This window comes from Mauremys reevesii, linkage group 1 (assembly GCF_016161935.1).
Source record: "Mauremys reevesii isolate NIE-2019 linkage group 1, ASM1616193v1, whole genome shotgun sequence".
Taxonomy (NCBI): Eukaryota; Metazoa; Chordata; order Testudines; family Geoemydidae; genus Mauremys; species Mauremys reevesii.
The window spans coordinates 4,014,070-4,086,158 of NC_052623.1; the positions used below are offsets into that span (position 1 = coordinate 4,014,070).

At 45.0% G+C, this 72,089-nt stretch overlaps 3 protein-coding genes across 3 annotated transcripts; 1 reads left to right on the top strand and 2 right to left on the bottom strand.

Annotated features, from left to right (window-relative positions):
• Positions 1-17,303: 17,303 nt before the first annotated feature.
• LOC120402277 (olfactory receptor 52R1-like) lies at positions 17,304-18,206 on the bottom strand (the record flags this gene model as incomplete). The annotated part of the gene is made up of 1 exon (XM_039532763.1): positions 17,304-18,206. A coding segment is annotated over one exon (903 nt), but the record flags the coding sequence as incomplete, so codon positions are not given.
• A 16,967-nt stretch (positions 18,207-35,173) lies between these two features.
• Positions 35,174-36,154, top strand: LOC120383618 (olfactory receptor 52R1-like). Its single transcript, XM_039501775.1, has one exon. It carries the CDS (start codon positions 35,174-35,176, stop codon positions 36,152-36,154), a length of 981 nt encoding a protein of 326 aa, XP_039357709.1.
• An 18,130-nt stretch (positions 36,155-54,284) lies between these two features.
• On the bottom strand, positions 54,285-56,036 carry LOC120383725 (olfactory receptor 52N4-like). Its single transcript, XM_039501929.1, has 3 exons — positions 55,909-56,036; positions 55,332-55,818; positions 54,285-54,296 (listed from the first exon to the last, which is right to left on the bottom strand). The coding sequence occupies exons 1-3, from the start codon at positions 56,034-56,036 to the stop codon at positions 54,285-54,287; spliced, it is 627 nt and encodes a 208-aa protein (XP_039357863.1).
• Between the last annotated feature and the right edge of the window lie 16,053 nt (positions 56,037-72,089).

Consider the following 72,089-nt stretch of genomic DNA (forward strand, 5'->3'; position numbering starts at 1 on the left):
ATGCTGCAGATAGATGCGATGCTGCAGCACTCAACACCAACATCCTTGCTCCCCCCGCCATGGGTGGCTGATGGTGCAATATGACTGGTACCCGTCCTCATCATCAGCCTATTGGCACATGGGGCAGTGCAAAAGGACTGGTAACCATGCCGACTAGCATCAGTTAGGTCAATCAAGGGCGCCTGGCCCTAATTTTTCCTGGCAGATGGTGCAGTATGGCTGATAGCCATCGTCATCATAGCAACAGGGGGCTGAGCTCTGTCAGCCCCCACCCTTCATGTGTAAAGAAAAGATTCAATTGCCCCTGGACTAGTAGCGCAATGCTGGGCTCCTCTCCTCCACAGTTCTTAATGTCCTGTCTGGACTATCATAGCAGCTGGAGGCTGCCTTCCACTCATTTCTCACTAACAAGTCACTGTGTCTTATTCCTGCATTCTATATTACTTCATCACACAAGTGGGGGGACAATGCTACAGTAGCCCAGGAAGGCTGGGGGAAGAATGGAATCAACAGGTGGGGTTGTTGCAGGAGCACCCCCTGTGAATAGAATACAGCTCATAATCTATGCAGGATCTGACACATAGCAGCTGTGCTCTCTGGTTCTATGATACAGTAGTTCTCTAGTACACTTGCCCAAATTCTAGACAGGACTGATTCTATTTTTAGATACCAAAAAGGAGGGATTGACTCAGGGAGTCATTCCCAATTTTGGCTTTTGCGCCCCTGGCTAAGAGCAGCCAGGGGCACTTATGACAGCAACAGATGGTGCAGTGCAAAAGGACTGGTAACCATGATCATCTTTTTACCAATTTATGGATTGGTAGATGGTGCAGTATGGCTGGTAACCATCTCTGATGTCATGCAAAAGCAAAAGCATGCTGCTGTGTAGCGCTTCTGAATCGCCTCTGTCAGCGGCATCTAGTACACATACGTTGACAGTCACAAAAGGCAAAACAGGCTCCATGATTGCCATGCTATGGCATCTGCCAGGGCAATCCAGGGAAAAAAGCCGCAAAATCCTTGTCTGCCGTTGCTTTCCCAGAGGAAGGAGTGACTGACGACATTTACCCAGAACCACCCGCGACAATGATTTTTGCCCCATCAGGCACTGGGATCTCAACCCGGAAATTCCAAGGGGCGGGGGAGGCTGCGGGAAATATGGGATAGCTACGGAATAGCTACCCACAGTGCAACGCTCCAGAAGTCGATGCTAGCCTCGGACCGTGGACGCACACCACCGATTTAATGTGTTTAGTGTGGCTGCGCGCACTCAATTTTATACAATCTGTTTTACAAAACCGGTTTATGCAAATTCGGAATAGTCCCATAGTGTAGACGTACCCTCAGATGGCCACATAGCGATCAAAAGCCATGACCACGAAGATCCCAGACTCTGTCACAGAGAAGCAGCCAATGAAGTACATCTGGGTGAGGCAGGCACCAAAATCTATTTCCCTGGAATTGAACCAGAAGATGATCAGCGTTTTGGGCAGGATGGACGTGGACAGGACCAGGTTACTGACTGTCAGCATGCAGAGGAAATAGTACATGGGCCAATAGAGGTTCGGCTCTATCTTCACAATGAACAAGATGGTGAAGTTTCCAAAGACAGCTATGGCATATATGGTGGAGAAGTGGATAGAGATCCAGACATGGGCAGCCTACAGGCCAGGAATGCCCAGCAGGATGAAGGTGGAGAGGTTGATGAAGTCAAGTGTGTTGGAATCTGACATGGAGTATGCAAGAAGGTGTCCAACTCTGACGAAGAATGCTGTATCCTTCATATACCATACGTTCTTCTGACATCCTGTATGTGCCCAGAGTCTAGTGTGATGGGCCCAGTATGAATGTCTGGATGGAGACATAATGCTAACTTAAGACACTACATGCACTACTGGAGACGGAAACTCAAGTGTGGATACTTGCTATCCATCATTGTTACTTAATGAAATCAAACCAAGGCTACAATGACCAGGCTACAGGGAGTTCCACATTCACTTGGTGTTTCAAAATTTGAGAGTGGGAGGGGGGAGTTTTGCCAAGACATGATAGTGATGATGAAATGTTAAGGGAAATTACAGATGCTATCAAAATTAAGGACTCAACAATAGTGGGGGATTTCAATTATCCCCATATTGAATGGGACCATTTCACTTCAGAACGAAATGCAGAGATAAAATTTCTCAATACTTCAAATGACTGCTTCATGGAGCAGCTGGTACACGAACCCACAAGGGGAGAGGCTTCTGAGTGGAGCGCAGGAGCTGGTCCAAGACGTAACTATAACAGGACCGCTTGGAAATAGTGACCATAATACAATAGCATTCAACATCCCTGTGGTGGGAAGAACATCTCAACAGCCCAACACTGTGGCATTTATTTTCAAAAGGGGGAACTATGCAAAAATGAGGTGGTTAGTTAAACAGAAGTTAAAATGTACAGTGACTAAAGTGAAATCCCTACAGGCTGCATGGGCCCTTTTTAAAGACACCATAATAGAGGCCCAACTTCAATGTATACCCCAAATTAAGAAACACAGTAAAAGAACCTTAAAGAGTTACCCTGGATTAACAACCATGTAAAAGAAGCAGTGAGAGATAAAAATACTTCCTTTAAAAAGTGGAAGTCAAATCCTAGTGAGGCAAATAGAAAGGAGCATAAACACTGCCAACTTAAGTGCAAGAGTGTAATAAGAAAAGCCAAAGAGGAGTTTGAAGAACGGCTAGCCAAAAACTCCAAAGGTAATAACAAAATGCTTTTTAAGTACATCAGAAGCAGGAAGCCTGCTAAACAACCAGTGGGGCCCCTTGATGATCAAGATACAAAAGGAGCGCTTAAAGACGATAAAGTCATTGCGGAGAAACTAAATGGATTCTTTGCTTCAGTTTTCACGGCTGAGGATGTTAGGGAGATTCCCAAACCTGAGCTGGCTTTTGTAGGTGACAAATCTGAAGAACTGTCACAGATTGAAGTGTCACTAGAGGAGGTTTTGGAATTAATTGATAAACTCAACATTAACAAGTCACCGGGACCAGATGGCATTCACCCAGGAGTTCTGAAAGAACTCAAAAGTGAAGCTGCAGAATTATTAACAAAGGTTTGTAAACTGTCCTTTAAATCGGCTTTGGTACCCAGTGACTGGAAGATAGCTAATGTAACGCCAATATTTTAAAAGGGCTCTAGAGGTGATCCCGGCAATTACAGAGCGGGAAGTCTAATGTCAGTACCGGGCAAATTAGTTGAAACAATAGTAAAGAATAAAATTGTCAGACACATAGAAAAACATAAACTGTTGAGCAATAGTCAACATGGGAAATCTGTAAAGGGAAATTGTGTCTTACTAATCTATTAGAGTTCTTTGAAGGGGTCAAGAAACATGTAGACAATTGGGATCCAGTGGACACAGTGTACTTAGATTTCCAGAAAGCCTTTGACAAGGTCCCTCACCAAAGGCTCTTATGTAAATTAAGCTGTCATGGGATAAAAGGGAAGGTCCTTTCATGGATTGAGAACTGGTTAAAAGAAAGAAAGGGTAGGAATTAATGTTAAATTCTGAGACTGGAGACAGGTAACTAGTGGTGTCCCCCAAGGATCACTCCTCAGACCAATCCTATTCAATTTATTCATAAATGATCTGGAGAAAGGGGTAAACATTGAGGTGACAAACTTTGCGTACAATACTAAACTGCTCAAGATAGTTAAGACCAAAGCACACTGTGAAGAACTTCAAAAAGATCTCACAAAACTAAGTGATTGGGCAACAAAATGGCAAATGAAATGTAATGTGGCTAAATGTAAAGTAATGCACATTGGAAAAAATAACCCCAACTATACATACAATATGATGGGGGCTAATTTAGCTACAATGAGTCAGGAAAAAGATCTTGGAGTCATCGTGGCTAGTTCTCTGAAGATGTCCATGCAGTGTGCAGAGGTGGTCAAAAAAGCAAACAGGATGTTAGGAATCATTTAAAAGGGGATCGAGAATAAGACAGAGAATATATTATTGCCCTTATATAAATCGATGGTACGCCCACTTCTCGAATACTGTGTACAGATGTGGTCTCCTCATCTCAAAAAAGATATACTGGCACTAGGAAAGTTTCAGAGAAGGAAAACTAAAATGATTGGGGGTTTGGAGAGGGTCCCATATGAGGAAAGATTAAAGAGGCTAGGACTCTTCAGCTTGGAAAAGAGGAGACTAAGGGGGGATATGATAGAGGTATATAAAATCATGAGTGATGTGGAGAAAGTGGCTAAGGAAAAGTTATTTACTTATTCCCATAATACAAGAACTAGGTGTCACCAAATGAAATTAATAGGCAGCAGGTTTAAAACAAATAAAAGGAAGTTCTTCTTCATGCAGCGCACAGTCAACTTGTGGAACTCCTTATCTGAGGAGATTGTGAAGGCTAGGACTATAATGACATTTAAAAGAGAACTGGATAAATTCATGGTGGTTAAGTCCATAAATGCCTATTAGCCAGGATGGATAAGTAATGGTGTCCCTAGCCTCTTTTTGTCAGAGGATGGAGATGGATGGCAGGAGAGAGATCACTTGATTATTACCTGTTAGGTTCACTCCCTCCGGGGCACCTGGCAATGGCCGCTGTTGGTAGACAGGATACCTTTGGTCTGACCTGATACAGCCGTTCCTATGAAGCAGTCATTTACAGTATTGAGAAATTTTATCTCTGCATTTCGTCCTGAAGTGAAATCTTCCCAGTCAATATGGGTTCTAAATTTTGATAGTCTCTCTAATTTCCCTTAGCATTTCATCATCACTATTACTGTCTTGGTCAGGTGGTCGATAATAGAACCCTAATGTTATATTTTTATTAGAGCATGAAATTTCTATCCATAGAGATTCTATGGAACATGTGGATTCACTTAAGATTTTTACTTCATTTGAATCTACATTTTCTTTGACATATAGTGCCACTCCCCCCCGCACCCCCACACGACCTGTTCTGTCCTTCCGATATGTGTAGGAAGAATAGTAAATATGGCAGGCGACCAGCTTGGCTTAACAATGAAATCCTTGCTGATCTTAAACGCAAAAAAGAAGCTTACAAGAAGTGGAAGATTGGACAAATGACCAGGGAGGAGTATAAAAATATTGCTCAGGCATGCAGAAGTGAAATCAGGAAGGCCAAATCACACTTGGAGTTGCAGCTAGCAAGAGATGTTAAGAGTAACAAGAAGGGTTTCTTCAGGTATGTTAGCAACAAGAAGAAAGTCAAGGAAAGTGTGGGCCCCTTACAGAATGAGGGAGGCAACCTAGTGTCAGAGGATGTGGAAAAAGCTAATGTACTCAATGATTTTTTTGCCTCTGTCTTCACAAAAAAGGTCAGCTCCCAGACTACTGCACTGGGCAGCACAATATGGGGAGGAGGTGACCAGCCCTCTGTGGAGAAAGAAGTGGTTTGGGACTATTTAGAAAAACTGGATAAGCACAGGTCAATGGGACTGGATGCGCTGCATCCAAGGGTGCTAAAGGTGTTGGCGGATATGATTGCAGAGCCATTGGCCATTATCTTTCAAAACTCATGGCTAATGAGGGAGGTCCCAGATGACTGGAAAAAGGTAACTGTAGTGCCTATCTTTAAAAAAGGGAAGAAGGAGGATCCGGGGAACTACAGGCCAGTCAGTCTCACCTCAGTCCCTGGAAAAATCATGGAGCAGGTCCTCAAGGAATCAATTCTGAAGCACTTAGAGGAGAGGAAAGTGATCAGGAACAGTCAGCATAGATTCACCAAGGGCAAGTCATGCCTGACTAACCTAATTGCCTTCTATGAGGAGATCACTGGGTCTGTGGATGAGGGGAAAGCAGTGGATGTGTTATTCCTTGACTTTAGCAAAGCTTTTGATACGGTCTCCCACAGCATTCTTGCCAGCAAGTTAAAGAAGTATGGGCTGGATGATTGGACTATAAGGTGGATAGAGGGCTGGCTAGATTGTCGGGCTCACCGGGTAGCGATCAATGGCTCCATGTCTAGTTGGCAGCCGGTTTTAAGTGGAGTGCCCCAAGGGTCAGTCCTGGGGCCGGTTTTGTTCAATATCTTCATTAATGATCTGGAGGATGGTGTGGACTGCACCCTTAGCAAGTTTGCAGATGACACTAAACTGGGAGGAGTGGTTGATACGCTGGAGGGTAGGGATAGGATATAGAGGGACCTAGACAAATTAGAGGATTGGGCCAAAAGAAATCTGATGAGGTTCAACAAGGACAAGTGCAGAGTCCTGCACTTAGGACGGAAGAATCCCATGCACTGTTACAGACTAGGGACCGAATGGCTGGGCAGCAGTTCTGCAGAAAAGGATCTAGTGGTTACAGTGGACGAGAAGCTGGATATGAGTCAACAGTGTGCCCTTGTTGCCAAGAAGGCTAGCGGCATTTTGGGCTGTAAAAGTAGGGGCATTGCCAGCAGATCGAGAGACGTGATCATTCTCCTCTATTCGACATTGGTGAGGCCTCATCTGGAGTACTGTGTCCAGTTTTGGGCCCCACACTACAAGAAGGATGTGAAATATTGGAAAGAGTCAAGTGGAGGACAACAAAAATGATTAGGGGGCTGGAGCACATGACTTATGAGGAGAGGCTGAGGGAACTGGGATTGTTTAGTCTGCAGAAGAGAAGAGTGAGGGGGGATTTGATAGCTACTTTCAACCACCTGAAAGGGGGTTCCAAAGAGGATGGATCTAGACTGTTCTCAGTGGTACCTGATGACAGAACAAGGAGTAATGGTCTCAAGTTGCAGTGGGAGAGGTTTAGGTTGGATATTAGCAAAAAAAAATTCACTCAGAGAGTGGTGAAGCACTGGAATGGGTTCCCTAGGGAGGTGGTGGAATCTCCTTCCTTAGAGATTTTTAAGGTCAGGCTTGACAAATCCCTGGCTGGGATAATTGAGAATTTGTAGTGCTTTGAGCAGGGGGTTGGACAAGATAACCCCTGAGATCCCTTCCAACCCTGATATTCTATGATTCTATGATTCTATGATTCAGAATGGGTCAAGCAACTTGAAGGTTAATGTAACCACATTCAGAGACATGTTAGAAAGTATGCAAATGGGAGTTAGGGCCATTCCATGTGAGATAGGCTAGAGCTTTGAAATATGGACTTGTATTGTTAAAGAATTGGAAGGAGATAGTGACTGTGGCAGTCTATGTTTACCTATAGCTTGTTAGAGTTTAACAATATAAGCCAACAATTTCTACAAGAGTGTATTCAGATAATTCAGAGATCTATAGGAAATATTATTAGCTGAATCGTAGGTGTAGTAATACCATTATCTATATGTCTCTTTGAAGTTTCTGGTCAATCATCTACAAATGGCCAAATTGATAATTACCTTATCTTAATCCAGGTAGTTAATTACTGGTGATAATTAGAAAATAGAAGTTTACTTCAGAAGTATATTATTCATCCCAGGAACCGTCTAAAGGGCTCTTGTAACATGATGCTTTTTACCTCAATCCTGCTTAAGCTTAATCAGATTTCCAATTACTCCCTGGACCTCCCTGCTATTTGTTAAGGGGCTTATTCCTTCACCCTCTCACTTCCCTGGTCCTCACATAAACAGAGAGCAACAACACCCGAGTCCAAAGGCACAAACAATTAAATGTTTCTTGGGATGAACTTCCAGCAAGCATGATTCCAGTTTCCTTCCTTAGTGTCCCCTTCCCAGCTCTGACACCACAGAGCCTTGCCTGTGTCCCTGTTCCTGTTGCCATCCCCTGTTCCCATTTTCCCCTTTAGCAAGACATGATTTTAATTCCCCCATCCCCAGTCCCTGTTCCCATTCCCCCACCCCCTTCCTGATTGACTGCAAACTATATAGTAAAACCTGAGTTTTGGTTAGCTATATCTTAACCAACCATTTTACTGAAATTTAAGTAACCAATCCTAACATATTGTAACATGGTTATTTAACTAATTATATTCCACCACCTTAATTGGTTTACACCCAACAAACTTAATTATACAGCAGACAGAAACAATCACAGAACCAGACAGAGACCATGCAAATAAACATACAAAACAATACAGAAGTGAGGATTTCACAACTACACCTATGCAGTCATGAGGGTTTTCCAGCTGTGTCTAGAAAAGGCATCAAGGTGGAAGGTGTCGATATTCCATTTGTCCCCCTGCCCCTTGTGTAGTACCGTGCCCTGCACCTTCTCTCGTACGGGCGTACCACACCTATTCCAATTAGTGTCCCAGACTTCCCATTATAGTGGGCCCGAGAAGGTTGGGTCTGGGCTGTCTAGTACACTGCGGAAGGGGGAGGGCTTACTACATTAGGTTATTTCCATATGCAACGTAACGCAAGTACAGTTAACAGTATACAATTCACAGCAACATCGACTTCCGACCACTGCAGTATGGTCCAACATCCGAGCCACGACCAAAACACTGCCTCTCCTCCTTCGACAGGGTTAAGATCTTTATGTATCCAGTTGCTGGCAGCTGCAACAAGCTGCCCCTGCAAGTTTTACGTGCTTTTGTCCATATAATAAGTTCATTGAATGTGCACAGAGAAATGGGTTGTTGTCCAAACCAACTTAGCCACGTGGTATGGAATCAGGCAGTATGCCCTGGTTCGATTATTTACAGCAATAAGATTTACAGATCCATTTGTGCACTAAAGTCCAGATAGCAGCGTGTAGATGTGTGTAGTTTGGTTGGGGGCTGGTGTAATTGTGCCCCCAGTAATATGTACATTTCCAACAAAACCCCTCATACACAGTACACCCAATTGTCCACCCCTTAACATAGGCCATTGATTCTGCTCATGCATAGTCTTAGGAGAGGGGCAGAGCCAAACATCTTCATTGATTTACACCATTTTACACACCCCTTCATTGATTTTCAGTGATCATTTTGCACTCCCATGCACATCTCCCTCTCCCCCAGGTCAGCCTTTTGAAGCCATCCCCCACCCACGTCATGCTAGCAACAAGACAAACACCACAGACAAACAACACAAAACATAGATCCATGGTATTCTGGGTTATTCTTCTGCTGGTGCCAGCTTGCTTGTAGAGTGTCTGAAAAACAAAAGAAACAATTTCCACCCCCCCCCCGGTGGGGACAGAATATTGCTTAATAATAGTACCAATTCCTTTTACAAATTTCCTTGCTAATTGCAGGAAAAACAGAAGAATTACCTCCAGGCTGTCCTTATTTTGTCATATAGTCAGGGTAGTGAATTACTCCACTCACTGGTCATTTATGAAATTTATGAGGTGGCGTGCCTCGGTTTCCCCTCTTGTACAACAGATCAGGTTTGCAATAGTTTCTCTGCTGCACCAAGCTTTACGTTTATTCTCAGGTAATAGCTGAGAGACAGCTTCAGATTTCTGCTCTGTACACACACACACACACACACACACACACTCCTCAGGGTTAACCTGCCCCCCTATTTTCAGGCTTGACTTGTTCTTTTACCTTCCTTTTCTGGAGGGCCATAATCTGAGTCTTCTAGTAGCTTGTTTGCTGACCAGATATATTCATTATTTGCAGGTTCTTTGTGCTGCAAAGGACAGTTTCCTCCTTCCCCCATCAGCTAGGTAATTTGCATCCACACAGAGGCTTTCTTGGCTTGCCTCTGAATCCAAAGCTACCAGCAGCTCAGAGACTGTCTTAAAAGGGACACATTTCACTTCCACCAGAGTTTTGATTACTTTTCACTTTTATCTTCTGCTTCAAAACACACAGATCTGAAAAAGAAAACATAGTCTACTATGGCTCCTTTTGGAGCCCTAAGAGGATTTTAATTAAGTGCCATGTTTTGTGTGCATTTCTTTTCCCCCTTCTCCAATATACACTGCACATGTCCTGGGAAATAGTTTAACCTTCATAACATTATATTAACCGTATTAATTTTACACAAGGTGTAACTGCCTTTGTGTGTCCACAGAGTTTTTATGCACCCCCACCAAAGTGACAGTCTGATCCTCCAGAGCCACCCCAAGGCTCAGTGTTCTCATCATTGCTCCCCGTTTCCTTTTCCTGTGCGCACATACACAATTGTATTTTGTCTAACATCCCTTGCACTGTGATTACTCTTTTTACACAACTGTACCGTGATTACACTCCCATCTTGTACAACCAGAGACAGCCAGGGCAGTCAAGTTAAGTTCCAGTAGAAACCGCTGACATTCCTTTAGTGATTTTGATTACATTGCCCACTAGTTAAATAATTTTGATTAGATTATTTCTCCTCCTGCTGCCTGCAGCAGTCCCTTATAGACCATTTCTGTGGGGAAAGGGCCCATTCTCCCTCAGAATAGCTGTAAAGGCTTCTGGGAACAGCAGCATAGTGGTGGTAGTATCCACCCTACCTGACCCCCCAGTATAATTTAATTACCAAGCTTCCATCCAATGTGACTGCACAGAGTTGCACACACAGTTACATTTATATAACTGGGTTTTATTATTAAACCAAAAACTTGCTTCTTTTAACACCACAACTGTTACCTTTAACATCTTCACAACTGTTACCTGTACTATTTTTACAACTTACAAATCTTTACTTTTCTCCAAACCCTGTATTATCAATTTTTGCAAAAGGTATTTGTAACTTTTCACTTAGTTTTTTAAATCACTTACTCTTACATTTAATTCTTTAAGGTGGTGCAATTTGTCTGTAACAACTCAGCCACCAAGTACAATTATTGCCACACAGCTGCCTTAACCTGTGCTGTCTTTACCTTGAGATGGTTCAAAAGGCAGTAAAACATTTGTCTCCATGGTTGCCCATGGATCTTTTACTCCAAAAATTCCAGTGGAATACAGCAGACCATCATAATTCTTTGTCCCAAATGAAACAAAACACAAACAAACAAACAAAACCAAAAACATTGTGCATAAGTATCCAAATTACCCTCTATTAAAACTTCAGAAAAACAAAGGTGTGGAAAGGCAGGGGGAGGAGAGGGGGGAAGAGGTGGAAAGAAACCAATTAAGCCTATTAGGTCAGTTTAAAGTATAGGCCTTTGCAGACAGACCTGAATATCTATATCCTAACACTATTGCATATTTGGACATTCGCCTATAATGTATGAACTAATCCTGAAAGAATGCTGTGCAACTCTAAAACTCATCATCTCTACTATGAAATTGACTTAAGAACTTTAGAACTTTAGAACATAAGAACGGCCATACAGGGTCAGATCAAAGGTCCATCTTGTTCAGTCTCCTGTCTTGCGACTGTGGCCAGTGCCAGGTGCCTCAGAGGGAATGAACAGAACAGGGAATCATCAAGTGATCCAACCCTGTCACTCATTCCAAGCTTCTGGCAAACAGAAGCTAGGGACACCATCCCTACCCATTCTGGCTAACAGCCATTGATGGACCTGTCCTCCATGAATTTATCTAGTTCTTTTTTGAACCCCATTAGAGTCTTGGCCTTCACAATATCCTCTGGCAAGGAGTTCTACAGGTTGCCTGGAAAGAAATACTTCCTTTGGCTTGTTTTAAACCTGATGCCTATTTATTTCAGTTAGTGACCCCTAGTTTCTGTGTTATGAAGAGTAATAAACAACACTTGCTTATCTACTTTCTCTACACCAGTCATGATTTTAGAGACCTCGATCACATTTCCCCTTAGCCGTCTCTTGTCCGGGTTGAAAAGACCCAGTCCTACTAATTTCTCTTCATACAGAAGCCATTCCATATCTCTAATAATTTTTGTTGCCTTTTTCTGAACCTTTTCCAATTACAATATATCTTTTTTTGAGATGAGGCGACTACATCTGCATGCAGTATTCAAAATGTGGCCGTACCATGGATATATACAGATTGATTACCTCCATTCATGTCTGTATGTAAAATGATCGTCCCTCATCACCCATTCGCAGCTTCTGGCAAACAGAGTTTGGGACATCACCCCTGCCCATCCTGCAAAATAGCCATTGATGGACCTATCGTCCATGAATGTATCTAGTACTTTTTTTAACCCTGTTATAGTATTGGACTTCAGAACATCGTCTGGCAAAGAGTTGCCTGGGTTAACCGTGAGTTTGGTGAATCATTCCTTTACTTTCTTTTAAACCAGTGGCTGATTAATTATATTAATATATAAAAATATCATATTGCCTCTATATAAACCCATGGTACACCCACATATTTAATACTGCATGCAGCTCTGGTAGCCCATCCTGAAAACAAAGTATATTAGAATAGGAAAAGTTCAGAAAATGGCAACAAAAATGATTGGGAGTATGGAGCAGCTTCCAAATGGGGAGAGATTAATAAGACTGTGTATTTTGAGCTTGAAAAAGAGAAGACTGTGGGGGGGGGCAGGGTATGAGAGAGGTCTATACAAGCATGCATGGTGGGGGAAAATTGAATAAGAAAATGTTATTTATTCCTCAAATAGTAGAATCATAGAATCTCAGGGTTGGAAGGGACCTCAGGAGGTCATCTAGTCCAACCCCCTGCTCAAAGCAGGACCAAACCCAACTAAATCATCCCAGCCAGGGCTTTGTCAAGACTGATCTTAAAAACCTCTAAGGAAGGAGATTCCACCACCTCCCTAGGTAACCCATTCCAGTTCTTCACCACCCTACTAGTGAAAAAGTTTTTCCTAATGTCCAACCTAAACCTCCCCCTCTGCAACTTGAGACCATTACTCCTTGTTCTGTCATCTTCTACCACTGAGAACAGTCTAGATCCATCCTCTTTGGAACCCCCTTTCAGGTAGTTGAAAGCAGCTATCAAATCCCCCCTCATTCTTCTCTTCAGCAGGCTAAACAATCTCAGTTCCCTCAGCCACTCCTCATAAATCATGTGCTTCATCCCCCTAATCATTTTCGTTGCCCTCCGCTGGACTCTCTCCAATTGATCCACATCCTTCTTGTAATGTGGGGCCCAAAACTGGACACAGTACTCCAAATGAGGCCTCACCAGTGCTGAATAGAGGGGAATGATCACGTCCCTCGATCTGCTGGAAATGTCCCTACTTATACAACCCAAAATGCCATTAGCCTTCTTGGCAACAAGGGCACACTGTTGACTCATATTCAGCTTTTCATCCACCCTAACCCCTAGGTCCTTTTCTGCAGAATTGCTGCCCAGCCATTCAGTCCCTAGTCTGTAGCAGTGCATTGGATTCTTCCGTCCTAATTTCACGACTCTGCACTTGTCCTTGTTGAATCTCATCATATTTCTTTTGGCCCAATCCTCTAATTTGTCCAGGTCCCTCTGTATCCTAGCCCTACCCTCCAGCGTATCAACCGCTCCTCCCAGGTTAGTGTCATCTGCAAACTTGCTAAGGGTGCAGTCCACACCATCCTCCAGATCGTTAATGAATATATTGAACAAAACCGGCCCCAGCACCGACCCTTGGGGCACTCCACTTGATACTGGCTGCCAACTAGACTTGGAACCATTGATCACTACCCGTTGAGCCCGACCGTCTAGCCAGTTTTCTATCCACCTTACCGTCCATTCATCCAGCCCATACTTCTTTAACTTGCTGGCAAAAATACTGTGGGAGACTGTATCAAAAGCTTTGCTAAAGTCCAGAAATAGCACATCCACTGCTTTCCCCTAATCCACAGAGCCGGTTATCTCATCATAAAAGGCAATTAGGTGCGTCAGGCATACAACAACTGGAAGTTACCCAAGGAAATTAATAGGCAGCAGATTTAAACCAAACAAAAGGAAGTATTTCTTCATAGTGAACCAGTGGAACTCCTTGCCAGATGATGTAATGAGGGCCAAGTCTATGGTCATGTCCACACTTACCTTGGGAGCTATCGATCCACTGGGGGTCAATTTATTGCTTCTTGTGAAGACGCGATAAATCGGCCACCAAGTGCTCTCCCATCGACTCCGGTACTCCACCGGAGCGAAAAGCATAGGCGGAGTCGACGAGGGAGCAGCAGCAGTCGACCTACCACAGGGAAGACACCGTGTTAAGTAGCTCTAAGGATGTTGACTTCAGCTACACTATTTTAGCAGCTGAAGTTGCGGAACTTACTCTGACTTAGCTGCCAACCCCCGACACACACCAGTGTAGACCAGGTCTCAAAAATGGTTCTGAAAAGAACTAGATAAGTTCATGCAGGATGGGTCAATCAGTGGCTATTTGACAGGATGGGCAGGGATGGTGTCCTGAGACTCTGTTTACCAGAAGCTGGGACTGAATGACAGGGGATGGATCCTGTAACAGGTCAGACTCACCCCTGCGGCGCCTCCTACTGGTTGCTCTGGGGAATTAGCTCTGTTCCAGCGCTGGAGCGCCCTTTGCAGGCCGGTGATCCGCCTGTCTTCAGGCCCCCCGTGTCCCTCCCTGGACCCGGTGCCCTCTTACATGGGGTGCTGCCCCCTAGCAGTAACCCCTTTCTCTCTGGGTCTCCCCTCTCCTCAGGGAACCTTCACCCTCTATCCCCACCTTGCCTCAGTGTATGGCTACTGCCAGTCATTGTCTAGCCCCCTGCCCTGGGGCAGACTGCAGTATCAGCCACTCATCACTGGCAAGGAGGGTTTGGGCCTGCTGCCTTGGCCTACCCCTGGGCTGCCCTCTGCAACCCCCAGTACCTGTTGGCCCACTGCTAGGCCGCAGCCTGGGGCTTTCTAGGCTGGAGCTCCCCAGCTCCTCAGCCTTTCCCCAGCCCTGCTTCACTCAGGTATCCAGTTTCTAGCTCCCTGCAGCCAGGCCCTTCTCTCTCTGCAGGCAGAGAGAGACTGCCTGGGCTTCTGGCCTCCAGCCTTTTATAGGGGCCAGCTGTGGCCTGATTGGGGTGTGGCCCAGCTGCAGCCACTTCCCCAATCAGCCCAGCTTTTAGAGCCACAGCTCTCAAGCCCTGCCAGGCTGCTTTTAAACCCCTCAGGGCAGGAGCAGGGTCCACCCTGCTATACACCCCCCACCTCAAGATCCCCTCCACCGGGGGGCAGGTGGGGTGCTCTACCGGCCCAGCTTTCTCCTCAGCTGGGTCCGCAGAGAATCTCTTTCTGCTTGCAGGCTCTCCAGCACTTGGAGCAGCCTGCTTGCTTCAGTCACAGTCTGGGTCCCCACCATAGACCTCTCTGGTCCTATGTGGGTTCCCACCTCAGTCTGGGTTCCCACCTCGGCCCTCTTGGCCCTTGTGTGAGTTCCCTGTTTAAGGTGAGGCCGCTCTGCCCCAGCCCCCTTGTCTTTAGGGGCCTCAGTCTGGACTACCCCTTCCTGGTGGCTAGTCCCAGACCGAGCCTTGGTTTCGGGCACTCCCCCTTTCTGTCTCAGGGGGCAATGCCTCTTGATGTGGCCCTTCGTGTGGCAGTGGAAGCACCCTCGGCGCCTTCCCTCTGCCACGGCCCCAGTCTTGCTTGTTTGGGCCCTAGCCCTTCCGTCTGGGCTGGCCCGGGCCTTGGGAGCTCCATGAGGGCACTCCCCCTTTAGGTGTCCCTGCTCCCCACAACCCCAACAGGTTTGGAGCCCCCCGGTTAACTTCACAGGGGGCACTCGAGTCTGGTAGGGACACTCTCTTCTGAAGTGTCCCCATCGCCCGCAGGCAAAACAGTCTTTAGGCCTCGGCACTGGCCTCCAGCCCAAGGTGCCTGGCCCCATTGAGGTCCATGTGCCTGCCCCCGCAGCAGCTGAAGCAGCCTTGCTTGCTGCTCGGTGAGCCGGGCCACACAGGCTCTCCAGTAATAGTCTCTCATCTTCTTCAGTCTCTCAAGTCTCTGTTTCAGGCAATAGTCCACAGTCCTTGCCCTGGCACCTTGTATCGGGGCGGACCGCTGTGCCCGCATTCTCCACCACGTGTAACGGGTCAGACTCACCCCTGCGGTGCCTCCTACTGGTTGCTCTGGGGAATTAGCTCTGTTCCAGCGCTGGAGCGCCCTTTGCAGGCCGGTGATCTGCCTGTCTTCAGGCCCCCTGTGTCCCTCCCTGGACCCGGTGCCCTCTTACATGGGGTGCTGCCCCCTAGCAGTAACCCCTTTCTCTCTGGGTCTCCCCTCTCCTCAGGGAACCCTCTATCCCCACCTTGCCTCAGAATTGGCTACTGCCAGTCATTGTCTAGCCCCACGCCCTGGGGCAGACTGCAGTATCAGCCTACTCATCACTGGCAAGGAGGGTTTAGACCTGCTGCCTTGGCCTACCCCTGGGATGCCCTCTGCAACCCCCAGTACCTGTTGGCCCACTGCTAGGCTGCAGCCTGGGACTTTCTAGGCTGGAGCTCCCCAGCCTTTCCCCGGCCCTGCTTCACTCAGGTATCCAGTTTCTAGCTCCCTGCAGCCAGGCCCTTCTCTCTCTGAAGGCAGAGAGAGACTGCCTGGGCTTCTGGCCTCCAGCCTTTTATAGGGGCCAGCTGTGGCCTGATTGGGGTGTGGCCCAGCTGCAGCCACTTCCCCAATCAGCCCAGCTTTTAGAGCCACCGCTCTCAAGCCCTGCCAGGCTGCTTTTAAACCCCTCAGGGCAGGAGCAGGGTCCACCCTGCTACAGATCCCTTTATGATTCCCTGTTCTGTTCATTCCCTCTGGGGCTCCTGGAATTGGCAACTATCAGGAGAGAGGATAGTTGGCTAGATGAACCATTGGTGTTACCCAATATGGCTATTCTGATGTTTTTATATAGACCCCAGATGTATTTGCCTTTTGCTGTAACCCACTACACCCCACTTCCCTCCCAGAGCTGAGATAGAACCCAGGAGTCCTGATGGTGTCTCTCTTTCTACAAAAGTAACAAAATAAGAACGTACATTAACATTTTAAACCTTACCAGTGTCCCTTAAGTGATTTACCATAAGATGGCAGAAAATGCATTAGAGCTGAGTGGGTCTAATGTTTCTTTAATTTTCTTTCTTCCCTACAGTGCCCCTTTCAGTTAATTGCTAAGTAATGTGCCAAAATACTTGCATTTTTAAGAGCCTAAGTAACCCTGGAATCACATTTAAACTTTTCTCCCCCCTAAAAAACCCTGAAATGGCTCCCTTACTGGCTGTGGAGGTTGGAGGGAGGGATATGGAGATTATCCAGCAAGTGACAAGGGAAAGGAAGAGACGAGAGGATCTAGCGATGGCGGGGTTCTGCAGGGAAGAGGCAGAGAAGGCATGTGGTCTTCTTGGAAGGAGTGGCAAAGGGAGGGGGCTTGGTGTTCCAGTTACAAGTGATAAGAAAGGTGACAACTCCATGTACATAGACCGATTCCCGAGTTTGTCATGCTGACACAGCATGGTAAATTCAGTAAAGTGTTTAATTCCCTTTGACAGCCCAATCAGTGATTCAGGGAAGAGGGACCAGGACTATGTCACCAACCAGCTCTGCACGGAGCTCGGTCTGAACATCTGAGCAGCAGGAGGGAACTTTATGTCTTTTTATGAGTAAACAGCGAGAGCAGCCTGTCCCGGATCTGTTTGGTCCTCACCCCATAGATGATAGGGTGCAGTGTGGGAGGCACCAGAATGTACACATTGGCCATGAGAATGAGCAAATACAGGGGCATAGCGTTATCAATCCGGTGCATGACGGATGAGAAGAGAACTGGGATGTAAGAGGCAAAAAAGACACAGAGGTGGGTGCTGCAGGTCCCAAAAGTCTTGACCCGGGCATCCTTTGTGGGTAGACTGTAGATAGCCCTGAGGATCGGGATATAGGACACAGCAATAAAAAACACATCCATACTCTGAACAAAGAGTGTCACAAAGAGGCTGTAGTAACTACTGGCACTGACGTCGGCGCAGGCCAGATTCACCACAGATATGTGCTTGCAGTACGTGTGGGGGATGATGTTGGTCTTGCAATATGGCCACCGACTCGCCAACAAAGGATATGGCAGTATGAGTAAGCAGCCTCGCAGCACCAAGGCCAGGCCAATCTTCACCACCACGCGCTTTGTCAGGATGGTAGAATGTCTCAGGGGATTGCAGATGGCCACATAGCGATCGAAAGCCATGGCCAGAAAAATCCCTGATTCCATTGCTGCAAAGTAGTTAATGAAGTACATCTGGGTGAAGCATGCACTGAAATCGATCTCCCTGGAATTGAACCAGAAGATGCTCAGCATTTTGGGCAGGATGGACGTAGACAGGACCATGTCAGTGACAGCCAGCATGCAGAGGAAATAGTACATGGGCTCATGGAGGCTCGGCTCCCGCTTGACAATGAACAGGATGGTGAAGTTCCCCAAGATGGTTATGGCGTACATGGTGCAGAAAGGGATGGCGATCCAGACATGGGCCCTCTCCAGGCCAGGAATGCCCAGCAGGATGAAGGTGGAGGGGTTGGTGAAGTCACTTGTGTTGGAATCTGACATGGAGTGGGAGAGAAGGTGTCCAGCTCTGAAGCAGAATCGTGTCTCCTGTATGTACCATATGTTTTATTGACTTTCTGTATGTGCCCAGGCTCTAGGGTGATGGTCACAGTAGAAAGGCCTGGATGGAGAAACAATGTTAATATGAGACACTATGTGCACTACTGAACACTCTTGTCCTGGGTGAAGCAGATTGGTGGCTCTTCAGACAGTGAACATTTTTTATTATTCAGAGAAATGAATTATGAACAACTGACCCTACTAATGCCAATTCCATACAAAATGGTGATCCATGCATCAATCATTCTAACACACTGTGATGTGGGAAACCTTAATAGGCACCCACAGCAAACAGGATTGTAGATACTGGCCACCCTCATCGTTTCTTAGTGCAATGAAATCCAGGCCTGAGAATCCATACTGTAGGGAATTCCCCTTTAATATGGTTGCTGAGATTGGAAAATAACCAAGCCTTTGTCTAGTCATGTGGCAGGGGAAACATCCCAGCTAGAAATCATCTCAGGGAAAAGACCTGGGCTCCACGGAAACACCGGCTCATATTCTGTTGTTGCCAAAACAAAGACAATGTTCGGATGCCTGAGGAATGGGATGGACACTAACCTGCTCTGGAAACACACTCAGTTTTTCTCGCCCAATCTTTATAAAGAATATAGCAGCTAAAAAGAGAGTTTCTGATACAGTCTATGAGAATGGGAGTGACTATCCTACTGCAACATACTGAAAATCTGGGACAATTTAGTTTAGAGAAGAGAGAAAGAAGGGAGCATATGATCGAGAGGAAAATAAAGAATGGGGCTTATTACATTCAAATGGACAAAGAGAGAACAGTTCCCAAGCAATAATATCTATAGACGCTTCATGTTTTAAAAGTGTTAATTCCCCTAAACTGAGGCAAATTAAGAGCGAAACGGATTTTGGGGGGGGGGGAATGGAGACAGAAAAATGGAAATGAAAATTAGGAGTTTGTTAGAGGAATTCATTAGGCAGCTAAAAAGCCAGAATTTCACAGTTAAAAAAGTGGATAACTTTGGCTAAAAACCCAGTTCAGTGAGAAAGAGGAGGCAGTAACTGGGGCAGAGAGGGGAGCGGGAAAAAGGAAATATCTATAGTAAGCAATACAAACGGGATGTTATGAAAGTTGGAAAGGGTTAAGAGATTAGGGAAAAATCAGTGTTTGACAGAGCTACATATCACAAAAAGGAGGTTATTAAGTACATTAGGAAAATGCCAATTCCACACAAGATGGTGCTCCATACATCAATAATTCTAACGTATTGTGATACGGTGTAGCAGGGTGCTGGTGCAAAGGCACCTAATTAGCCCCTGCTCAGCCAGCCCCAATCAGGAGAAATAGATTGGGGCTGGGGAGAAGTCAAGTGATCTCTCTTCTGCCATCCATCTCCATCCTCTGATGAATGGAGGCTAGGGACACCATTCTTACCAATCCTGGCTAATAGCAATTTATGGACTTAGCCAACATGAATTTATCCAGTTCCCTTTTAAACATTGTTATAATCCTAGCCTTCACAACCTCCTCGGGTAAGGAGTTCCACAAGTTGACTGTGCGCTGCGTGAAGAAGAACTTCCTTTTATTTGTTTTAAACCTGCTGCCTATTAATTTAATTTGGTGACCCCTAGTTCTTGTATTATGGGAATAAGTAAATAACTTTTCCTTATCCACTTTCTCAACATCACTCATGATTTTATATACCTCTATCATATCCCCCCTTAGTCTTCTCTTTTCCAAGCTGAAGAGTCCTAGCCTCTTTAATCTTTCCTCGTATGGGACCCTCTCCAAACCCCTAATCTTTTTAGTTGCCCTTTTCTGTTCTTTTTCTAGTGCTAGAATATCTTGTTAGATGTGAGGAGGCCACATCTGTACACAGTATTCGAGATGTGGGCGTACCATGGATTTATATAAGGGCAATAATATATTCTCAGTCTTATTCTCTACCCCCTTTTTAATGAATCCTGGTGCCTGGCCTTTAGATCTGGCTGCACCTGCAGGCCTGAGGGTTCAAGGTCTATAAAGGCTGGCTGGCAGCCAGAAGAGGAGGAATGGCCAGGGGAAGGTCAGTCTCCAGGCTGAGGGCAGACTCAGGGTGGAAGAGGCGATTGTCAGGCCTGCAAGCTCTGTAAATAGTATCACTGGTGGTGGGAACTTGTGTAAATAAAGTCACGGGTGCTTCAGCAAGAGAAGCCTCCCTGTGCTTTATCGGGGCAGCAGAGGGCCTCAGGAAGAGGGGCGAGCAGAGGACCCTGTTACATATGGGAAACCTTAAGAGGCACCCACAGCAAACAAGATTGTGGATACTGGTTATCCCTCATTATTCCTTAATGCAATGAAATCCAGGCTAGAGACTCCATAGTGTAGGGATTTCCCCATTAACATTGTTGCTAAACATCTGAGATTGGAAAATCTTTGTCTAGTCATATGGCAGGAGTAACATCCCAGCTAGAAAACACCTCAGGGAAAAGACCTGGGCTGCACAGAAACACCGGCTCATACCTAGTAGTGGCCAAAACAAAGACAATGTTCGGATGCCTAAGGAATGGGATGGACACTAACCTGCTCTGCACACGCACTCTGTTTTTCTCACCCAATCTCTATAAAGAATATAGCAGCTCAAAAGAGAGTTTCTGATACAGTCTATGAGAATGGGGGTGACTATCCTAGTGCGCCATACTGAAAATCGGGGACAGTTTAGTTTAGAGAAGAGACAAACAAGGGAGTATAGGATAGAGGAGAGGAAAATAAAGAATGGGACTTATTTCATTCAAATGGACAAAGAGAGAACAGTTCCCAAGCAATAATATCCATAGACTCTTCGTGTTTTAAAAGTGTTAATTCCCGTAAAATGAGACAAAGTAAGAGCGAAACAGATGGGGGGGGGGGAAATGGAGACAGAAAAATGGAAATGAAAATTAGGAGTTTGTTAGAGGAATTCATTAGGCAGCTAAAAAGCCACGATTTCACAGTGAAAAAAGTAGATACCTTTGGCTAAAAACCCGGTTCAGTGAGAAAGGGGAGGCAGTAACTGGGGCAGGGAGGGGAGCGGGAAAAAGGAAATATCTATAGCAAGCAATCCAAATGGGATGTTATGAAAGTTGGAAGAGGTTGTTAAGAGATTGGGGAAAAATCAGTGTTTGACAGAGCTACATATCACAAAAAGGAGGTTATTAAGTACATTAAGAAAAAAAATCTCAGGAAAATTTTATGCCAATTATGAGAGGGAGAAAGTAAACTTCTTAATATTAAAGATAATGTAGATGTGTTCAAGAAATAGTTCTGTTCTGCATTCTGAAAGAAACAGTAGGAGATATTCATATCACATGAGGTGATGAAACACTTTCCACTCCTTAGAAGTCAAGGAGAATGTTAAACAGCATCCACAGTAGAACCTTAGAGTTACGAACACAATAATTATGAACTGAAGAATCCAACACAGATCTCATGTGGAATCAGAAGTATGCAATCAAGCAGCAGCAAAGTTTAAAAAAAAACAAGCAAAGAGAGGACAATTCTGTGTTAAATATAAAGTATTTTAAAAGGGGAAGTTAATAAAGATTTCAGAAGGTTAGGAAACAATAGAAAAACTGATATGGGATTAATTTAAAATAAAAGTCTAGGATTATAATTAATGCCAGTCAACAGTAGGGTTTATGGAAAATCAGTCTTGTCAAATAAATCTGACTTTATCCTTTAATGAGAGGGCACATTTGTTGATCAGGGAAACTGTGCAGATGCAATAAACTTTGATTTCTAAGAGGCATTTGATTTAATATTGGAAAATATACCGATTAAAAATGAACACAGTGCAATATCAGTAGAGCATATGTAACATGCATATAAACTGCCTAACTTACCGATCTCAGAAAGCAGTTATCAATGGGCCATTGTCAGTGGATGGGGTGAGTGGGGTTCTGCAGGGATCAGTTCTAGGGCCGATGGTATTCAATATTTCCATCAATGATCTGCACATGGCATTGGTGAAACTGACTATTATTGGAGGCTGGGAAAAATGCCAAAGAGTGAGGGACTTAATTTATGAAAAAGACAGTCAAGTGGAGAATTTCATGGGGAGAAAACAATGGGTAATCATGGTCTCTGTAATCTAGCAGAGAAAGGCAGAGCAAGACCCAATGGCTGGAGGCTGAAGCCAGAGACATTCTTGTTTTAAATAAGGGCCAAATACCTAGCACTGAAGGTGATTAATCGTTTGACTACACCACAAAGTGGTGGATTCTCCAACTCACCATCTCTGCAGATCCCGACTGGATGGTATTCTGGAAGATTTGCTCGAGGCTTGACTAGAACTAACTGGCTAGAGTGGTGCTACTGTATCACATCAGTGTAGACACTGCTAACACCAATGTCCGGGGTTCTTCCGCCAGTGAGGGCAATCCACCTCCCCGAGAGGTGGTAGCTGGGGCGATGGAAGAATTCATCCATTGGCCTCAGACTGTCTACACCAGGGTTAGGTTGGTGTATCTACATCTCTCCGTGGTGTGGGGTTTCTTGCTGTTCACTATGTTTCATAAAAATAAAATGCAGTTTTTGGTTGAATTAGCATAGGCAGAGCATGCAAGTCACAGGAGGTGAGCACTGCTCTCCTTGGCACTGGTTAGGCCTCAGCTGGAGAATTGTGTCCAGATAACCCAAAGGATGGAATAAAAACGATATGAGCAAAGGCCAAAGGAACTGGGTATGTTTAATTTGGGAAAGAGGAGACGGAGGAGGGACATGACAGCCGTCTTCAGCTATTTGAAAAGCTGTGATAGAAAAGGTGGAGAAAATTTCTCCTCTCTTACCGCAGCGGGCGAGACAACAGTGAATTGACTTCAAATTACAGTATAGCAGATCATGATGAGATCTCAGGAAAAAGTTCCTAACTGTAAGGGCAGGAGGACAATGGAACAGACGCCTTGAGAGGCTGTGGAAGCTCCTTTACTGGAGGCTCCCAAAGGAGGCTGGGCAGCCACCTGTCCTGGATGGTTTAGACACAACAAATCCTGTATCTCAGCAGGAGATTAGGATAGGTGACCCCAGCAGTCCCTTCTCACCATGTGGCTCTGTGATTCCATGATATCAAATCCTAGTGTAGACCAGGCATTATTCATACTCAAGTCATCCAGCTCAATACAGGAAAACTCAATACAGGATAACTCGGTGAAATGTAGAGGCCTGTTTTATACAGGAGATCAGACTGGATGATCTAACACTGCCTTCTAACCATAAACCCAATGAATCTATCAATAAAGAAAGTAGTGCAGACATTTATATTTACGGTGTAACACACAAACAAGGGAACACTCCATTAGATTGAAAGCCTGAACATTTAACACTGATAGAAGAAAATTGTTTACATAATCCATAATTGGCCTGGGGAACTCCTTGCCACAGATATTATAGGAGCAAAGAGCTTAGGTGAATGGCATTCGCAAATGGACTGGCCATTGTAGTTGGTGCTTGTGACACCAACTTTACTTAAAACTGTCTGACACCTTCTATAAGGACAACTCTCTTTCAGTTATTTATAAGTTTGCCAATCTTCAATAATTTAGACTCTAATGTTCCATGCCTGATGTCAGTTTCCGGCTCACTTGTTTTTTTGAAAGTTTGAGGCATAACAGTTCCTCTGAATTGGAGAATTAGGTCAGGAGACAAGACGTCACGCCCATGTTGAAAAATTCTTATAATTGTTTCATTGAGGAGCCTTAGCACCTCCATGATTTCCAGCTATGGTGACCAGATAGAAAGTATTGAAAAACAGGACAGATGTGGCGGACAAGAGGTGCCTGTATTAGATAAAAATCCCTGAATATAGAGACTGCCTCCAAAAAATCTAGACATCTGGTCACCCTATTTCCAGCACATAAAAAATCAGACTACAGTGTCCCCAGAATCCACAAATGTAAGAGGAGGAGGCGACAGTCTCTCTGCATTAACACACAGCTGGCTCCTGAGATCTTTATTCAGTTCTGACTCCAATGAGGTTTTTCCTCATTGGGGACTGAGGGTAGTATTGGTCACGGCCTCAGAATTTGGCCTTGTCTTGTAACACCTTTCATCCTGAAGGATCAATGTGCCACTGAAATGCAGCCACCTCAAGTCCGGCATCTACCAGCGAGCCTGAGGGCCCAGCAAGGTGCGACCTTTTGCCCTGTAATACTAGAGAAAACTCCATCCCTGTGGCAGGGGCCATGGCCAGTTTAATGGATGTGAAGAGCGAAAAGGACACAGACTTACGCTCTATCCCATCACATAGATGTTAAACTGGGTTTGTCGAGCAGGTGAGCTACTATGCAAAAAATGGGTACCTGTGAATCCTGAGATGGAAGTGTCTTCCCTGGGAATCCCCCGCAGGTAGCCGTGTTCCACACCTCTCTCACCCCAGCATCTGCAGCAGCGTCCCACACCGAGAGCCGATACAGGGATGTGCATCATTTATATTATAGCTCTGTGCAATCCCAGTGGGGTTCACTCAGCCTCTAGGGAATTAGCAGCACCTGGATGTAAACAGGCTGGAGACAGGCCTGTCTGCACATTTGTGTTATTCTTCCAGCTTTAGAAGTAAACAGCAATTAAGGGACATTCCCAAGGGGAGATTAAACCTCTGGGGCTCTCCACTTTGTCAGAGAGGAATTGTCTGCTCTGTGTATTATAATATATTTTAAAATTGTACTTGATTACAGAGATCTCCACCAGGTCTGGTACCCTGTAAATGCCCAGGATGTATGGGTACATAGTAGGCAGACAGATCTGGAGTCATATGTCAAAGAGAGAAACGTAAACTTTCAGGAGGCACATGGGGCTGTTGCTAAGATATCAGAGATCAATAATTCTCATCAGTAACTATCATCAGACTGTGCAGTATATTTCATGGAAGGATCTTGAAAACACCAAGCAAAGAAAAGTCACAATGAACATATCCCCATTATACAGATAGGTTTACTGAGGGAATGAGTGGCAGGATGACAGACAAAAGCCAGGAGTCCTGATTTCCCTTCCGTAACCACAGTCCCTCCATCACCCCAAGAGGGAAATGGACTCCTGCTCTCTCAAAGCCTGTTCCTTGGGTGGGATGCAGGAGAAATGCAGGAAGAGGAAGCCTGAGCCTTCTCCATCCTCTCAAGGTGAATCTGAGGTTTCCAGAACTAGCTGGAGTTTGTGAGCTCACTGGTCCTGGAAATTGTCAACTCTGGGACTCCACTATCACTAAAAGAATGTTCCTGTGGGTAGAGTAGAGCCGGGGGCTGTCTTGGGGACAGAGGCCTCACCCTCCCCACAAAGCTGCCCTGAACAAGAGGGTGGGGAGCACTATAGGCAGGCTAGAAACTGGATTTGTCAGACTTTCCAGGACTGCCCCGCTGGAGGGCTCTCGGATTCCCTAGTTAAACTCTCTGCCTGCTCGTCTGGCTAATCGAGGGGATTTCTCTAATGTGGAGCCCCTGGGTTTTTAACAAGGGCATCCTGTCCTCCAGTGTTCAGGTTACTAAGACTCTATCGCTGGCAAGAATGGTTTGACCTTCCTCCGTAGCGAAAGGCAAAGGGGTGGTGGGGCTAGGGCCCACTCTTTGACCGTTAGGAGCACAGCACAAGTTCGAGGGACTAGATTGGGGTTAGCGAGAACAGGCCATCGAGTGGTGGCATCACCGGACACACAGCTGGAGCGCAGGGCTCTCCGTTAGCTTTTGTAACTCTGCTTTTGTTCTAATCATGCCGCCCTCTCATTGGCATAGAGCGGCTACAAGGCAGACCTTACAGCGGCGTAGCTGCAGCAGTACAGCTATACCACTGTAAGGAGTGTAGTGTAGACGTGGCCTCAGGCAGGCAGGCAGAGGAAGCAGGTTTTTACACACTTGGGCAGAAATTTGAAGAGCCTTGAGTACCGCAAAAGAGCAAAATGTTCCAAGGGTAAAAGTTTCACCTTAAAACAGAAAAGGAGTGTGAGTCCTTTGAAGAATTCCTAACAAATGGAAGCAGGAGAAAGGTCCCGCTCGTGTGAGGAACTTTCCAGGTTTCTACGCTACCCCGGTGGAATTGGCTACTGAAAAGATCTGAGACCTCGCTCCCACTCCCTTTATCTACAGTCCTGGATGATGCTGAGAACTCCCCTTCCACTCTCTGATATGGCAGAGTCCTCATAACCCTGACATAGCTGGGTCCAGGATTCCTGGGGGGCTCAACCACTAACCTTGTCATGATCCATTAGGACAAGGGTTAGGGTGCTCTGGGGTGCTCTCTCCACTCCAGACACTTCTCTGAACCACTCCAGATGTGTAGTCCAATGCTTATTTTTGCCCTTGGCTTCATGAACAAGGCATTAGTGTGGCCTCATCTGGAGTACTGTGTCCAGTTCGGGGCCCCACACTACAAGGAGGCTGTGGAAAAATTGGAAAGAGTCCAGCGCAGGGCAACAAAAATGATTAGTGGGCTGGAGCACATCATTTATGATAAAGCAGTAAAGAATCCTGTGGCACCTTATAGACTAACAGACGTTTTAGAGCATGAGCTTTCGTGGGTGAATACCCACTTCGTCGGATGCAAGTAGTGGAAATTTCCAGGGGCAGGTATATATATGCAGGCAAGAAGCAAGCTAGAGATAACGCCGTTAGTTGAATCAGGGAGGATGAGGCCCTGTTCTAGCAGCTGAGGTGTGAAAACCAAGGGAGAAGAAACTGGTTCTGTAGTTGGCTAGCCATTCACAGTCTTTGTTTAATCCTGAGCTGATGGTGTCAAACTTGCAGATGAACTGAAGCTCAGCAGTTTCTCTTTGAAGTCTGGTCCTGAAGTTTTTTTGCTGCAGGATGGCCACCTTAAGATCTGCTATTGTGTGGCCAGGGAGGTTGAAGTGTTCTCCTACAGGTTTTTGTATATTGCCATTCCTAATATCTGATTTGTGTCCATTTACCCTTTTCCTTAGAGACTGTCCAGTTTGGCCGATGTACATAGCAGAGGGGCATTGCTGGCATATCATGGCGTATATTACATTGGTGGACATGCAGGTGAATGAACCGGTGATGGTGAGGTTGATCTGGTTAGGTCCTGTGATGGTGTCGCTGGTGTAGATATGTGGGCAGAGTTGGCATTGAGGTTTGTTGCATGGATTGGTTCCTGAGCTAGAGTTACTATGGTGCGGTGTGCAGTTGCTGGTGAGAATATGCTTCAGGTTGGCAGCTTGTCTGTGGGCGAGGACTGGCTTGCCACCCAACGCCTGTGAAAGTGTGGGATAATTGTCCAGGCTGGGTTGTAGATCCCTGATGATGCATTGGAGGGGTTTTATCTGGAGACTGTATGTGATGGCCAGTGGAGTCCTGTTGGTTTCTTTCTTGGTTTTGTCTTGCAGTAGGAGGCTTCTGGGTACACATCTGGCTCTGTTGATCTGTTTCCTTATTTCCTCGTGCGGGTATTGTAGTTTTGAGAATGCTTGGTGGAGATTTTGTAGGTGTTGGTCTCTGTCTGAGGGGTTAGTGCAGATGCGGTTATACCTCAGTGCTTGGCTGTAGACAATGGATCGTGTGGTGTGCCCGGGATGGAAGCTGGATGCATGAAGGTAGGCATAGCGGTCGATAGGTTTTCGGTATAGGGTGGTGTTAATGGCAGACAATCATTTCACGCCCTTTTCCCTGGATTGCCCTGGCAGATGCCATAGCATGGCAACCATGGAGCCCATTTAGCCTTTTTTCACTCTCACCGTATGTGTACTGGATGCTGCTGACAGACACGGTACTGCAGTGCTACACAACAGCATTCACTTGCCTTGCAAGGTAGCAGAGATGGTTACCAGCACTATTGCACCATCTGCTGCTGTCATGGGTGCTCCTGGCTGGCCTCGCTGAGGTCGGCTGGGGGCGCATGGACAAAAATGGGAATGACTTCCCAGGTCATTCCCTTCTTTATGTTTTGTCTAAAAGTAGAGTTAGTCCTGCCTAGAATATGGGGCAAGCCTACTAAAGAACCAGAGAGGACAGCCGGTCCATGTCAGAGCCCCAGAGATCCTGCAAAAATGATGAGCTGCATGCCATTCTAGGGGGTGCCCCTGCAACAACCCCACCCGTTGTTTCCCTTCTCCCCCACCCCTCCTGTTATCCCCCCATTTGTGTGACGAAGTCATAAAGAATCCATGAATAAGAAACACTGACTTTATTGAGATAAAATGATGGGGAGGCAGCTTCCAGCTGCTATGATATACCAGGCAGGACTGAATCTCCAAGAGACAAAGCTTAAAGAAAGGAATGACTGGGAGTCATTCCCATTTTCGGACAGGCACCCCTGGCCAATCTCACCAAGGCCAGCCAGGAGCACTCACGGGAGGATGATGATGACTATCAGTCCTATTGCACCGTCTGCCATCAGGGAGAGGAGAGGAGGGGATGCTGCTGTTTAGCACTGCAGCACCGCATCTACCAGCAGCATCCAGTAGACATACGGTGACATGGAAAAAAGGTGAGAAACATTTTTTTCCCTTTACTTTCGGGGGGGGGGGGCGGGAATTGACGCCATATACCCTGAACCACCTGCAACAATGTTTTTTACCCTTCAGGCATTGGGAGCTCAGCCCAGAAAGCAAATGTTTTTCGGAGACTGTGGGAACTGGGGGATAGCTTGAGTCCTCAGTTCCCTCTCTCTCCCTCCATGAGCGTCCATTTGATTCTTTGGCTTTCTGTTACGCTTGTCACGCAGCACTGTGCTGAGTCCCTGCTGTGGCCTCTGTTTATCATAGCCATGGAGATTTTTTCAAATGCTTTGCAATTTCGTCTTCTGTAACGGAGCTCTGATAGAAAAGATTTGTCTCCCCATACAGTGATCTGATCCAGTATCTCCCGTACGGTCCATGCTGGAGCTTTTTTGGATTCTGGGACTGCATGGTCACCCGTTCTGATCGGCGCTCCACGCTGGGCAAACAGGAAATTAAATTCAAAAGTTTGCGGGACTTTTATTGTCTACCTGGCCAGTGCATATGAGTTCAGATTGCACTGTGGGATAGAACCTGGAGGCAATACCATCAAATTGCGGCCACACTTACCCTAATCGGACATGGCAATACCGATTTCAGCGCTACTCCCTTCGTCGGGGAGGATTACAGATACCAGTATTAAGAGCCGTTTTTATCACTCTACAGGTGGTGTCTCGCCCGCCAGTGCTCTGCTTTCTCCACCTTCTTTGGACCCACGTCGCTCTCTGGACCACGGTGTGAGTAATGTATCGGGGGGTAGCACTGTTAGTCTGTATCCACAGAAACAACAAGGAGTCTGGTGGGACCTTAAAGACTAACAGATTTATTTGGGCATAAGCTTTCATGTGTAAGAAAAACCTCACTTCTTCAGATGAATGGAGTGATGCATTGGCAATTTACTGAGTGGGAGATAATGTGGAGTCTTGGAGTTCACAGCTCACATGAGAGGGATCTCACAACCTCCAGCTAGTTCTGGAAACCTCACATTCCCCTTGAGAAGATGGTGCAGGATCAGGCTCCCTCTTTCTGCCTTCCCTCTGCATCCCACCCAACGAACAGTCCTTGCCAGAGCGGGAGTCAATTTCCCTCTTGGCGTGATGGAGAGACCGTGATTATGGAAGGGGAGTCAGGACTCCTGGGTTTTGTCTGTCATCATGCCATCAATCTCTGTGTGGCCTTTGCCAATTTACATCTCACAGTGTCTCAGTTTACCTATATGAATAACCAGGATTCGTCAATAGAGGCTTTCCCTTTGTTAGGTTCTCTGTTAATCCTTCAGAGAAAGGTGTTGCACAGGATGATGATAGTTACTGAAAGAATTACTGGTATCTGATCTAACTGTTTGTGTCTCCCCTCAGTCATCTATCTCCCGATCTGTTTGTCTACTATCTACCCATCCCTCCTGGCAATTTACAGGGTATCATTCCCTATACAGATATAGGTGTTATCCCTTTTTTCTTCCTTATCAATTAGAATTTTATATATACACAAATACACACAGCAGCCCATTCCTCTGTGGCTCAGCAGAGAGCCCAAGAGTTCTCATCTCCCCTAAGGAAGGTCCCTTAATTACTATTTACTCCGAAAGCCGCATAAATAACACAGAAGTTCAGACCAGCTTTTCTCCAGCCTGTTTACATTATGGTGCTGCTTCTCTGCTAGAGGCTGACTGAACCCCACGGGGATCACACAGAGCTATATTATAAGTGGTGCACACCCCTGTGTAGGGTCTCAGCGTGGGATGTTGCTGGAGATGCTGTGGTGAGAGAGCTGTGGGACACGACTAACTGAGGGGGATTCCCAGGGAAGACACTTCCATCTCAGAATTCACAGGTACCATCTCTTGTTGAGGCACTCACCTGCTTTACAAACTCAGTGCAACGTGGGCATCATGGGATACAGTGTAAGTTTGTGGTCCATTCCGCTCTGCACAGCCATTAAACATCCCAGGGCCCTTGCCACAGGGGATGAGTTTGCTCCAATAGCACTGGCCAAAATGTCCTCCTTTGATTAGCATCCCTGCCCATCCCGGCTGATGCCATTCAGCGTGGAGGTGGGTGTATTTCTGTGGCACAGGGCAGCATTCAGGATTAAAGGTGGTAGAAGTACAATACAAGGCCAAATTCTGACGCCATGGCCCATAGTTCGCTCAGGCCCCACTATGGGAAAACTCCCCTGGATAAGAACTGAGTAAAGACCTGAGAAGACAGATGTGTGTTAATAGGCAGAGACTGACACTTCCTTCTCTTGAATCTCAGGGCTCTGGCTGTTAACTGGGAGGGAGGGGGGTGGGTGGGTGGGTAGGTGGGACTGTTACCGGACTTTTATCTGCTGGAGACAATGGAGGTGGAACAACACGGTTAAGACATATGTTCTCCTAGCTTCATTCGAGTAGTCAGCTGAACTGTCATGCCTGAAAGTTTCAAAAAACAATTCAGCCATAAGCAAACATCCAACTTGGGAAATTTCACTCCTAATGCTTAAAGACTGGAAAACTTCAGCTGAAACTGAGGTCTTCCCATTGAAGGTATCAGACAACCTAATTCAAGGTTTTACCACCAAAGACACCTCCAATTGTCAATCCATTTGTGAATCCCATTCAGCTAAGCTCTTCCCTCCTTGTCTGTGGCAAGCACTTCCACAGGCCAAATATGGATTATGTAATATGTCATATTATTAAATATGGATTGTGTCATATGTTCAGACAGTAAATGGAACTGAATGTTCTCTTGTTCGTGTTTTATGAGACACAGTAAATGTAAATGCCTGATCTGCTTTCTTTATTGATAGATTCATGAAATATACGTTTAGAAGGCACCAGTCTGTCCTCCTGTATAACACAGACCATTAAATGTCAGTCAATTACCCCTGTATTGAGCCCCTAACTTGTCTGTCACCAAGGCCTGGTTAATACCAGGATTTTACATTGCAGACTCACAGAGACACTGCACGATAATGCACCACAAGGGTCATGTAATCTGACCCCCTGCCAAGATGGAGGAGATGTTCAGTCTAAACAGTTAGGAGGTTTTTCCTGAAATTTAATCTAAATCTGCTGTGCTGTAGTTCGAACCCATTGACTCTGGTCCTGCACTCTGCGGCAGGAGAGAACAACTTTCCTCCACTTTTTTTATGGCAGCCTTTCAAGTACATGAAGACTTCTGCCATGTCCCCACTCCAATCTTCTCTTTTCCAAACTAAACGCACTTGGTTCCTTTAGCTTTTTCATACGGCTTGCACTGCATCCTTTGGAATATCTTTGTGTCTTCCCTCTGGATCCTTTCCAGGTTCCCTCCACCCTTCTATACAGTCACGATCAAAATTGGACATAGTACTCAACTGGGTCTGCAGACATGCGTAGTTGGAGAATCCACCATTTCTCTTTGCAGTGTTCTCCAGTGATTAGTACCCCTCTGTGCTAAACATTTGGCCCTTATTTCTAACTGGAATTTGCCTGACTTCAGTTTCCAGCCATTAGGTCTTGCTCTGCCTTTCTCCGCAAGATTAAAGAGCCCGATACCTCTATATAAGGTTGTCATAAACGGATAGTTAAGGGTTAACGACTTTTTTACCTGTAAAGGGTTAAGAAGCTCAGTAAACCTGGCTGACACCTGACCAGAGGACCAATAAGGGGACAAGATACTTTCAAATCTTGGTGGGGGGAAGTCTTTTGTTTGTGCTCTTTGTTTTGGGGGTTGTTTGCTCTTGGGACTGAGAGGGACCAGACGTCAATCCAGACTCTGCAAATCTTTCTGAATCAGTCTCTCATGTTTCAAACTTGTAAGTAGCACATGCAAGGCATGTTAGTCTTATGTTTGTTTTCTCAACTTGTAAATGTTCCTTTTTGCTGAGAGGATTTTATGTCTGTTTGCTGTAACTTTGAACCTGAGGCTAGAGGGGGTTCCTCTGGGCTATATGAATCTGATTACCCTGTAAAGCATTTTCCATCCTGATTTTACAGAGATAATTTTTACCTTTCTTTCTTTCTTTAATTAAAAGTTTTCTTTTTAAGAACCTGATTGATTTTTTCCTTGTATTAAGATACAAGGGGATTGGATCTGGACTCACCAGGAATTGGTGGGGGAAGGGAGGGGGGATGGTTAAATTCTCCTTGAGTTAAGATTCAAGGGGTTGGATCGGTGTTCACCAGGAACTTGGTGAAAAAGCCTCTCAAGGCTGCCCAGGGAGGGGAAGGTTTTGGGGGGACAGAAAGTGATCCAGACACTGAAATTTCTGGATGGTGGCAGTGTTACCAGATCTAAGCTAGTAATTAAGCTTAGAAGCGTCCATGCAGGTCCCCACATCTGTACCCTAAAGTTCAGAGTGGGGGAGGAACCTTGACAAAGATAAATAAATCAAGTTCTTCAAGTCTGTCTGTCTCTCTCTCTCTGACCAGCATTTTCTCCCACCTCAAATCATTTCTGTGGGTCTTTTCTGCACCTTCTCCAATTTTCCACATCCCTTTTGAAATGAGGACCCAGAACTGGACACAGTTGCTTACACCAGTGCATTTGCAGAGGTAAAATCCTTCCCCTGCTTCAACTCCCCACTCTCCTCTTTATGCATTAAAGGATTGAATGAGCCCTTTCGGCCACAGCATCCCACTGGGATCTCACGATGAGTTGGGTGTCCATAGTGACCCATAATACAGTGCCCTAGTCTGAGGATCAGGCCGGCATTCCCTGTTCCAAGATGATAACTCTGCATTTGAGTGTATCAAAACATTTTATTTTGCATGGCTCTGGCTCACCAAAAACTCCAAATCAATCAGTGTGCCTGCCCTGGCCTCCTCATTGTAACCACTCTGCCAACGTTTGGGTTCTGCACAAATTTTATTTGCAGTGATTATCCATTTTCTTCCAGATCATGGGTGAAAATATTGAGTAGCATCCAGCCTAGAACCGATCCCTGCAGAACCCAACTAGAAACATCCCCATTCCCTGACAATGGTCAATTCACAACTGGTTTCTGAGATCTTTCAGTTAGCTAGTTTTTATTCCATTTTATGTGTGCTCTACTGATATTGAACAGTGTTTTTTGTTTATCTGATTATTTTCCCCTACTAAATCTAATGCATCTGCACAGTTCCCTTCATCAACCAAACATGTACTCATAAAATGAAGAATTTGGGATTATTTGAGAAGACCAGTATTTCAGAAACCATGTTGTTGACTGGCATTAATTTTATTCCTAGATTCTTTTTTTTTAAATCCCATACAGCTTTTCCATTGTTTCCTAACCTTGCCAAATCTTTTAACCGAGACCTGCCCTGCATTTGCCTCCTTTTTGAGGTGGGAGGAGGCTCTGCTTTTGCCTATTGTGTATTGGTTCAAAATAGGATTTATGGTTTATCAGTCGCTCCTGATCTCTGGTGTTTGTAACTCTCAGATTCTACAGTAGATGCTGTTTCACACCCTCCTTGACTACTAATGGTCTGGAAAGTGTTTCTTCACCTGAGGTGATATGAGTACATCACAGTTCATCTTTACAAATGCAGAACAAAACTATTTCTTGAACACATTTGCCTTTTCTCAACATTAAAAGTTCCTTCCCCTTCTAGGAACTCACTGAAATATTTTCTAGGATTTCTTATTTTCTTAATATACTTAAGAAATCCTTAACCCTGCCAAGCATGGATTTGTCCTTTTTGTGATCCTTAACGCTGCCAAGCATGGATTTTTCCTTGATATTTTAAATTTCCCTGATCAATTTTCAGAATTTCAAATTTGTATCTTTTGGTATCTATTTTGCTTTTCTCCCATGTGTTAGGGGGTATATGATAGAGGTCTATAAAATCATGAGTGGTGTGGAGAAAGTGAATAAGGAGAAGTTATTTACTTCTTCCCATAACATAAGAACTAGGGGCCACCATATGAAATTAATAGGCATCAGGTTTAAAACAAATAAAAGGAAGTTCTTCTTCACGGAGCAACAGTCAACTTGTGGAACTCCTTACCTGTGTAGGTTGTGAAGGCTAGGACTATAACAGGGTTTAAAAGAGAACTGGATAAATTCATGGAGGTTAAGTCCATTAATGGCTATTAGCTAGGATGGGTAAGGAATGGTGTCCCTAGCCTCTGTTTGTCAGAGGGTGGTGATGGACGGCAGGGGAGAGCACTTGATCAATACCTGTTAGGTTCACTCCCTCTGCGGCACCTGGCATTGGCCACTGATGGCAGACAGGATGCTGGGCTAAATGGACCTTTGGGTCGGACCCAGCATGGCCATTCTTATGTTCTTCTATGTTGCCTTCCCATGACTATTGCTGCCTTCACTTTGCCACTAAAGTGGCCCCCATTCATGAACTGTCTGATATTCATATTGTCTCCCCATCCAGGCAGTTGCACTGCAACCATCACCCTAGATACAAGAAGTCAGGGGAACGTACGATCCAATTAGGACACGCCTTTCTGCCTTGGAGTTGGACAACTTCTCCCCTGCTCCATGTCAGATTCCAACACAACTGAATTCACCAACCCCTCCACCTTCATCCTGCTGGGCATTCCTGGTCTCGAGGTGGCCCATGTCTGGATCTCCATCCCCTTCTGCGCCATGTACGTCATAGTCATCTTGGGAAATTTCACTATTCTGTTCATTGTGAAGAGGGAGCCGAGCCTCCATGAGCCCATGTACTATTTCCTCTGCATGCTGGCAGTCACTGACCTGGTCCTATCCACATCCACCATACCCAAAATTCTGGCAATCTTCTGGTTCAATTCCAGGGAGATCGATTTCAGTGACTGCCTCACCCAGATGTACTTCGTTCACTGCTTCTCAGCTATCGAGTCTGGGATCTTCGTGGCCATGGCTGTGGATCGGTACATAGCAATCTGCCATCCCCTCAGATATTCCACTATCCTGACAAACCACATGGTGATCAAGATTGGCCTGGCCATCGTGCTGCGTGGCAGCATGCTGGCACTTCCCTATCCCTTACTGGCAAGGCGGTTGCCGTATTGCAAAACCAACATCATCCCCAATACGCACTGTGAGCACATGAGAGTGGTGAAGCTGGCCTGCGCCGACATCAGCGTCAGTAGTTACTATGGCCTATTTTTGCTATTATGTAGGATTGGTCTGGATGTGTTTTTTATTGTTGTGTCCTATACCCAGATCCTCAGGGTCATCTTCAGCATGCCCACAAAGGACGCCCGGCTCAAGACATTTGGGACTTGCGGCTCCCACCTCTGTGTCATCTTAGCCTTTTATATTCCAAATCTCTTCTCTTCCCTCACAACCCGATTTGGGCACAATTTACCCCTTCATTTTCACATTTTTATTGCCAGTGTTTACCTCTTTGTGCCCCCCATGCTAAATCCCATCATCTACGGGGTGAGGACCAAACAGATCCGGGACAGGCTGCTCCAGATCTTAACTCATAAAGGGACTAAAGTTTTCTCCTGGTGCTCTAGGTCTGAGACTTAGGTCCATGCAGACCTGGCTGGTGACATGGTGCTGGGCCGTCTCCCCTGAATCACTTACTGGGCAGTCAAAGAGACAGTAAAACCTTTCCTGGCCTTACTGTGTTTTCTCAGTGTAACGTACTATGGAACTGGTGACCATACAACTCTTTAACACATAGGGTTGCCACCTATCTAATTATAATCATAATTGTCACTGGTCATCTGTTACACCTGGACACCTGCCCCTTGTCCCACCTTTTCCCCCAAAATCCCCACCGCTGCTCCTACTCCGATCCACTTCTCATCACTATCTGGATCATCTATGTAATGGGTCCCCTCAGGTTGCCACCTGGAACTGAGGTAGAGCTGACTCATCTGTCTCACCATTCTGGGTTCCCTCTTGTATTGTAATATTGTGACAAGCTGAAACCCTCCAAGCTTGCCTCACCTCAACATCCATGGGTAGGGACCACCCCTAGATGTGTTCACGACTGCCCTGGCCAGCCACTCATGAAACTGCAGTAGAGAACCTACGACCACAATACTCTCAGATACCCAGCCTAAGATCCCAGACCTCTACTGTCCTGACCTGGTCAAAACCTGACCAGTATGAATTTATTACCCAGTCCACCATTTCTACAAAGGAAAGTGGATTTGCACTGACTTTTGTGCATGGGCTGAGATCTTTCCTCTTTGCACTTGAAACAACACCGTCTGGTAAAATATAAAATAGGGGTGTTTAGCTAGGGAGAGAGAGAGCTTTTAAATGATTATCGGTGAAAGGAAACAGATCCAAGTAGATTATCATAAGAAACAAAACAAAACTACAACCTAAGCTTAATGTGCTAGTTAGTGTTTGAATCCAGCAGTGTCTCACCCAGTTAGGGCGTACAAGCAGGTTATCTTTCTCAGGCAGCCTGACTTCTTTCTGCCTGGGATGAGCATTTGCCCCCCTGTTCTGTCTTTTTCCTCCGGTACTTTCAGGTGTGTTGTTATAGGGAGAATGACAACTCTGACATCCTGTTATTTCTCCCCTTTTTGTCTTCTTCCAAATTGCTAGAAAGCCCTTTGCTGTAACCCGCGTCAAACAGTATGTGACTCTGTGGCCCAAATTAGAGTCTTTTGGTAGCAGCATCCTAGAAATAATAAAGTTTTGTACCGGTGACCCCTTTCACCCAGCAAGCCTCTGAGTGTGACCACCTTGTAAACGGAAAACACTTTTTAATATATTTACTGTTAGAAATGCTAGGGGAAAAGTGGGGTTTGCGGTGGAGGTGACATCCCAGGACCCCCCATGTAATAACTTTGTGACCCTCTCAGGGGTCCCAACCCCCAGGTTGAGTATTCTTCTCATTCCAAAGGTTTGTGTGCTTGATCGAGCGCTCATAATTCTGTGGTTCATAATTCTAAGGTTCTACAGTAGAAGCTGTTTTACATCCTCCTTAACAGCTAATGGACTGGAAGGTGTTTCATCATCTCGTGTGATACGCGTAGCTCATGCTGCTTCTTTCCAGATGCGGAAAAAAATTATTTCTTGAACACATAATTGCCCTGTGCCTTTGCTAGGGTTTCACTTGTTCTGGTGTAGTGCCATTTCTGAGAGGTTCCTATTTTACACGTTTCCTGGGTTAATACTTGTGCAGTTCCTCCATAAGCCATTAACATCATTTGTCGTATTTTTTGTTGTACCTGAAGGCTGCTTGTGGGTTTTCCCAATCCCACAACATATTTTAGTAGCACATATATATCTAAATATCATAACTTCATATACAATGACAGCACATAGCCTTTAAGAGGATATTAATGTTAAACAGGTTAATACTTTTCTAATGGAACCTCATAAGGCATCTTTTGCACACAACATGCCATTATTATAAAACAGCGGTGAATATGGGGGTGCTAGGATGTCACAATCTCCACCTCCCTCCCCCCAGCTGAGATCCCTCTACTCCAGGACTGGAATGGGGGCCGCTGCAGCATGACAACGAGATTACAGTGAGTGGGGCCAAGATGCAGCAGCGGGGCCGACTGGCCAATCCGGAGCGGTGAGGGAAGCCAAGAAGCCGAATAAAAGCAGCTGAGGGTTGGGAGCAGGGTTCTGAGGCAGACGAGTGAGGCTGTGCATCTCATTTGGAATCAGAAGTATGCAATCATGCCGCAGCAAAGTTTTAAATAAAAACAAGCAAAGAGAGGACAATTCTATGTTAAATACAAAGTATTTTAAAAGGGCAAGTTAATAAAGATTTCAGAGGGTTAGGAAACAATAGAAAAACTGATATGGGATTAATTTAAAATAAAAGTCTAGGATTATAATTAATGCCAGTTAACAGTAGGGTTTATGGAAAATCAGTCTTGTCAAATAAATCTGACTTTATCCTTTAATGAGAGGGCACATTTGGTTGATCAAGGAAACCATGCAGATGTAATAAACTTTGATTTCTATGAGGCATTTGATTTAATATTGGAAAATATACCGATTAAAAATGAACACAGTGCAATATCAGTAGAGCATATGTAACATGCATATAAACTGCCTAACGAACCGATCTCAGAAAGCAGTTATCACTGGGCCATTGTCAGTGAATGGGGTGAGTGGGGTTCAGCAGGGATCAGTTCAAGGCCTGATGCTACTCAACATTTCCATCAATGATCTGGATGGAAATAGAAAATCATCGCAAAAAAATCTGCAGATGCCCCAAATATTGGCAGAATGGTCTTTTCAGGATCCCCCCAGTCCATAAGAAAGTGCCCTTGCCTGTGGGTCAGGCCTGCATTCCTGGTTCTGAGAGAATCATTTTGGATTTGACTGTATTAAAACATTTTGTTTGCATGGGTCCAGATCACTAGACGCTTTTCCCGCTGCGCATGGCTTTGGTGAAACTGACTGTGTCCAGTCCTGGGATCCACATTTCAAAAAGGATGTGGAAAAATTGGAGAGGCTACAGAAAAGAGCTGAAAAAATGATTGGAGGCTGGGGAAAAGGCTGGAGAGTGAGGGACTTCATTTATGAAAAAGACAATCAAGTGAAGAATTTCATGGGGAGAAATCAATGGGTAATAATGGTCTCTGTATTCTAGCAGAGAAAGGCAGAGCAAGGCCCAACGGCTGGAGCCTGAAGCCAGAGACATTTTTGTTTGAAATAAGGGCCAAATACCCAGCACTGAGGGTGATTAGTTGTTTGGACACACCCCAAAGAAAAGTGGTGGATTCTCCAACTCACCATAGAATCATAGAATCATAGAATCTCAGGGTTGGAAGGGACCTCAGGAGGGATCTAGTCCAACCCCCTGCTCAAAGCAGGACCAAACCCAACTAAATCATCCCAGCCAGGGCTTTGTCAAGCCTGACCTTAAAAACCTCTAAGGAAGGAGATTCCACTACCTCCCTAGATAACCCATTCCAGTCCTTCACCACCCTACTAGTGAAAAAGTTTTTCCTAATGTCCAACCTAAACCTCCCCCTCTGCAACTTGAGACCATTACTCCTTGTTCTGTCATCTTCTACCACTGAGAACAGTCTAGATCCATCCTCTTTGAAACCCCCTTTCAGGTAGTTGAAAGCAGCTATCAAATCCCCCCTCATTCTTCTCTTCTGCAGACTAAACAATCCCAGTTCCCTCAGCCTCTCCTCATAAGTCATGTGCTCCAGCCCCCTAATAAGTTTTGTTGACTTCCGCTGGACTCTCTCCAATTTATCCATCTCTGCAGATCCAGACTGGATGCTATTCTGGAAGATCTGCTCGAGGCTAGAGTGGTGCTGCTCTAGCACATCAGTGTAGACACTGCTAACACCAATGGCTGGGGTTCTTCCGCCAGTGAGGGCAATCCCACCTCCTCCTAAAATGCAAAAGAAGGAGGAGACAGTTTCTGCATTCACACACAGCTGGCTCCTGAAATCTTTACTCAGTTCTGACTCCAAGTGGGCGTTTCCTCATTGGGGACTGAGGAAAGTATGGGTCACAGCCTCAGAATTTGCCCTTGTCTTGTAATTGTAGTAAAACCTTTCATCCTGAAGGATCCAATGTGCCACTGAAATGCAGCCACCTCAGGTCTGGCAGCCAGTCAGACTGGTGCCCCAGTGAAGGGTGACATTTTGCCATGTGAGAGAGACAAAATTCATTCCCTGTGGCAGGGGCAATGGGCAGTTTAAAGGATGTGAAGAGCGGAAAGGACACAGACTTACTCTCTATCCCATCACATACATGTTACACTGGGTTTGTCGAGCAGGTGAGCTCCTCAGCAAGAGATGGTACCTGTGAATCCTGAGATGGAAGTGTCTCCCTGGGAATCCCCCGCAGGTAGCCGTGTCCCACGCCTGTCTCACCCCAGCATATGTAGCAGCATCCAATGCTGAGGGCCGACACAGGGATGTGCACTGTTTATAATATAGCTCTGTGCAATCCCAGTGGGGTTCACTCAGCCTCTAGGGGATTAGCAGCATCTGGATGTTGTGGAAGTAGAGAAAGAACTGACAGGGATTTCAATGCACGACAGTCTTTGTTAGCAAGAGTCAGGCTGGCGGTAACCCTAATAATGTGAGATTTGTAGAACTGAGGATTGTGTGAAGTGAGTGGGAAAGAACTGTGGGAGAAGTCGTTGCAACCTTGTGTCGATAATAAGGAATGTAAATTGGCGTCTAAATAGAAGTGAGAGAAATAAGATAACAAAATAGCCTATGTATAAACAAAATGCAGCTGTTGCTCATTATTGTAGGTAACAAAAAGTATAAATGCTTGCTGTCATTGTTTACTTGGAGAGAGACTTGCCTAGGAGGGGGAAACCCTGTGCCCTAGCACACTCCCTCCCTCTATGCAATTGTAAAAAGAAAATAAAGTATCTGACTCTGCTGCACCCAACCAAAAAGTGAGAACTAAGTTTTTCTCTGACAATTTGGGGGCTCGTCCAGGATGGCAACGCCTACTGAGACACAGGCTGCTGCTACGGATCCTTCCCCTTCGAACCCCATGGCACCACAAGAAAGGTATGAGACCTTTTGAAATCTCTATTGGGGTATCGGAGGAGGACTGTCCGTGGGGCTGCCTGTCCCTGTTGGGCTCACGCCATCTGAACTTATTGACTGTGCAGCAAGATCAGATGCAGAGCGGTGCTGGGGAACTGTTTCGCCGCCCCCAATAAGGTTAGTTTATGTGGAGCTGGGGACTTAGTTTTGCCACCCCCAATAAGGTTAATGCATAAGGGAAATGCATTAGGTTAATGCACCGATGCTGAGGGGTTTTTACCGCCTCATGTGTATTGAGTCCGGACGTAAGGTATAGATGCATCGTGGTATTTAGAAATAGAGGCCTTGGTGTGTGTACACCAGTGTGAATGGCTGTTACCAGACGACACCCAGAGTTTTCTGCAAAGCAAAAGCTTATGACCAGAAATATTCTAACGCAAGCCCGCTAACTAGAGGATCTGTAGAAGATCCGACCCACGGGGGCTGATTCGGCCTGGCATCGTCCGACAAGGAAGCTACCTGGGTCTAGCAGCGTGTGAATCCATCTTCCCTCCCCCCTTCCTTTCCGTGTTGGCTACTGACAGTCCGATCATCTCACTGGATGCAATAGAGTAAGCGGCGCCGTCTCCCTGAGACTAGCCGACGCTCTTTGCTGAAGGGAGGGGTTGGAGGGTCGTGGGCATCCTCGTTAGCCTCTCCTGTGTGAGTGGCCTGTAGGGAAATATCCTTAGTTTATGTGCCACTAGCGCAGACAGGGCACCCTCCCTGTGTGTGTAGGTGGAAAATGGGGGAGGGACAGTCTAAACATTCCCTCTCACCCCCTAAGGGTACCTCATCATATAACATGTACGTACATTATGGTCCTAAAACCTGCAGGTATTTAGAGAACTGGAATCTTTACATGCATGAAAATCCATCTAAACAATGCCCACTAGAAGATACCTTCAATCTACATAAGATCATACATCTCAGAGGAGGTTTTAATCACCAAAAAAAGCCTCTCTGACAGTGGGAGCAATTTGTCTGTTGAGGAAAGGAACAGGTTAATTTGAAATTCAGCTTGGCCCAGAGATAAAGAGAAAGTTGCTCTGCGTTGAAGGTCAAGAATCAACGCAGACTATGCTAAGTACAAAGAAAAACTGCTTTCGGCCCCAGCTGGCTGTGAAAAAATGTAGACAGAGACAAACCAAAGGCAATACAAGTTACAGGACTGAGATTACGTTTGCAAAGCTTAACTGTCCAGTGAGATCCAACGGTGTGCCTTTGCGACCCCGGAGCCGTTGTGGCTTGGTGACACTGGAGAAGCCACAGGCAGCCGACCTGGACTTGAATCTCTGAAAGAGACGCCGCAGGAGACTCCAGGGTGTAAAAGAACAGCCCTCCCAAGAGCGGAAGCATGTTGGAAATTCAGGGCAATCTGTATACAGGATAATCTCCCATCCACCTCTTCCCCTTCACTGAACATTATACACAGACATGGCCAGTCTGGACGTACGTGTGTGAGTATGAAAGTGGCTTAGGGCTTGGGGCATTAATGTTTTTCCTGAGTGATGTGGGAGCGTTCCCATCCCTCTCTGTTGTTGTTTTATTATTTTATTAATGAAGCTTTAAAATTCAATCATATGGTGTGTTTTCTTTATCTTCCCCCAACAATCTTGTAGTGTTATCCTGATCACCTGATACAAGGGATCGATTGGTAACAGAAATTTGTCACAGTTTGGTGGGCAATTGAGAATGGGGGAGGCCTGCAGAATTTACACCATCTATTTGTTTTACCCTTGTTATTTTATGTTTGCTTTGCTTGGTACTGTTGGTGTTATATGTTGAGGATTGCATGATTAAAGGTGTGCCCATTCTCAGCCGCAGTAAGTCTGAGAATTGGAGAGGGGTTTAGCATTCCTCTCTCCACCCCAGTTGACCAGGAAGGGTGGCAGGTGGATCTACCCCAGCCGTAGCAGGACTGGGCAATAGAGAAGTTGGAGAAAAGGGAAGAGATGTGTACTTGATAACTAGAATTGAGGAATTAAGAGCATAGATCATGAACCAGGCAGCAACTCAAACCTACGCCCAGGGCAAGTTGCAGGCCTTGAGACAGGACTTCCAGATAGAAAAGGAAGCCCTGCCTAAGCAAGTACCAGTTTTTCAGGGACTTGTCAAAATTTAATCAATTGTTCTCAGCATATGCCATAACAGCAGTGTGTTTGCCACAAGAGGAAATTGAATAGTTAAATGCCAATGGGCCATGCATTCTGTCCAGGTGGCAAGCCTCACGAGGGAGACTCGGGTTGCCTTGTGAGTAAGAATGTTTAAGGGAAGAGACCAGGAAGGGTGGGGGCTAGTTGAGAAGCCCTCCCTCCAGCTAAACTAGTAGTGGAGCAAAGCCAGTGTCCATGGAAGGGACGGTTCAGCAAAGAAAGCAGAATTGGCCTGCTGAATCCAAAGTTGTGAGTTCAATCCTTGAGGGGGCCACTTAGGGATCTGGGGCAAAAAAAATCAGTACTTGGTCCTGCTAGTGAAGGCAGTGGGCTGGACTCAATGACCTTTCCAGGCCCCTTCCAGTTCTAGGGGATGGTATATCTCCTATTATTATACATTTTGAGGGCATAGTGGAAGGAAGGAGTAAGTAAGTAAGTATGAGCATGGGGATTTCAGATACCCAGGCCAATACTTGAAATGGTGGTTTTAGTTGATAAAAAGTGGGTGTTGAGAGATAAGCAAGTGATTTAAGGAAGAAGTGAGAAGTTAACTGTGTAGTTGCTGGAGGGAACAGCAGTTGAACTTTGTAAAAATGCTAAAGAGGAAAGTTCTTGGTGTCTTTGAAATGTTTTGTAAATAAATCCAGGCAAGAAATTATTTTATTGCAATCATTTGACTATGAACAATTGAGTCAAATTAGCTAAAGAAATGTATACAGTGTTATGTAATTGAAGCCTATTAGGCTCTAAGGGGCTACAATAAGTAGTGTTTTCTTTCAGATCCTTGTGTGTTTAAAGCAAGAGTTAGAAGTAAAAAGCCATCAAAATTCTGGTAAAGTTAATTGTGTCCCTTTTCAAATAAGAATCTTTAAGCTGTGGATAGCTTTGGATCCAGAAGCAAGGCAGAAAGCATCTGTAATAATGCAAATTATCTAATTGATAAGGTAGGAGCCACTAAAACCTGGGCTGCCTATGAAACAAATACAAGAAAAATGGGGTAATTCCTCTGTTTTGCCTGAAATCAACAAGGATATTTGTATATTTTAAGCAATGATTGACTGCCCCAAAGAGTAGACCTCGTTTTTTGTCTTTCAGATAATCAGAGAAAACTGATGCCAACTGAACAGCATTCAACGTACCATGCATTTACTGGCACAATAGGAATTATGTTTTGTGTTCTAAGTCCTGTCTTGTAGTATTTGTCTCGTGGCCAGAACTGTTGTGTTTAAGAATATAAGAACATAAGAACAGCCGTATCGGGTCCCACCAAAGGTCCATCTAGCCCAGTATCCGTCTACCGACAGTGGCCAATGCCAGGTACCACAGAGGGAGTGAACCTAACAGGCCATGATCAAGAGATCTCTCTCCTGCCATCCATATCCATCCTCTGTCGGACAGAGGCCAGGGACACCATACTTACCCATCCTAGCTAATAGCCATTTATGGACTTAGCCACCATGAATTTATCCAGTTCCCTTTTAAACATTGTCATAGTCCTAGCCTTCCCAACCTCCTTAGTTAAGGAGTTCCACAGGTTGACTGTGCACTGCGTGAAGAAGAACTTCCGTTTATTTGTTTTAAAACTGCTGCCTATTAATTTCATTTGGTGACCCCCTAGTTCTTATATTATGGGAATAAGTAAATAACTTAAATACAATTTTTATACTTTCATCGGATAGTCTAGTTTAAAATCAAACAGAAGGGTTACATTAAAATGCTTGTCCTGGCTTGTTGCTCCAAAGCTCTATAATAAAGTTATTTTACTGGAAAGGTATATGTGGCATACACTGAATAATACGAATAATGTACTGTATAATGGCAATATGTATGTGTTTGTGGTTGCAAAATGGTGTATTAGTAAAGAGTGGAAGTTTCCTTTGTAGGTTAAAAGAAGCCGAGAAGGGGAGAAAGAAAAAGAACAGAATGAATTAACTGAAAAAAATAGCTAGCAAGCTCAGTCCAAAGATAAGATGCTGGCCCTAGTCAAGGGCACTGCTCACAGATAAGCCTTGGCTGACAACCAAGAAATGGGGGGGCTTGAATGTGCCCAAGCAGCTATGAGATCTGCAAAACACTGCCAGGCACTAATGAAACGTGTTAGGTTTCTTTTCTCACAGGTAAAGAAGCGTTACCCAAAGACCCTAGCAGCTCTGCCACTCCTTGGAACCAGGAGACTGAATCTATCTAAAGATCCATCAGCGAAAGACTGCTCTGGCTCCATGTTGGAAAGGCCCTTTCTGAGTCCTGTTAACCACCAACACTGCCATGAAATGCCAAGGACTGACTGCCTGGACCCATGATTCTCACTGAAAAAAGACCCCTCCACCTTGGGAGGATTCTCCGACTGATGATCAGCATATTTCTCCTTCTAGCTCCACTGTGCCTTCTGGACAGCAGGGAAAAAGGACAAGGTGAAGTGCTAGTAACCTCTCCCTTCTCCACTGACAGACCTACTGTGCCTTTGGATTTTTCTAAAAGAATCAAAACCATTACAGGGTGATGTGCTGGTAACCTCTCCCCTGTAGGATGCTGAATCACAACTGCTTTAGGACAGAAGAAGGAACACTCGCTCCACTGAAATTGTCAAAGTCCAGGAATTCCTGACTAGAAAGGACATAAAGAACTGACCCTGGTGAAGAAACAAAGAATTATACAATGGCAGGAAGAAATCTGTGAGACCCATGCTTGGGAATGTGGTATTGATTGGATGTTGGAGTTTATTCTACAGGCCTTGCCCTATGGTTTGGATAAATCCTTCAGCATGTATTGCTCTCCCTAATTGGATTTTAAATGACAAGTACCAAAGGCACCTTGTTGCCACTGCCCCTGCCATGTCCTCCATTACACTATTACTCCTGTAATACATCCAAATACAGACAATGCCATATATCTGATAAAAACAATGACCAAGGCCTTCCACTTCAGTGATTTATTTAAAAATTATTTGGGGAAAAAATATGTTTAAAGTTCAGGATATCCCATATAAGCGAACAATTGAGTGGAGAATAAATGGATCAGTGGAAATAGAAATCTATGATATCACTACAAATGAACCCCAAGAATCTGTAATTGAAATTGATGGGTTCCATAGTGAAGTAGATACGATGGCTGTTCCTGGAGTTTGCAATGTGTTACATGAAAGAGGCCCTTATTGTTGTTTGGTTACCCAATTAGTGAATAATCAAACGAATACCCAAAGAGTTTGTTCTGCCACAGGAAATTGTACCTGTATTGAAACCATTCCAGTGACTAATAATGTAACCTGTACAGTATATAAAGGTGTACAACCAACAGATGTGGTATAGTCCTACACCAAAGAGAGATGTATTAGGGTATCGATAGACTGTGATTAATACAACACTAGGGACTGTTAAGGTTACATTGCCCTTATCTAATTTCCAAATCACCTCTACATACCCAAATAGCTCACAAGGGGCTGCCATTAGAGTAGCACAAGAGAGGACCTGGGTTATTTTCTCTGGAAGAAGAGGGACTTGACCAGATTCCTATGGGATGGAGCCAATAGTGCAGCAGCCATTTGGAATATTTTTAAGAACCAAGAACATGATGAGAAATTGGGCAACTAGAAAAGGCCACTGGCCTTATTACTGGGGCACAGCTAACCCAAGTACAGGCAGGAGTTGGTGAGTTACAGGTCATTTCCGCCCTTAGTTCTATGACCCAGAAGTTGCTGACAGAGATGGTATTGAATATCACTGAGGCTGGGAAGGCATTGCAGTGGGATCTAGCATGTTCACAAATTCATGATTTCCTGAATGACCAGCTGATGGCCATTCGGAATGATCTTGAGCACCAGGCTTGGCCCACTGACGTTACAGACACATCAGGAACCATCTGATTGGTGGCCATGGAGACCTGCTTGGACACTTTCTGGGTGGTGTGCGGACATTCACAGTGCTCCTTCCAAGCATATGGACCAGTTAGGGGGGTGTGGGCTCCCGCATACCGAATCCTGGATTATTCACCGTGACATCTGGGAGATTAGACCACCTGGTATGCCTAGCCAATTTGTAGTCAGTGCCCCTAGAATAACACCCGACATTTGGATAGGAATAGGGAGTCAATGGACATTCTGGCCGTTAGAACCCCTAGAGCTTCAGCGTATCCATAAACTGAAGCTGGGGAAGTTGTCACTGTTCATGACAAAATTTTGCTGGCAGGGTAGAGGACAAGGAACTACCCTGACAGGACATCTACGTTTTCAAGCTAATGACAGTTGTGTGTATGTTCAAACCAGTAGCCCTTAGGTTCCAGATACCCTTTAATTGGACTAGTTTAGTACCTGAATGATTTCAAGATTTGCTTTCATTGTTACCAGAGATTCAAAGAATCTCTGAAGTACAAGAGCAAATTCATATGCTTCAAAATATATATCAAGTTGAAAAGAATGCCTTTCATACAGCTTTTAGAGTGTCTACTTTACATACTAAGTATGATGTATTGTGCTTTGTCACTAAAACTGTACAACAACCCCATCATATTATTATTATAGGAATGTGATTTCTGTATTATTCTTACTTAGTTTAGGATTATGTTGTTCTGATAAAGGACGTGATAATATTAATACCTTTCATGTCCAGGCTAATCATGCATTGTCATTACATCCAATCAAAACCCCTAAGGTTGAAACATCTGATGTAGAATCTGAAATCCATGGCTTAAGGCATGGAGGTTTAGAGATGTTAGTTGTACTAGAAGTACAAACGAGGCGGGGAGGGGTTGTGGAAGTAGAGCAAGAACTGACAGGGATTTCAATGCATGACAGTCTCTGTTAGCAAGAGTCAGGCTAGCGGTAACCCTAATAACGCAAGATTTGTAGAAGCGAGGATTGTGTGAAGCGAGTGGGTAAGAGCTCTGGGAGAAGTCATTGCGACCTTGTGTCGATAATAAGGAATGTAAATTGGCGTCTAAATAGAAGTGAGAGAAATAAGATAACAAAATAGGCTATGTATAAACAAAATGCAGCTGTTGCACATTATTGTAGGTAACAAAAAGTATAAATTCTTGCTGTCATTGTTTACTTGGAGAGAGACCAGCCTAGGAAGGAGAAACCTTGTGTCCTAGTGCACTCCCTCCCTTTATACAAGTGTAAAGAGAAAATAAAGTATCTGACTCTGCTGCACTCAACCAAAAAGTGAGAACTAAGTTTTTCTCCGACAATGTAAACAGGCTGGAGACAAGCCTGTCTGCGCATTTGTGTTATTCTTCCAGCTCTAGAAGTAAATAGTAATTACGGGCAGGGGCGGCTCCAGGCCTCAGCATGCCAAGCGCGTGCTTGGGGTGGCAAGCCACTGGGGGCGCTCTGCCGGTCACTGCAAGGGCAGCAGGCAGGCTGCCTTCAGCGGCTTGCCTGCGGAGGGTCCGCTGGTCCCATGGCTTCGGCAAAGGCAGCCTGCCTGCCGTGCTTGGGGCGGCAAAATGCCTAGAGCCGCCCCTGATTAAGGGGCCTTCCCAAAGGGAAATGAGAAATCTGGGGCTCTGCACTTTGTACAGAGGGGAATTGTCTCCTCTGTGTATTTTTTTATATATATTTTAAAAATTCTACTTGATTATGAAGAATTAGGGATAATGCCAAAACTCCATAGCATGTAACACCCTGTAAATGGGTTTGTTGCTAAGGGATTAGAGATCAGTAATTCTCATCAGTAGCTATCATCAGACTGTGCAGCATATTTCGTGGAAGGACCTTGAAAACACCAAGCAAAGAAAAGTCACTATGAACATATCCCCATTATACAGATCGGTAAACTGAGGGAACAAGTGGCAGGATGACAGAACCCAGGAGTCCTGATTTCCCTGCCATAATGATGGCCTCTCCCTCACACCAAGAGGGAAATGGACTCCCACTCTGGCATGGCCTGTCTGTTGGGTGGATGCAGGGGAAAGGCTGGAAAAGGGAGCCTGAGCCTTGTCCATCCTCTCAAGGTGAATCTGAGGTTTCCAGAACTAGCTGGAATTTGTGAGGCTTCACCCTCCCCACAAAGCTGCCCTTGAACAAGGGTGGCCCTGCAGACAGGCTAGAGACTGGATTAGTGTTTGCAATGGTTTTGTTCTCTCCCTTTCAGTTCATTTCCTCTCATCTCTCCCAGGTTGAACTGAAATATAATGTTCCAGGACTGCCCCAGCTGGACGGTGCTTGAATTCACATAGTTGAACTCGATACCTGCTCATCTGGCTAATTGAGAGTATTTCTCTGGTGGAGAACATCTGGGATTTTAAGCACTGGAATGAGGCTGAATAAATTCTCCTGTCTGATCCCAACGGGGCACTGTGTCCACCAGTATTGAAGTTACTAAAACTCTATAGCTGGCAAATATGGTTTAATCTTCCTCTGTAGCTAATGGCAAAGGGGGAGTGGGGCTATTGACTGGATTATTGTGTTTATCATTTATGGTTATTATTTCTATTGTGGAAGCCTCCAGAGGTATGCGTTCGGGGGAACCAGATTGGGGTTAGCGAGAACAGGCCATTGAGTGGTGGCATCACCGGACACAGAGCTGGAGCGCAGGGCTCTCTGTTAGCTTTTGTAACTCTGCTTTAGTTCTACATGGTTTCTGTAAAGGGAAATCGTGTCTTACTAATCTATTAGAGTTCTTTGAAGGGGTCAACAAACATGTGGACAAGGGGGATCCGGTGGACATAGTGTACTTAGATTTCCAGAAAGCCTTTGACAAGGTCCCTCACCAAAGGCTCTTACGTAAATTAAGCTGTCATGGGATAAAAGGAAAGGTCCTTTCATGGATTGAGAACTGGTTAAAGGACAGGGAACAAAGGGTAGGAATTAATGGTAAATTCTCAGAATGGAGAGGGGTAACTAGTGGTGTTCCCCAAGGGTCAGTCCTCGAACCAATCCTATTCAATTTATTCATAAATGATCTGGAGAAAGGGGTAAACAGTGAGGTGGCAAAGTTTGCAGATGATACTAAACTACTCAAGATAGTTAAGACCAAAGCAGATTATGAAGAACTTCAAAAAGATCTCACAAAACTAAGTGATTGGGCAACAAAATGGCAAATGAAATTTAATGTGGATAAATGTAAAGTAATGCACATTGGAAAAAATAACCCCAACTATACATACAACATGATGGGGGGTATGGAAAAAACACCCTCAAGACCAAGAAAAGGGCCATTGTGGACAGCATTTTATGAGTGGGACATGCTTGTTGTGGGTGGTTTAATTATGGCAGCAGGAGAGCTCTACATGGCAGACCTTACAGCGGCGCAGGGGCAGCGATACAGCTGTCCTGCTGTAAGGTGTGTAGTGTAGACGTGGTCTCAGGCAGGCAGAGGGGGCAGGTTATTTCACACTTGTGCAGAAATTTGAAGAGCCTTGAGTACCGCAAAAGAGAAAAACATTCCAAGGGTAAAGGTTTCAGCTGAAAAAAAAAAGGGAAGGTGAGTCCTTTGGAGAATTCCTAACAAGTGGAAACGGAGAAGATCTTTCTCTTCTGGGGAACTTTCCAGGTTTCTACACTACCCCATGGAATTGGTTATTGAAAGGATCAGAGACCTCGCTCCCAGTCCCTTTACCTACAGTCCTGGATGACCCTGAGGACTCCCCTTCCACTCTCTTATGTGGCAGAATCCTCATAATCCTGACAAGGCTGGGCCCAGGATTCAACCACTGGCCTTGTCATGCTCATTTAGGACAAGAGTTAGGGTGCTCTGGGGTGCTCTCTCTGCTCTGGAGACTTCTCTGACCCACTGATCATCGCATATATCGACAGACCTTTTGTCACAGGACATCAATCACCATCAACATCTTCATGGCAAATCCCAATGGAACAGAACCTCCTTGCCACCCGAGTGCTGCCTGGATTGGTCTCTGGTTAAGAGATTTTGGTTGTGATCTTTTGTAGTGATAATCAAGATAGCCCATTTCAGACAGTTTGACAAATGGGAAATCTTGATAATCACTAGAAACATTTTTTCTCCTGCTGACAATAGTTCATCTTAATTAATTAGCCTTTTAGAGTTGGTAGGACAACTCCCACCTTTTCATGTTCTCTGTATGTATCTATATCTCCTCATTATATGGTCCATTCTATGCATCCAGTGAAGTAGACTGTAGCCCACAAAAGTTTACACTTTGGTTCAATCTGTTTCCAGTTTCTCTTTTTTCATGATTGTTAAAGGAAAGAGGCCCAGGCCTGGTAAAAAAGTTGGTCTGTGACACATGGCCAGAATGGGTCAAGCAGCTTGAAGGTTAATGTCACCAGATTCAGAGCCATGTTAGAAAGTATGCACATGGGAGTTAGGGCCATTCCGTGGGACATAGGCTAGAGCTGTGAAATGTGGACTTGTATTGTTAAAGAATTGGACGGAGACCGTGACTGTGGTAGTCTATGTTTGCCTAGAGCTTGTTAGAGTTAACAATGTAAGCCAATGATTTCTACACGAGGGTATTCAGATAATTCAGAGATCAAAAGGAAATATTATTAGCTGAATCGTTGGTGTAGTAATACCATTTCTATATGTCTCTTTGAAGTTTCTGGTTAATCATGTACAAACGGCCTAATTGATAATTACCTTATCTTAATCAGGTAGTTAATTACCAGTGATAATTAGGAAATAGAAATTTACTTCAAAAGTATATTGTCCATCCCAGGAACTGTCTAAAGGGCTCTTGTAACATGATGCTTTTTACCTCAATCCTGCTTAAGCTTCATCAGATTTCCAATTACTCCCTGGCCATACCTGGTATTCTCATCATCTCTACTATGAAATTGACTTTAGAACTTTAGAACATAAGAACATAAGAACGGCCATACTGGGTCAGATCAAAGGTCCATCTTGTTCAGTCTCCTGTCTTCCGACTGTGGCAGTGCCAGCTGCCCCAGAGGGAATGAACAGAACAGGGAATCACCAAGTGATCCAACCCTGTCACTCATTCCAAGCTTCTGGCAGACAGAAGCTAGGGACACCATCCCTACCCATTCTGGCTAACAGCCATTGATGGACCTGTCCTCCATGAATTTATCTAGTTCTTTTTTGAACCCCGTTAGAGTCTTGGTCTTCACAATATCCTCTGGCAAGGAGTTCTACAGGTTGCCTGGAAAGAAATACTTCCTTTGGCTTGTTTTAAACCCGATGCCTATTGATTTCAGTTGGTGACCCTGAGTTCATGTGTAATGAAGAGTAATAAACAACACTTGCTTATCTACTTTCTCTACACCAGTCATGATTTTATAGACCTCAGTCATATCTCCCCTTAGCTGTCTCTTGTCCAGGTTGAAAAGACCCAGTCTTACTAATTTATCTTCATACAGAAGCCATTCCATATCTCTAATCATTTATGTTGCCTTTTTCTGAACCTTTTCCAATTACAATATATCTTTTTCGAGATGAGGCAACTACATCTGCATGCAGTATTCAAAATGTGGGCGCAACATGGATTTATATACAGATTGATTACCTCCATTCATGTCTGTATGTAAAATGATCGTTTCACCAATACTCGGTCACTTTTCTTTTCAATAAATTTTAGTTTAATTAATAAAAAATGGGCAGAAACTGTGTATTTGGGTAGGAGCTGAAATATTCATTGACCTGGGAGGTAATGTGTCCAATCCTTTAGGATCAGTAGAACTGTTTTATATGAGGAAGAAGATTTTCAATACTCATCATCGTACTTGACTTGGCTGTGTGGGTGGCAGCCCAAGGTTGGGTGGCTTTAAGGGACCAGTGTTTTAACTTCCGTGTAAATCATTGTGAAACATTTGTTCTTGCTGGGTGGCCAAATCTAAGTATTGGAATAACTACCCATTCTGGGGATTGTCAGCCGCATTCTTTGCAGTTTGCCTTTATTGAACAATCTCAGTTTGGAGTCCCCTGTCACCCCAGTCACAGGTTGCTAAAACAATTCCTCTATCTTAGGCAGCACAAGAGGTACCCAGATCCAGATAAACACAATATAACATCTTCCCTCCATTTTCTACCTCAGTCATTATAAACATGTACGAACGGCCAGACTGGGTCACACCAAAGGTCCATCTAGTCCAGTATCCTGTCTTCCAACAGCGGCCAATGCCAGGTGCTTTGGAGGGAACGAACAGAACAGCTAATCATCAAGTGATCCATCCCCCATCACCCATTTGCAGCTTCTGGCAAACAGAGTTTGGGACATCACCCCTGCCCATCCTGGAAAATAGCCATTGATGGACCTATCGTCCATGAATTTATCTAATACTTTTTTGAACCCTGTTATAGTATTGGATTTCAGAACATCCTCTGGCAAAGAGTTCCATGGGTTAACTTTGAGTTGTGCGTATCATTCCTTTGCTGTCTTTTAAACCAGTGGCCGATTAATTGTATTAATATATAAACATATCATATTGCTTCTATATAAGTCCATGGTGCATCCACATATTTAATACTGCATGCAGATCTGCTAGCCCAACCTGAAAACAAAGTATATTAGAATAGGCAAAGTTACAGAAAAAGGCAACAAAATGATTAGGAGTATGGAACAGCTTCCAAAAGGAGAAAGATTAATATGACTGGGGGGGGCAGGGTATGAGAGAATGGTGGGGAAAAATTGAATAAGAAAATGTTATTTATTCCTTCAAATAATACTACAACTGGAGGTTACCCAAGGAAATTAATAGGCAGCAGATTTAAACCAAACAAAAGGAAGTATTTCTTCATAGTGAACAAGTGGAAGTCCTTGCCAGATGATGTAGTGACGGCCAAGACTATGGTCATGTCTACACTTACCTCCGGAGCTATCGATCTACTGGAGGTCAATTTATTGCTTTTTGTGAAGACGTGAGAAATCGGCCACCAAATGCTCTCCCATCGACTCCGATACTCCACTGGAGCGAAAAGCATGGGCGGAGTCGACAGGGGAGCAGCAACAGTCGACCTGCTGCGCTAAGTAGCTCTAAGGACGTTGACTTCAGCTACACTATTTTAGTAGCTGAAGTTGCAGAATTTACTCCAACTTAGCTGACACCCCCCCAGTGTAGATCAGGTCTCAAAAAGACTTCTGAAAAGATAAGTTCATGCAGGATGGGTCAATCAGTGGCTATTTGACAGGATGGGCAGGGATGGTGTCCTTAGCTTCTGTTTACGAGAAGCTGGGATTGAATGACAGGGGATGGATCCCTTCATGATTCCCTGTTCTGTTCATTCTCTCTGGGGCTCCTGGCATTGGCGACTATCAGAAGAGAGGATAGTTGGCTAGATGGACAATTGGTGTTACCCAATATGGCTATTCTGATGTTCTTATATAGACCCCAGATGTATTTGCCTCTTGCTGTAACCCACTACACCCCACTCCCCTCCCAGAGCTGAGATAGAACCCAGGAGTCCTGATGGGGTTTCTCTCTGTACACAAGTAACAAAATAAGAACGTACATTAACATTTTAAACCTTACCAGTGTCCCTTAACTGCTTTACCATAAGATGGCAGAATTTGCATTAGAGCTGAGTGGGTCAAATATTTCTTTAATTTTCTTTCTTCCATAGAGTGCTCCTTTAATTGCTCAGTTATCTGCCAAAATACTCATGTTTTTAGGAGCCTAAGTAACCCCGGAATCACAGTTAAACTTCCCTCCTCCCCAAAATATCCTGAAATGGCTCCCTTACTGGCTGTGGAAGTTGGAGGGAGGGACATGGAGATGATCCAGCAAGTGACAAGGGAGGGGAAGAGACGAGAGGATCGAGCGATAGAGAGGGCCTGCAGGGAAGAGGCAGAACAGGCATGTGGCCATCTTGGAAGGAGTGGCAAAGGGGAGGTCTTGAGGGTCCAGTTACAAGCAATAAGAAAGGTGACAACTTCATGAGTTGTGCATAGACCGATTCCCCAGATTGTCATGCTAACACAGCACCGTACATTCAGTAAAGTGTTTAATGCCCTTTGACAGCCCAGTAAGTGATTCAGGGAAGAGGGCCCAGGACTATGTCACCAACCAGCTCTGCACGGAGCTCGGTCTGAAAATCTGAGCACCAGGAGGGAACTTTAGGTTCTTCTAGGAGTAAATAGTGAGAGCAGCCTGTCCCGGATCTGTTTGGTCCTCACCCCGTAGATGATGGGGTGTAGCATGGAGGGCACCAGAAGGTACACGTTGGCCACGAGAATGAGCAAATACAGGGGCATAGTGTTATCAAACCGGTGCATGACAAAGGAGAAGACAAATGTTATGTAAGAGGTAAAAACGGCACAGAGGTGGGAGCTGCAGGTCTCAAAAGTCTTGAGCCGGGCTTCCTTTGTGGGAAGGCTATAGATAGCCCTGAGGATCAGGATATAGGACACAGCAATAAAGAACACATCCATACCTGGAGCAAAGACTGTCACAGAGAGGCTGTAGTTAGTACTGAGGAGGATGTCGGTGCAGGCCAGATTCACCACAGATATGTGCTTGCAGTACGTGTGGGGGATGATGTTGGTCTTGCAATATGGCCACCGACTCGCCAACAAAGGATATGGCAGTATGAGTAAGCAGCCACGCAGCACCAAGGCCAGGCCAATCCTCACCACCACACGGTTTGTCAGGATGGTGGAATGTCTCAGAGGATTGCAGATGGCCACATAGCGATCAAAAGCCATGGCCACAAAAATCCCTGATTCCATTGTTGCAAAGCAGTTAATGAAGTACATCTGGATGAGGCACGCACTGAAATCGATCTCTCTGGAATTGAACCAGAAGATGCTCAGCATTTTAGGCAGGATGGACGTAGACAGGCTCAGGTCGGTGATGGCCAGCATGCAGAGGAAATAGTACATGGGCTTATGGAGGCTCCGCTCCCTCTTTACAATGAACAGGATGGTGAAGTTCCCCAAGATGGCTATGGCGTACATGGTGCAGAAAGGGATGGAGATCCAGACATGGGCCCTTTCCAGGCCAGGAATGCCAAGTAGGATGAATGTGGAGGGGTTGGTGAAGTCAGTTGTGTTGGAATCTGACATAGAGTAGGGGAGAAGGTGTCCAGCTCTGAATCAGAATGGTGTCTCCTGTATGTACCATATGTTTTATTGACTTCCTGTATGTGCCCAGGCTCTCAGGTGATGGTCACAGTAGAAAGGCCTGGATGGAGAAACAATGTTAATATTAGACACTACATGCACTACTGAACAGTGTTGTCATGCGTGAAGCAGATTGGTGGCTCTTCAGACACTGAAATTATTTTTATTATTCAGAGAAATTAATTCTGGACAACTGACCCTACTAATGCCAATTCCACACAAGATGGTGCTCCATGCATCAATCATTCTCACACATTATGATGTGGGAAACCTTAATAGGCACCCACAGCAAACAGGATTGTGGATACTGGGTTAAACCTCATCATTCCTTAATGCAATGAAATCCAGGCCTGCGAATCCATACTGTAGGGATTTCCCCATTAACATGGTTGCTAAACATCTGAGATTGGAAAATAACCAAATCTTTGTTTAGTCATGTGGCAGGGGAAACATCCCAGGTAGAAAACACCTCAGGGAAAAGACCTGGGCTCCACGGAAACACCGGCTCATTCCCAGTAGTGGGCAAAACAAAGACAATGTTCGGATGCCTAAGGAATGGGATGGACACTAACCTGCTCTGCACACGCACTCCGTTTTTTTCTCCCAATCTCTATAAAGAATAGAGCAGCTCAAAAGAGAGTTTCTGATACAGTCTATGAGAATGGGGGTGACTATCCTAGTGCAGCATACTGAAAATCTGGGACAGTTTAGTTTAGAGAAGAGACAAACAAGGGAGCATATGATAGAGGAGAAGAAAATAAAGAATGGAGCTTATTACATTCCAATGGACAAAAAGAGAACAGTTCCCAAGCAATAATATCTATAGACGCTTTGTGTTTTAAAAGTATTTCCCCTAAAATGAGGCAAATTATGAGCGAAACGGATTTTGGGGGAGGGGGAAATGGAGACAGAAAAATGGAAATGAAAGTTATGAGTTTGTTATAGGAATTCATTAGGCAGCTAAAAAGTTGGAATTTCACATTGAAAAAAGTGGATAACTTTGGCTAAAAAGCTGGTTCAGTGAGAAAGAGGAGGCAGTAACTGGGGTGGGGAGGGGAGCAGGAAAAAGGAAATATCTATAGCAAGCAATACAAATTGGATGTTATGAAAACTGGAAAGGATTGTTAAAGAGATTGGGGAAAACTCAATGTTTGACAGAGCTACATATCAGAAAAAAAGAGGTTATTAAATATATTAAGAAGAAAAGAAATCCCAGAAGAGTTTGACAGCAATGATGAGAGGGAGAAAGTAAACTTGTTAATGTTGCAGAAAATGTAGATGTGTTCAAGAAATAATGCTGCTCTGCATTCGGAAGTAAGCAGAAGGAGGTATTCATATCACATGAGGTGATGGAACACTTTCCACTCCATTAGAAGTCAAGGGGGATTTTAAACAGAATTCATAGTGGAACCACAGACTTATGAACACAATAATTACGAACTGACAAATCGAACACACATCTCATTTGGAATCAGAAATATGCAATCAGGGACAAGTGTTAAACATAAAGTATTTAGAATAGGGAAGTAAACAAGAAGATTTTAGAAGGTTAGGAAACAATGGAAAAGCTGGTATTGGATTGGTTTAAAATTAAGATCTAGGATTATAATTAATGCCATTCAACAGTTGGGTTTATGGAAAATCAGTCTTGTCAAATAAATTTGACTTTATCCTTTAATGAGAGTGCACGTTTGGTTGATCAAGGAAACCGTGCAGATGCAATAAACTTTGATTTCTACGAGGCATTTGGTTTAATATTGGAAAATAAACCAATTAAAAATGAACACAGTGCAATATCAGTAGAGCATAGGTAAAATGGATATAATCTGGCTAATTAACAGATCTCAGAAAACAGTTATCAATGGGCCTTTGTCAGTGAATGGGGTGAGTGGGGTTCTGCAGGGATCAGTTCTAGGTCTGATGCGATTCAATATTTCCATCAATGATCTGGATAGAAACAGAAAATCACTGATGAAAAAATCTGCAGACGCCCCAGATATTGGCAGAATGGTCTTTTCAGGATCCCCCCAGTCCATAAGAAAGTGCCCTTGCCTGTGGATCGAGCCTGCATTCCTGGTTCTGAGAGAATCATTTTGGATTTGACTATTAAAACATTTTGTTTGCATGGGTCCAGGTCGCTGGATGCTTTTCCTGCTGCCCATGGCATTGGTGAAACTGACTGTGTCCAGTCCTGGGATCCACATTTCAAAAAGGATGTTGAAAAATTGGGGAGGCTACAAAAATGATTGGAGGCTGGGGAAAAGGCTGGAGAGTGAGGGACTTAATTTATGAAAAAGACAATCAAGTGGAGAATTTCCTGGGGAGAAATCAATGGGTAATAATGGTCTCTGTAATCTAGCAGAGAAAGGCAGAGCAAGACCCAATGGCTGGAGGCTGAAGCCAGAGACATTCTTGTCAGATATAAGGGCCAAATACCTAGTACTGAGGGTGATTAGTCGTTTGGACACACCAAAAAAGAAAAGTGGTGGATTCTCCAACTCCCCATCTCTGCAGATCCCGACTGGATGCTATTCTGGAAGATCTGCTCGAGGCTTGACTAGACCTAGTGGGCTAGAGTGGTGCTGCTGTAGCACATCAGTGCAGACACTGCTAACACCAATGGCCGGGATTCTTCTGCCAGTGAGGGCAATCCACCTCCCTGAGAGGTGGTAGCTGGGGTGATGTTGGTGTCACTAGGCATAAATCTAGGTAACTCAGGAGGATGGCTTTGGGCCTATGTGACCCAAAGTACCTTTATGTAAAGTGCTTTTGTTAGCCTTACTAAACTTTTGTAACCTTTTGTGTTATGTGCTAAGTACTGGCAGTGGCAAGGTTGCTTGATACTAGATGTAGCCAATACTAAATAAGATAGGCGGAAAGCAGGTGCTGTAATTAAAGTTATATGCATGAGAATGTAGCCCCCACGGTGGGAAAGTACAGATAACTGATCACAGAAGAGTTGCTAACGAGCTAAGGTGGTTTTTTGCCAAGTATGACTTAACTGCTTCATGTGATTGCTATTGCAAAGTGTATTTGCTGCATGGGAATGAAAGGTGGGGGGAGAGGAGGAGTGTGGGGGTGATGGAAATGCTTAGCTGAAGTTATGTATAAAGAGAGGAAAACCGCTTGTATCGGTGTGCAGGATTTGAGATTGCTAGTTCTCCCTTGCACCTTATCTGGGCTCAAATAAACCTGGTTTTTGCTTCTCCACCTTGGTGTGTCAATTAGTGCTATGCACACCGGGCAACGAACCACTGTTGCTGTCGCCTCGGGCCTCTGTGCCGGCAACAGTTTTGGCATCCCTGGGTGGGCTCGAGGCAAAATTGTGCCTTGCCCGGACTCCTCCACTGGCGGCAGACGATGGTCACAGCCGACGCCCAGCGCGCACCGGTGCCTTTACCGGGGGCCTCGGCAGAGACGCATCAGGCTGACCTTGGAGGACACAACGGTGCAACGCACTCAGATAGTGGAGAAGCAGCTGCGGGCGACGGTGAGGAACCGGTCCTGCAGATAAGGTAGGAACAGTCCAGTGGTGTGGACTTTTGCCTGAGGCTGGGGATGCCCAGTCGTTGTAATTCCCACTAGACGAGAGAGCGTTCTATAGTGGGTCAAGGGCAAGCCCACGGTATGGGGCAGGAACAGTGTACAGGCAGGGCACAGTGTACACCCTTAGAATGCATTCTGATGAATTGGAGAGTGTTTGAATCAGATCCATTGACTAAAAGCAAACTGAAAAGGTTCTGTACAGTAGACTGGCCTCAGTATCAGTTAGAGAGCCAGGAAAGGTGGCCACCGGAAGGATCACTTAATTACAACACAATCCTTCAATTACTCCTGTTTTGTCAGCGAACAGGTAGCTTCTGAAGCTGTTTGTATGTAGAGCTCTTGTAAAAAATCCCTCATCATATGCCCCAGAGCTGCACTGGGAGGAGAACTGTCCTTGGGGATGTCTGTCTCTGCTGGGCTCACGCAATCTGAACTTATTGACTGTGCAGCAAGATAAGATGCATCGTGGCAATAGGAAATAATGGTCCTGGTGTGTGTGTGTGTGTATACCAGTGTGAGTGTCTCTCCTGTGTAAGTGCCCTGTAGGGAGAGATCCTTAGTTTATGTGCCGCTAGTGGGGACAGGGCACCCTCTCTGTGTGTGTAAGTGGAAAATGGGGGAGGGACAGTCTAAACATTTTACCTCACCCTCTAAGGGTACCCCAGTATGTTACATGTACGTACATTATGGTCCTGAAACCTGCAGGTATTTAGAGAATTGGAATTTTTATATCTAAACAATGTCCATTAGAAGGTACCTTCAATCTAAATAAGATCATACATCTCAGAGGAGCTTTTAATCACAAAGAAAAGCCTCTGACACAGTGTGAGCAATTTGTCTAGGAACGGGTTAATTTGAAACTCGGCTAACCCCAGAGATAAAGAGAAAGCTGCTCTGCGTACAAGGTCAAAAATCAGTACAGACTATGTTAAGTACAAAGAAAAAAAACTGCTTTCAGCCCCAGCTGGTTGTGGAAAATAGAGACAGAGGCAAACCAAAGGCAATACAAGTTACAGAACTGAGATTGCATTTGCAAAGCTTAACGGTTCAGTGAGATCTGACAGTTTTTGCAACCCCGAAGCTGGACAAGCAGCTGACCTGAACTGGAATCTCTGAAAGAGATGCCGCAGGAAAGTCCAGGGTGTAAAAAAACAGCCCTCCCAAGAGCGGAAGCATGTTGGAAATTCTGGGCAAAGCTGTATACAGGATAATCTTCCGTCCACCTATTCCCCTTTTCTGAACATTATACACAGACGTGGCCAGTCTGGATATGTGTAAGTATTAAAGTGGCTTAAGGCTTGGGACATTCATATTTTTTCCTGAGAGATGTGGGAGTGTTCCCAACACTCTCCATTGTTGTTTTATTATTTTTAATGAAGCTTTAAAATTTGGTTATATGGTGTGCTTTCTCTATCCACCCCCCCACCGTCCTGAAGTGTCAGTTTGATCACCTGACATGAGGGATTGATTGGTAACAGAAATTTGTCACAGTTTGGTGAGCAATAGAGAATGGGGGAGCCCTGCAGAATTTACACCATCTATCTGTTTTGCCCTTGTTATTTTATGTTTTCTTTGTTTGGTATTATTGGTGTTATATGTTGAGGATTGTATGATTAAAGGTGTGCCCACTCTCAGCCGCAGTAAGTCTGAGAACTGGAGGGGGGTTTAGCATTCCTCTCTCGACCCTGGTTGACCGGGAAGGGTGGCAGGTGAATCTACCCCCAGTTGTAGCAGGACTGGGCAATAAAGTGGTTGGAAAAAAAGAAGGACCTGGGTAGTCTTGTAAGTAAAAATATTTTAGGGAAAAGACCAGAAGGGTGGGGGCAAGTTGAAAAGCCCAGCCTCCTAGCTAAACTGGTTGTGGAATAAGTTGGTACCCATGGAAGCGACGGTTCAGCGAGAAAAGAAGGATCGGGCCCAGGCGGGCAGGCAACAGACAGAAACATTAAAAAACAGGTTGGAACAAGTAAGTGATTTAAGGCAAAGTGCAAAGTTAACTCTATAGTTGCTAAAGGGAACAGCAGTTGAACTTTGTAAGAACACATACAAGAAAATATGGGGTAATTCCCCTGTGTTGTCTGAAATCAATAAAGGTATTTGTGTATTTTAAGTAATAATTGACTGCCCAGAATGGGCAGACCTCTGTTTTTGTCTTTCAGATAATCAAAGAAAATTAATGCCAGCTGAACAGCATTCAATATACCATGCATTTACTAATGGAGTAAAAAATTAAGTTTTGTGTTCTATGTTCTGTCTTGTGGTGTTTGTCTTGTGGCCAGAATTGTTGTGTTTAATATTTTCATGGGATGGTCTGGTTTAAAATCAAGTGAAAGGGTTAAATTAAAATGCAGATACTTGTTTTGTTCAACTTAAAATACAAAGTGTTTGGATACACCAGGAAAAATGTGATATACTAAAGTCTAGTACATTTCCTTAAGAGAAAGAAAAACTTTATTGGCCAAATCTGTTAATTGAAAGTTTTTAAATTGATTGTTTAATTGAAGTTATTAAAAATTGCATATTAACAGTCTTTGGAAGCAAGGACATGAAGAGTTAACCCACTCCCCATATTGTGCATGGGATCCTTCTGGCTACCTCAGACTTCTAGCCAGCGGGCTGGGGATGGTGGAAAGCTATTGGACTAGAGGTTATATTAAGTGAACTTCTCAAAGTGGGTGTGCTTGTCCTGACTTGTTGTTCCAAAGCTCTGTAATAAGGTTAATTTAGTAAAAGGGTATATGTGGCATACATTAAATAATAAGTGTATGTGTTCATTGTTAACAAAAGGTGTATAAATGAAAAGTAAAAGTTTCCTTTGTAGGTTAAAAGAAGCCAAAAAGGGGAAAAGGAAAAAGAACGAGTTAACTGAGAAAGTAAATAGTTAACATACTCAGTTTCAAGATAAGACACTGACTCCGTTCAAGGACACAGCCAAGTTTTAGCTGTGAGCAAAAAACCAAGAAAATGTGGGGGGGGCTTGAATATACCCAAGCAGATGTAAAATCTGCACAGACACTAATGCAATGTGTTAGGTTTCTTTTCTCACAGGTAAAGAATCACTATCCGAAGACCCTAGCAGACCCGCTACTCCTTGGAACCAGAAGACAGGATCAATGTAAAGGCCCACCAGCGAAAGACTGCTTTGGCTCCAGGCTGGAACGGCCCTTATTAAGTCCTGCTGACTACCGACACCGCTGTGATGTGCCAAAGACTGACTGCCTGGACCCAGGATTCTCACTGCAAAAAAACCCCTCCACCTCAGAAGAATTCTCCTCCTATTCTTTTTTCTAGTTTTACTGTGCCTTCTGGACAGCGGGGAAAAAGGACAAGGTGACGTGCTGGTTAAACCTCTCCCTTGTCCACGAACAAATCTGCTGTGCCTTTGAATTTTTCTATAAGAAGCAAAACCATTACAGGGTGATGTACTCGTAATCCCTCCCTTGTAAAATGCTGAACTACAACTGTTTCAGGAAAGGAGAAAAAACACTCATTTCACTGACATTGCCAAAGTCCAGGAATTCCTGACCAGAAAGGACATTGAGAACTGACCCTGGTGAAGAAACAAAGAATTACACACTGGCAGGAAGAAACTTGTGGGACCCATGTTTGGGAATGTGGTATTAATTGGATTTTGGGGTTTATTCTACAGGCTGCGCCCTGTGTTTTGGATAAATCCTTCAGTATGTATTGCCCTCCCTAATTGGATTTTAAATGACATTGCCTTTATCCAGTTTTCAGATCACTTTTACATACCCAGATTGCTCACAAGGGGCTGCCATTAAATTAGCACAACAAAGAGCCTGGGTTATTTCCTCTGCAAAAAGAGGAAATTGGGCAGATCCCTGTGGGCTGGGGCTAACAGTGTAACAGCCATTGAAATATTCTTAAAGGCCAAGAACATGATAAGAAATTGGGCCAACCAGAAAGGGCTACTAGCCTTATTTCTAAAGTTCAGCTAACCCAAGTATAGGCTGAAGTTGTTGAGTTACATGTCATTTCCACCATTAGTCCTATAACCCAGAAGTTACTGACAGAGATGGTATTAAATATCTCTGAGGCTGGAAAGGTATTGCAGTGGGATCTAGTATGTTTAGAAATTCAGGATTTCCTGAATGACCAGCTGATGGCCATTCAGAGTGATCTTGAGCACCAGACTTGACCCACTGCCCTTACAGACATATCAGGAGTACCATCTGATCCGTGGTCATGAAGACATACTTGGACACTTTCTGGGTGGAAGTGTGTACATTCACAGTGCTCCTTCCATGCATATGGACCGGTCAGGGTGGGTGTGGGCTCCCACATACCGAATCCTGCTGGGTCCATGGGAAGCATGCAGATGGGACTGAATTATTCACCGAAACATCTGGAAAATTAAACCACTTGGTATACCTACCTGATTTATAGTCAGTGCCCCAATCCCTTAGTTGTTAAATGAACATTCCACTCTTTTATCCATGCGTTCATTCTTGGGTTGGGGTGACTAAGCTCAAAAGAGCAGTTGTACATATTTCTGCAAAGCTTCATTGCTTTTTGTCTTTAAAGTTTGAGAAGACTCAGCCAAAAGTTTGTTGAGTATTCTCAAAGTGGGGAGTTGTTGGTGTCACTAGGCATAAATCTAGGTAACTCGGGAGGATGGCTTTGGGCCTATGTGACCCAAAGTACCTTTATGTAAAGTGCTTTTGTTAGCCTTACTAAACTTTTGTAACCTTTTGTGTTATGTGCTAATTACTGGCAGTGGCAAGGTTGCTTGATACTAGATGTAGCCAATACTAAATAAGATAGGCGGAAAGCAGGTGCTGTAATTAAAGTTATATGCATGAGAATGTAGCCCCCACGGTGGGAAAGTACAGATAACTGATCACAGAAGAGTTGCTAACGAGCTAAGGTGGTTTTTTGCCAAGTATGACTTAACTGCTTCATGTGATTGCTATTGCAAAGTGTATTTGCTGCATGGGAATGAAAGGTGGGGGGAGAGGAGGAGTGTGGGGGTGATGGAAATGCTTAGCTGAAGTTATGTATAAAGAGAGGAAAACCGCTTGTATCGGTGTGCAGGATTTGAGATTGCTAGTTCTCCCTTGCACCTTATCTGGGCTCAAATAAACCTGGTTTTTGCTTCTCCACCTTGGTGTGTCAATTAGTGCTATGCACACCGGGCAACAAACCACTGTTGCTGTCGCCTCGGGCCTCTGTGCCGGCAACAGTGATGGAAGAATTCATCCTTTGGCCTCAGACTGTCCACACCAGGGTTAGTCTGGTATATCTACATCCCTCTGGAGTGTGGGGTTTCTTCAACCAACCAACCAACCAAGCAGACTGATACACACAAGCTCAGCACAGAGCAAGTAACCCCCAAACACAAACAAACACACAATACAGACAGTCACTTGCCCCAAGGATGCTGAATTTGCTCCTCCTTCCCCTGTGTCTGTTACAGCTGTCCCCCCTGCTGCATTCCTTTTTTCCCTCTCCTTTCTGTTGTTCTGTGTGGCCGCCCCTCCCGGCCATGGTGCTAACTGAAGTCAAAGCCTGGCCCTGCTCATGGAAATGGCTTGTGCAGACAAACTGGAGGCATTGCTCTGCTCAGGGAGGGGGGCTTTTGGCTCCTTTGTTCAGACCTGGGCTCGGTGTAGAGTGCTCTGCCCAGGTATGCAAGACCTAAAGTGGCCACATAGCTGAGCATATGAGTCATACCTGGGGGCTCAGAACTTGCCCAGACATGTTCTATGCCTACCAGTGCTTTTCCCCTGCCTTCTCTCCTCCCTGTAAGAAGGGGAACCAATCAAAGTTACTGGCGGGAAACTGCCTAAGTTTGCCTTTATAACCAGACATTTTCTGATCAGACCTCAGAGAGGTTACTGCATTGCCACCTGGTCTGATCAGCTAGGGGTCTTTGGGGGGCCCTCTCCCCGCTCTCATTTGTTTTTGAGCGTACCCCCATTTTTAAACTCCCCTCCCACGAACAATGAATTTTGCCTGGAGATCTCCTGATTATTGTAAGTGAATCGAGTCCTCTCTGCGTCCTCTGATGCTGAAACTGCTGTTCCTGCTGCTGCTTTGGGGATTGGTAAGAACTCCCTCTTGCAAACTCCCCCTGTCTTAGCTGCTGGCTTTCTTTCCCCAGCAGGCAGACCCAAGCTAACTCCTTGGTCTGTATCTGTAATCTGCTTCTAGCCCCGCAGCGCCTTTGCTGATAGAAATAAGCCTGCTTGCAGCCGCCCCACTGCTGCAGCCACTACTAGTCACCATTCTGCCCTCTGGAACTACCCCTAGTATAAGGTGCACCCATTAGGTTAGGTTTAGCCTTTAGTGTAGATAAGTTGTAATTTCATTTTGCATAGCTGTGGTTAAGTTAGGTTTAGAGAATTGTTTGCATTGTACTCTGTAAGTTAGGCTTAGAGAATTGTTGCATTGTGTTTTGTTACTTGCTAATTTGTGTAGTCTTCGTTAAGTTAGATCATAGATAAGATTTTGCTGTGTTCTGTATAATTGTGATTAGGTCTGTCTTCTCACTGCCCCCCCCCACCGCCCGGGCTTTCTCTGTGTCTCTCTGACTTGTTGCAGCCTCTCCTATCTCTGTGTCTCTCTGACTTGTTGCAGCCTCTCCTATCTCTGTGTCTCTCTGACTTGTTGCAGTCTCTTTGCTGCTCCACCACGTGCTCCTCTTCCCCCATCCCAATCTAGCATAAAACCCCATTGGTTACCCTTTTTCTCTCTGATACACCTCACATTCTACATTTACACCACTGTGACACATTTTTACTTAACATTGTTTGCTATTTAACATACTTTATCCATAATTGTTAGTTGGTTATATGCTGCTGTAACACACCCTTTACACAGAAATTGCTATCTACCTGTTACATTTATATTTCTGTGTTAATTGGTTACCCACTGTATTGTATCCTACTGTATTGTACCCCACTATTGAAACCCCCTTACTGTTCACCAAAAAAACCCTCCCCAATTGTCTACCTTAACAACCCCATACCCCTCACTATTGAATTTTTCCTGTTTTTGCATTTTCTTAATAAAGTTTATTTTGCACCCCACCAGTGCAGTAATTGTCCCCCAAGATCCCTACCTGCTGGCAGGGACACCCTGGAGAAGAGGAGACGGAGGAAGGTCATGACAGCCGTCTTCAGATACTTGAAAAGCTGCCATAGAAAAGGTGGAGAAAATTTCCCCTCTCTTACCACAGCGGGCAGGACAACAGTGTATTGAGTTTAAACTACAGTATAGCAGACTAAGATGAGATCTCAGGAAAAAGTTCCTAACTGTAAGGGCAGGAGGACAATGGAACAGACGCCTCAGGAGGTTGTGGAAGCTCCATTGCAGGAAGTTTTCCAAAGGAGGCTGGGCAGCCATCTGTCCTGGATGGTTTAGACACAACAAATCCTGTATCTTGGCAGGGAGTTATACTAGGTGATCTCAGCAGTTCCTTTTCACCCTGGAGCTCTGTGATTCTATGATATAAAATCCTAGTGTAGACCAGGCATTAGTCACACTCAAGTCATCCAGCTCAATGCAGGATAACTCGGTGAAATATAGTGGCCTTTTTATACGGAAGTTCAGACTAGATGATCTAATGCTGCCTTCTAACCATAAACCCAATGAATCTATCAATAAAGAAAGTAGACCAGATATTTAAATTTACGGTGTAACATATAAACAGGGGAATATTCCATTACATGAAAGCCTGAACATTTAACACTGATAAAAGAAAATTGTTTCACATAATCCATAATTGGCGTGGGGAACTCCTTCCCACAGACATTATAGGAGCAAAGAGCTTAGGTGAATGGCATTCACAAATGGACTGGCCATTGTAGTTGGTGCTTGTGGCACCAACTTTACTTAAGGCTGTCTCACACCTTCTATAAGGACAACTCTCTTTCAGTTATTTATAAGTTTGCCAAACTTCAAGCATTTAGACTCTAATGTTCCATGCCTGATGTCAGTTTCTGGCTCACTTGTTTTTTTGAAAGTTTGAGGCATAACAGTTACTCTGAATTGGAGAATTAGGTCAGGAGACAAGATGTCATGCCCATGTTGAAAAATTCTTACAATTGTTCCATTGAGGAACAATAGCACCTCCATGATTTCCAGCTATGGTGACCAGATAGAAAGTGTTGAAAATCAGGACAGATGTGGCGGACAAGAGGTGCCTATATTAGGAAAAAATCCCTAAATATCGAGACTGCCCCCAAAATCGGGATATCTGGTCACCCTATTTCCAGCACATAACAATCAGACTACTGTGCCCCCAGAATCCACACATGCAAGAGAAGGAGGTGACAGTCTCTCTGCATTAACACACAGCTGGCTCCTGAGATCTTTACTCAGTTCTGACTCCAAGGGGTGTTCTCATTGGGGACTGAGGGTAGTATTGGTCACGGCCTCAGAATTTGGCCTTGTCTTGTACTTCTAGTAACACCTTAGATCCTGAATGATCCAATGTGCCACTGAAATGCAGCCACCTCAAGTCTGGCATCTACCAGCGAGCCTGAGGGCCCAGCAAGGTGCGACCTTTTGCCCGGTAATACTAGAGAAAACTCCATCCCTGTGGCAGGGGCCATGGCCAGTTTAATGGATGTGAAGAGCGGAAAGGACACAGACTTACTCTCTATCCCATCAACACATGTTACACTGGGTTTGTCGAGCAGGTGAGCTCCTATGCAAAAAATGGGTACCTGTGAATCCTGAGATGGAAGTGTCTTCCCTGGGAATCCCCCGCAGGTAGCTGTGTCCCACACCTTTCTCACTCCAGCATCTGCAGCAGCATCCCACACCGAGAGCCGATACAGGGGTGTGCATCATTTATAATAAAACTCTGTGCAATCCCAGTGAGGTTCGCTCAGCCTCTAGGGGATTAGCAGCATTTGGATGTAAACAGGCTGGAGACAGGCCTGTCTGCCCATTTGTGTTATTCTACCAGCTTTAGAAGTAAACAGCAATTAAGGGACATTCCCAAGGGGAGATTAAACCTCTGGGGCTCTCCACTTTGTCAGAGAGGAATTGTCTGCTCTGTTTATTTTTGTATATTTTGAAATTGTACTTGATTACAGAGCTCTCCATAGGGTCTGGTACCGTGTAAATGCCCAGGATGTATGGGTACATAGTAGGCAGACAGATCTGGAGTCATATGACAAAGAGAGAAACATACACTTTCAGGAGGCACATGGTGCTGTTGCTAAGGTATCAGAAATCAATAATTTGCATTAGTAACTATCATCAGACTGTTCAGTACATTTCATGGAAGGATCTTGAAAACATCAAGCAAAGAAAAGTCACAATGAACATATCCCCATTATACAGATAGGTGAACTGAGGGAATGTGTGGCAGGATGACAGACAAAAGCCAGGAGTCCTGATTTCCCTTCCATAACCACAGTCCCTCCATCACCCCAAGAGGGAAATGGACTCCTGCTCTCTCAAAGCCTGTTCCTTGGGTGGGATGCAGGAGAAATGCTGGAAGAGGAAGCCTGAGCCTTCTCCATCCTCTCACAGTGAATCTGAGGTTTCCAGAACTAGCTGGAGTTTGTGAGCTCCCTGGTCCTGGAAATTGTCAACTCTGGGACTCCACTATCACTAAAAGAATGTTCCTGGGGGTAGAGTAGAGCTGGGGGCTGTCTTGGGGACAGAGGCCTCACCCTCCCCACAAAGCTGCCCTGAACAAGAGGGTGGGGAGCGCTATAGGCAGGCTAGAAACTGGATTTGTGTTTGCACTGGATTTGTTCTCTCCCTCTCAGTACATTTCCTCCCAGTCTAATGTTCCAGGCTGAGTCAGTTTCCAGGACTGCCCCGCTGGAGGGCGCTCGGATTCCCTAGTTGAACTCTCTGCTTGCTCGTCTGGCTAATTGAGGGGATTTCTCCAATGTGGAGCCCCTGGGTTTTTAAGCACTGGAATTAGACTGAATGAATTGGCCTATCAGATCCCAACAGGGGCATCCTGTCCACCCGTATTCAAGGTACTAAGACTCTATAGCTGGCAAGAATGGTTTGACCTTCCTCCGTAGCTAAAGGCAATGTTGTGGTGGGGCTAGGGCCCACTCCTTGACCGTTAGGAGCACAGCACAAGTTCGAGGGACTAGATTGGGGTTAGTGAGGACAGGCCATCGAGTGGTGGCATCACCGGACACACAGCTGGAGGGCAGGGCTCTCCGTTAGCTTTTGTAACTCTGCTTTTGTTCTAATCATGCCTTCCTCTCATTGGCATAGAGCGGCTACAAGCAGACCTTACAGCGGCGTAGCTGCAGCAGTACATTCATACCACTTTAAGGTGTGTAGTGTAGACGTGGACTCAGGCAGGCAGAGGGAGCAGGTTATTACACACTTGTGCAGAAATTTGAAGAGCCTTGAGTACTGCAAAAGAGCAAAATGTTCCAAGGGTAAAAGTTTCCCCTTAAAAGAGAAAAGTAAGGTGAGTCCTTTGAAGAATTCCTAACAAATGGAAGCAGGAGAAGGGTTGTTCCAGGTCAGCCATAAAAATATTGGCATATTGTGGGGCCATGCGGGTGCCCATAGCGATGCCACTGATCTGGAGATATATATTGTCATCAAATTTGAAATAGTTGTGTGTGAGGATAAAGGCACAGTGCTCAGCAACCAGTTGTGCTGTGGCATCATCAGGGATACTGTTCCTGACAGCTTGTATTCCATCTGTGGGTGGGATGTTTGTGTAGAGAGCCTCTACATCCATGGTGGCTAGGATGGTGTTTTCTGGAAGGTCACCAATGCATTGTAAAAGCAACAAAGAATCCTGTGGCACCTTATAGACTAACAGACGTTTTGCAGCATGAGCTTTCGTGGGTGAATACCCACTTCTTCTGATGCAAGTCGAAGTGGGTATTCACCCACGAAAGCTCATGCTGCAAAACGTCTGTTAGTCTATAAGGTGCCACAGGATTCTTTGTTGCTTTTACAGATCCAGACTAACATGGCTACCCCTCTGATACAATGCATTGTAGTTTCCTCAGGAAATCAGTGGTGTCATGGAGATAGCTGGGAGTGCTGGTGGCATAGGGTCTGAGTAGAGAGTCCACATATCCAGACAGTCCTTCAGTGAGAGTGCCAATGCCCGAGATGATGGGGCGTCCAGGATTTCCGGGTTTGTGGATCTTGGGTAGTAGATAGAATAACCCTGGTAGGGGCTCTAAGGGTATGTTGATTTATTCCGGTGTTAGAGCCCCGACCAGGGTTATACTATCTACTACCCAAGATCCACACTCTCACTGAAGGACTGTCTGGATATGTGGACTCTCTACTCAGACAGTGGTTGCAACAATGATCTATACAGTTACAGATTCTGTCAATAACATCACACCCATGCTCCCCTAACCTTGCCCCCCATGGTGTGGCATTCCCACCTCTCTAGGCCAAGGAACCTGCAATTCTTGGCCATCCACTGGAGCTAGGGTTCCTCACTGTCTTGCTTCTTGGCCCTCAACACAGATCTGAGTCACAAACTCTTTGGTGTCCTGCTCTGGCTCAGGGATGGGAATACTCATTGTTGGTTTGCTGCTCAGCACTGGGTGCAGGCCTAAGCGTATGTCTACACTACGGGGTTATTCTGATTTTACAGAAACCTGTATTTGGAAACAGATTATATAAATTCGAGTGCATGCGGCCACACTAAGCACATTAATTCGGTGGTGTGCGTCCACGTACCGAGGCTAGCGTCGATTTCCGGAGCGTTGCACTGTGGGTAGCTATCCCATAGCTATCCCCCACCCATTGGAATTCTGGGTTGAGATCCCAATGCATGATGGGGCAAAAACAGTGTCACGGGTGACGCTGGGTAAATGTCGTCAGTCAGTCCTCCCTCCATGAAAGCAACGACAGACAATCATTTCATGCCCTTTTCCCTGGATTGCCCTGGCAGACGCCATAGCATGGCAACCATGGAGCCCATTTAGCCTTTTTTCACTCTCACTGTATGTGTAGTGGATGCTGCTGACAGACGCGGTACTGCAGTGCTACACAGCAGCATTCACTTGCCTTGCAAGCTAGCAGGGATGGTTACCAGCCCTATTGCACCGTCTGCTGCTGTCATGGGTGCTCCTAGCTGGCCTCACTGAGGTCGGCTGGGGGCGCATGGACAAAAATGGGAATGAGTCCCCAGGTCATTCCCTTCTTTACGTTTTTTCTAAAAGTAGAGCTTTCCTGCCTAGAATATGGGGCAAGCCTACTAAAGAACTAGAGAGGACAGCCGCTCCGTGTCAGAGCCCCAGAGATCCCGCAAAAATGATGAGCTGCATGCCATTC

Excerpts from the sequence above, each read along its gene's own strand:
- LOC120383618 (XM_039501775.1), top strand. The coding sequence starts at position 35,174 with ATGTCAGATTCCAACACAACTGAATTCACCAACCCCTCCACCTTCATC.
- LOC120383725 (XM_039501929.1), bottom strand. The coding sequence starts at position 56,036 with ATGTACTATTTCCTCTGCATGCTGGCCATCACCGACCTGAGCCTGTCT. Across the intron at positions 55,819-55,908 it reads AGTGCGTGCCTCATCCAGAT|ACATTCCACCATCCTGACAA; the intron begins GTACTTCATTAA and ends CAATCCTCTGAG.